The following is a 71,482-nucleotide window of genomic DNA, read 5'->3' on the forward strand; positions in this document are numbered from 1 at the left end:
AATTAAAAAAACACGAAACAACAACTCAAGTCAACCTCAATTGTAAACCTCAAGTTAAATAGCGTAATTCTCAACTGCAAAATAACAAATTAGAAAAATCTCTAGATTTAAATAGTGTAAAAACTATGATGAAATAAAAATAAATTAACACGTGAAAAATATCAATGGTTATATATTTGATAAAAATAACACGTGAGACTTTATTAAGTGGCATTTTTATAAATAAAAAGAACGACCTTTTCCTTTCCTTAAGAACAACCAATGACTTTTGGAGAGGGAGAGAAGTTGATTTTTTTTCTTCTTTACTTCATGTCTTTCCTTTTCTCTCATATTGGTTTATAGGGAGAATAAGAGTTAAGTAAATTCCAATCAAGAAACTAAATCAAAGTAAAAACTTTAGAGAGAGAGAGAGAGAGAGGTTAGGGGTTAGGGGTTAGGGGATTATTGAGAGGAAGCTTGCAATTTGAAAGGGGAAAAAGGGAATTCTTGGAAAGTATTGCAAAAGACTTATCATATCGGGTTAATCAGTAGTTGTGAGATGTTTTTTTTACAATTAAATCCATTTTTATTCTTGTTTTTTGTTGGGGGGATAAAAATTTCTTAAATATGAAATTTTAAGTTTTATGTAAGTTGTGAAGAGAAATGTTAATTTGTGTTAATTATTAGATAATTGTGATGTAGATGACATGATTAAGGATTGAATTAGAGAAATTAAAAACCAATTATGGATTTTGAAGTATTAAAGTGGTCGACCATGATTTGATATTATGTTGGTTTTGGTATTTTAACGATGTTAAGAATGCTTTAAATTTATTTTGAATGTTGCAATGTGAATTACTAAAAGTTTATTTGTTGTGGTTATATGTTGGAATGATGAAAATGTTGGAAATTTAACTAAATTATATGATTTTATATTTTTAAATTATGTGGGAGGATGTTTGAGATTGGCTTGAAATACAATTACGAGGATTAAAGTGGTTAATGCTGGTTAAATGTGGAAAAATAAAAAAACATATAAAAAGTGATAAAATTGTGTATGATTTGGCAATTTAACTGATGTTATAATATTTAAATTTGATTGGTATGATAATGGTAGGATGTTTAATTCTGATGGTGATTTATGTGGAATAAATTGGTTGTTATTATGTTTAAATTTGATTGGTATGATGATGATAGTGTGTTTAATTTTGAAGGTGATTTATGTGGAATAAATTGGTAGATATTGGTTATGTTGATTAAATGTGGAAAATTAAAAATATGGAAATTTATGGACTTGTGTAAGTCTTGGATGTTTAAATGATGTGGTATGCTTAAACTTGATATGGAGTTTGTAATTTGAATGGTTATGTGTTTGGGGTCATGATTGACATATTTGATAAAAGGATGATGATGTGTTTGAATAAGTATGAACAAAAATGAGTTAAATAATTTGGGTAATAATTGCGAATGTTTTCTTGAAAATTAGGAGAAACATCTAAGGTTGGACAATCAGTTGATGAAGCGTATACTATTTAAGTATCAAGTAGGCGCCTGCTACCTCACTTCTTTCTTTGAAAAAACATTCTTGTTAAAATTTCTATATATCATGCAATGAGTTTTAACATTCTTGTTAAATTTCATTTATATTATGCAATGAGTTTTGAAATGAACTATGATGAATTGTGTTAAAATCAAATTTGATCATATAAAAAGTCTAATTAAATAAATTAAAGTTGGTTATATGGATGAAGACTAATTAAATAAATTAAAGTTGCTTGTTTGAACAAAAACTAATTAAATAAATTAAAGCAAGCTAGAGGTGACCTTTTTAAACGGAGACTAATTGAATAAATTAAAATCGACTATATATACAACTTTAATTATAGAATTTAAAGTTGAGTAAAGCAAGAAAACCAAGTTGGCTATTATGGTTGGAGACTAATTATGTGATATTGAGCTAACTATAATGATAAAATTTTAGTCTGCCAAATTTTTGATTGATGGCAAATAAAAAAAATTACCATAATTTTAACTGAATTATTATGTTTTTGTTTTTGGTTATGATCATAAATCTAGGTTGCTATAATTTTCTAATCAAATATATATTAATAATAACTACCACTCCAAACTTCATACAAGGGTATGATGTACCCAATTTTATATAACACATAATACAAATATAACAATAAGATTAATTCATTCAATTCAAATGATGTATTTTGTTTGATTAAAAAATTTAAATGTTTTAATATCCAAACATGATTATATATTTTATTTTCAATTTACTTTTATAGCTAGACAAATTTTTCTTTTATCAAATCAAGAATTCAAAAATTAATCCTATTAATGTCACTAATACAATAAAGTAATTATCAATTAAATATCTCGGTTGTTAGACAATTAAATTCAACACTTTTTCTCACTAATTAAATCAATTTCACTTTTTCTTTCCTTTTTGGCCGAATGTCCTTAGCATGTTAAATCTATCATTTCTTCTTCAAAAGTCCACACCGATCCATCTTAAACAAAAACAACACCACATTTCCTACACGATGCAATTCAAGATTTAAATTGATCTTCCCCCTTTTTGCGTTCACTTTGGCAGAGCCTATTGGCTTAGAAAGGGAAGGAAAATTCTTCAACTCTTCTTTCAATTTCTTTGTCACCCACTTGCTCTTCGTTCCAACTAACACAAGTATATTCGTAATTAAATCACCATAATTCAATCAAACAACTCCACACCTTTATGTTTTTCACCTTGGCCGAATCACTCATCCATGGAGGTGGGGTAAGTTTTCTCTTTAATTCCTTGTCATAAATCCTTTTCCCACATCTTAAAATATGATTATAGCACGCCATCTAAAAACATGATTCATTCTGGTCATGGAAGACTTACTTAATCGTTAATTTTAGGGTCTTTAAAGATTAATCGAGGTGTGCGTAAGCTGACATGAATACCCATAATTATCAATATATAAATAAATAAAATAATTCATTTAAACTCAATTTTTCATAATGTTTTCCTCATACAAATTCATCAATCTACAACACAAATCCTAAACCAAGGATAAGACAAGGTTTCTTACCGCTAAGATACAAGAAAATTAAGAAAAAAAGCAAATGGAAATAAGTTTTCTCTTCTTCCTCTTTCTCTCCTTTCAACCCGCCACTTCCTATCTCCCAAAGCTCCAAGAAATCTTCAATTACTATCTCAAAATCCTTCTAAACTCCCTTTTGATCCTTTACCCTCACTTAACTAATGTTTAAATGGATGGATTTAAGGTGAAAATAAATAAAATTAATAAAAACTCTCCCCTTTTTCTCAAGCAAGGTGACCGGCCATGATTGGCTTCATGGAGAAGCCATGAACGTATTTATATGGTCAATCTTTCCTTCATTGCACCTTTGCCCCAAGTTTTTTTTAATTTCAACTTGATCTCAACTTAATCTTTTATGTTTTTCATTTGCTCAAATATCTATTTTTATTTACTTTCATGTCCCAACACTCCTTAAAAAAATCTATTTTAATTTGTTCTATTATTATTATTATTATTAACTATTTTAATAACTTGGAAAAATCCTAGGTTTATAATTTAATTGTTCATATAAATACCAAACCATATTAATATATTATTTTAATTGTTTATCAACACAATTATTCTATAGCACGCTTGGTTAATACGTGGTGATGCATAGCATGCCTCATCATTTGGTTTAATAGATCCATTGTTTTTTTTGTATTCATCATTTGGTTTTTTTCTTTGCTATTTCTTTGTGTTTTTTTTTATTTTTTAATATTAAATTTTTATTAAATCTTGTCATTTTATTTTATTATATAATAAAATAAAAAAATTTAACTCAGTAGAGTCTATAATCCCGATCATGAATTTAACGAGTTGAATAAGGTGAACCTGTTTTTTTTCCTTTACTAGTTTTCTTGAGATTTACCTAATTGATATGTTATGTAAAAACATGTTTCACATTATTTAATTTAAAACCTGAACTAATTAAAGAGTCAAATCAAGATATTTTAAGTTTGAATTGTTATACTAAATTTAATAATAATGCCAAAATATTTTTGATAATCTAGATATTATTCTTTTAATAAGCACTAAGAGCATCTTCAATAAACTAGCTACACATAAAATGCAACGAATCTAGATGAATATATTTGAGATTTTGGTTTGGATTGTTTTTAAATAATTTTTTATTTGAAAATATATTAAAATAATTTTTTATTTTTAATATTAACACATTAAAAATATTAAAAATACTATAAAAAATTCAATTTAATATTTTTTAAATTAAAAATATTTTTTTAAAATATAAGTATAAAGAAAAACAGCAGGAAACACCACTGACACCCTGCTGGTCACTCCCAAACAAAATGTACACCGGTTTTTTTACCGTTAGTCTGTCCTATTCCGTCAGCGAATAGGGTAGATTATAAAAATTCTGTGCCCATCCTTTCTCACTCAAAAGCAAAAATAAAACAAAAGGAGTGAAAAACAAAGTCTTAAAATTAGAAAAAGACGAAAATATTTCCAAAAACGAAAAAGCTTCTCCAGTGCTGCACAGTGAAAGAAACAAACAAGCCGATGTCTCTCCTCCATAACAATCATTAAAACGTCTCTCCCCTTTTCTCTTCTTTCTGGAGCCTCCACCTCAATAATCTCTGCTCTTCAAGTTAACTCAGTAATGGAGGGTTTTGCTCTGAGTTATCAACTCCGTGTTCCAATTCTTATGATAATATCTCTACCGTTGGATCCTCCTTCACTGTCTTTCCCAAACGAGTTTTGCTTATAGTGTTATGCTTTCAGTCCGTCTGTTTGGGTTCTTGTGCTCGCTAGAGTGTGGTATCGCCGTGGATTTGCTTGAAATCACACAGATCTGACGGGACGGGTGCTCTCAATCAACGGCGTTGGTGATGTCGGTGCTTGCAATTTCAAGCCGCGGCGGTAATTTTTATCTCCTTCTGTTTTTTACGCATTAATGCTGCTTTTTTGCTTTTGACGAATGAGGAAATTGAGGAAAGATATTGCACTTCATAAAAGAAAAAAACGAGGGAAGAAGTTGTACTGCATGAATATTAAAACCTTTTTAAGGCTACTAAACTTGATTTTTCTTTGAGATTTTTAGCTTAAACTGCAGAGTTTTTTGTTTTTGTTTTGTTCTGTTAGGGTTTAACCAAATTTCTGATATTATCGCCACAATACGTTATCATGTTCATTTTACAATTGAAATAAACAAAGAAAGCTTCCAACACTTGGTCTCATTATTAGAAGATGTAAAATTTTGTTTTCTTATGTTTCTAGATGTATTGTTATTAGACTTAACATTTTCGTCTCATGAAATTGCATTTACTTTGTTGCTGGTGTTTCTGTTATGGTTTCTTGATTGGAACTTTGTATGGGTGTTGCAGGATTATCGAGAAGAGTCTGGTATTTGTTTCTGCAGCTTTTGATCATTTTATGCTATTTAATTCCCATCACCAATGCCGATTTAGCTGATGATCAATTCAGAGGGCCGATCTTATCTCCATCTAGTGTGCCTCTGGCTGCACCTGCCATTCCTGATCTACCCCTCCCATACAATCTACCATCGTTACATAAACCACGGAAAAAGCATTTCTCACCTCATGGTGCACCGGCATTTGTGGTAGCACCAACCCAACCTCCTAATTATGGTCCACTGATAACTTCCGGCCATCCCCCGACTAGTTCACATTTGTCTAAACCATCAATGAAGAAGAATGCATTGGTGCCTCCCATTGTTGGATTGGTAGATGTTGCTCCAACTCAGTCTGGTGATGGCACAAATCCTACTGTTTTAGCTCAGTCCCCATTATCTCCTTCTTTTTCTGGTAAGATATAACTGTGTGAACACCTTTCTTTTCCTCCTTTCCTGTTTTCACGGTTCATATGTTGGTAAAGCAACTTAACCATTGAAGAGAAAGTGGCAATATTTGTTAATGTCTTACTTCTTTATAAACAGTCTTGATAATGTGCTGAACTTCTTGCTTAACTTATAGATAAACTCATTCCCACTAATGAAATCTATGATTGTGCTGTGATTATAGAATTTGACATTAGAATTGATCTTTCCTTCTGCAGATTGTTGTAAACCAGACATGGTGCTGAAACGAGGGAGTCATGGTTGCCACTGTGTGTATCCAATAAAGCTTGACCTTCTCCTTTTGAATGTCTCACAAAATCCTAATTGGAACCTGTTTCTAGAAGAATTATCTTCCCAGCTGGGCTTGCTAATTTCTCAAATTGAGCTGATAAACTTTTATTTACTAAGCTTATCAAGATTAAATATTTCAATGGATATCATTCCTCACACAGGAATCAGTTTCTCTGCCAGTGATGCATCTGCAGTAAACTCTTCGCTTGCCTTGCATAAGGTTCACTTTGACTCCTCTCATGTGGGTGATTATAAACTCCTGAATCTTACTTGGTTTGAACCTCCTGCACCTTCGCCAGGTAAACTTTGTCTTTTAAGGTGCCAATGTGGTTTTTATATGTAGTGGTCTTAGCCATTGCATATAGCTTTTTTCTTGACTGCCTTCAACTTTGCCTTGTGTGTATTTCCAAGCATCACTTGTATGCTTCCTGATAAAATCATTTTGTTACCAAAGAAAAATAAAAAAGAGGGTATTGTATGAGTTTGAGCAAGAGGAATTACCTATAGTTGTGGCCCATTAGGATCCTACCAAATTGCAGGAAGAGGCCACCTGATTCACTTTACAATACTAACATGTCTTGCATGTTATAGCCACTTTCCAGTTTCAATCCAAGTACAAGGGCACATGGTTCAAATTTATACTGATTTTATTGTCAAATCAAACACTCAGAAAAGTTGCTGTATGTGTGTTGTGATTTGATGTAAATGTTGCCTTTCTACCCAAAACGATAAACACACTAACAAGGGTGTTCATAACAATGATGATAAATAAATAGATAATTGAACAAACTAATGAAAAGAAATTAGAATTTAGCCTTAAGTTTTGACCATTTTAGACTTGCATATGAACGTAGAGAGAATCAGAGAGAAATTTTATTGGACAGTGCTTCTATTTTCTTATAACCTTCATGTAATATCTTCGTTTGGATATCAGAATGTGCAATTCTAGCATATGTTTCTGTGAATGTTCAAATTTATGCAAATTTTTCTTTCAAATCCAGCATTGGAAAAATCTGCTGCTTGTTGTAATATGACATTAACTGCTGCCTTTTCTAGCAAAAAGAAAGAAAAATGCTAACTGTCAAGTGGTATAATAGTGGTGATAAATAATAGATCATTGAATAAAGTAAAGATGCAAGAGTTAAAATTTAGCCTTCAGTTGACATTGTCTTAGATTTGGAGATGAGATTATGCTGTCAAGTGGTATAATAGTGGTGATAAATAATAGATCATTGAATAAAGTAAAGAAGCAAGAGTTAAAATTTAGCCTTCAGTTGACATTGTCTTAGATTTGAAGATGAGATTATGCTGGAATTCAGTTTGCTGTTTGATATTTTTAGCTTGTAAAATCTTTGTTTAGGTTCCAAAATGTATGGCAGTAGACACCATAGAGATCTTAGTTCTCCAGTATGTACATTGAAGTTGCTTTACCTCTTGTATACAGCTCCTATTGTTGCTTCATCGCCCATGAGGGCACCGGCACATCAATCTTCAACTTCAACATCAACATCAACATCGGTTGGTTCTTCAAGGAAGGACAAACATACAAATTTGATTCTTGTTCTGGGTATTGGTTCTGGCATTGTGATTATTGCCATTGTATCTATGGTAATTATCTGTTCGCGTGTATTCCGTGAAGGGAAGCCTAAAGCATCCCCTAAAGAAACTGGTAGGTATTTTAAATATCAGTGTCCACACTTTTAGCCTCTCAGATTTATATTAGGAATCTTCCAAATTATTTATGCATAGTATCCACACATTGGAATTTGTGTCATTATTCCTGATTATCATTGCCAGTAGCAGGTCACTCATGGGACCTACCAGGTTTTCTCTTGATTGTGAAAAGTTCCTCTCTCTACTTGATCTTTATACAAGGAATGCAGACATTCTGTCAAATCCTTCCTCACAAAGTGCTGTTGCTGTGTCATATTTAGCCTTTACGGTTGTAATTTGTGCATTCCACCCATATTACATTGATAGGTTTGGGAATATTAAAAAAATAACTAGACAAACTTTCATGCTCTTTTATAAAGTAATATAGAATGTGTTGGAGAGCTCTATCTCAGAAGGGGAAGCCAAGAAGAGAAGTTTCCTGCAAATGATAATTTTGTTTACTGAAGAAGGGAGCATGTTGAGTGTCACACCTAGACAAACCAATCTGCTATGCTTTTTATAGAGGCATTGAATAAAATGTTGGCCACACTGTTCTAATTCATTATAATAATGCTTGCATCTGATTTCTGTTGACATTAGAATGTTCTCAACTTTAAGTACTTGATTTTCCATAGTTTCCCAATGATAAAATGTTTCTGCTTGAACAAGATTAAGCTTGCAGCCACACCTCTTGAATATAAATGCTTCCTGATGTTGGATCTTTTTTGTTAAAAGTTTTCTTATGGTTCTTTGCTCATCAATGCTTTCACGTTGTCTTTCTTAACGATTTATCAGGTTTCCTTTTTTTTTTTCCTTCCAATTCAGTAAAGCCAAGGACCATAGATTCAGTTCCAGCAGCAGGGTCTCTTCCACATCCTTCAAGCACACGGTTTCTAGCCTATGAAGAACTTAAAGAAGCAACAAACAACTTTGAATCTGCAAGCATACTTGGAGAGGGTGGGTTTGGTAGAGTTTACAAAGGTGTCTTAAGTGATGGCACAGCTGTAGCAATTAAGAGGCTTACTAGTGGAGGGCAACAAGGGGGTAAAGAATTTTTGGTGGAGGTTGAGATGCTTAGCAGGCTGCATCACCGTAATCTTGTCAAACTTGTGGGCTACTATAGCAGTCGTGACTCTTCACAAAACCTACTTTGCTATGAGCTTGTTCCAAATGGAAGTCTAGAGGCCTGGCTCCATGGTAATTTGATATTTTTCTTTCCAATTCCAGATCTTCCTAGCATTTTGATGTTTGATATGGTATTTTCTTCTTACTTTCAGTTGCTTGCAATAAAATGGAATATATATTATAGAAAAGTTAGGCATTATTCATTACCTATTCTAAGCATGTTTGGCTCTTTAGTCGAATGTATTGGTATCAACCTGGCTTAACACTGGTGTGAAAACAACATCATGTCCACATCAGTAGAATTTTGCACCTGACCTAATTCTCTTTCTAATGTTTGATGTAAAATGACTTCGCAGCATGAGTGCACGCAAGATATGAAATTTAACACTCTGGATTGTTACCCCATCTGTTTCTTCTTTCTGTTGACTGTTAACCATCAATAGACCTTTCTTTCTTGGCCTTCAAATGGCCACATCAGCGATGGAATATCAAGTGGACTAATGATAACTGGTATTGCATTAACAGTCAACTAATGTTTTTCTGTAATTGCATCGGATTTCTGAGAATCTAATGAGTTGGACTGGTACACATTTGTATAGTATCTGAATCCTTGCTATGAATGTATTGCATTATATTATTCAAATATTAATGCTGCTCCAAATATGCATGCCTTAGGCCCTCTGGGTGCAAACTGTCGTCTGGATTGGGATACCAGAATGAAGATTGCACTTGATGCTGCAAGAGGACTTGCTTACCTACATGAGGACTCTCAACCCTGTGTCATCCACAGAGATTTCAAGGCATCCAATATATTGCTTGAGAAGAACTTTCATGCGAAAGTTTCTGATTTTGGACTTGCCAAACAGGCACCTGAAGGCAGAGCAAATTATCTTTCCACTCGTGTCATGGGAACATTTGGGTTTGTCAGAATTCCTCTCTCTTCTTAATTACATGTTTTCTCAATTTGGTATTGAGATGAAATGGTATATTGCTCTATAGGTATGTAGCCCCTGAGTATGCTATGACCGGACATCTACTAGTCAAAAGTGATGTTTATAGCTATGGAGTTGTCCTCCTCGAGTTGCTGACTGGAAGGATGCCTGTAGATATGTCACAACCATCCGGCCAAGAGAACCTTGTCACTTGGGTTAGTAGTATACAGACCATCTCAGCCCATCATTAGAATTCTGGCCAGCATGATTTTGATACTACACTTAAAACCTTGGTTCTGATAAAGCTGAAATTTAACGCTTTCTCAAAACAATGGTTTTAGATGCAAACCATGGTTTTGAAAACGTAATCACAAACAGAGCCGCTCCGTTTGGGATTGTGTTTTCAAAACCATGGTTTTGAAAAAGCATCAAATTTCAGCTTTATTAAAACCAAACACAATTTTTACTCCACCTGTTTTTTCCAACTCAATCACAGTAGCAAACGAGCACGAATTCATATCCTGTTACCTGGCAATACATAAGGATACCTAACAATTATTAAAATTCAGGATAGGCTAACAAATTCTGTTCTATCGCTTTCAGGCCAGGCCCATTCTGAGAGACAAGGACCAGTTAGAAGAGCTTGCTGATCCAACGCTTGGAGGGAAATATCCCAAGGAAGATTTTGTACGAGTCTGCACAATTGCAGCAGCGTGTGTTTCCTCTGAGGCAAGCCAGCGTCCGACCATGGGTGAAGTAGTACAGTCACTTAAAATGGTGCAGCGTGTAATGGAATATCAAGATTCAATGTCAACCTCCAATGCCCGGGCCAACCTGAGGCAGTCATCTAATACCTTCGAATCTGATGGGACATCTTCAATGTTCTCTTCTGGTCCATACTCTAGCCTAAGCGCCTTAGATAACGACAATATCTCTCGGACAGCAGTTTTCTCTGAAGATCTTCATGAAGGACGATGAATATCTCGAAGGTAGTTTGAAGTAAGCAATCTGATAGCCCCAAGTGGGGAAATATTTAGTAAGATTTCTTTTTGGAATAGATTTTGTAGTTGTGATTGGTGGAGTGGCCGCCTTTTGTTTTGCCTTGTGGAGAACCACCGCTGCCAAGTCCCCCCAAAAGCAGCGTGGCTCCTCTACATGGCTGTTGAAATTTTGTATATATAGCGAGGGCCAAGGTTCTTATTTATCAATCTTCGTCAACCCTTCTTCTATAGCTAACTTCCGTAGTTTGACAAAACTAACTGCTTAATTAGTCTTCATGGTTTCAAAAAACAAACTATGTATTTAATTCCTATTTTTAAAAAAAATTATTCATGAATCAGCGAGTAGATTAGCTATCTCATGTGTGCTGCAAGTCAACTGCTTGCTGGATATATCATACCCTCCCTCCCCTTGCTTCCCTCGCAACCTTGGTCCCCGAAATCCCTGCCCTTGAAAATATAGTCTATGAGAAAAGAAGGAGCTAATAACCAAAACACGCTTCTGATATATTTAGCATCGACAAATTATTGTCTTGTTATCTGAAATCCACCAAAAACCAAATGGGCGATGGCTGCAGATCTTTGCATTTGGTTTAGGAAAAGAAATAGGAACCCTAATTTCTGGGTTGCCAGGACGTGGCCACTAATATATGTATATAATATATAAATAGTTACACCAAACTTGGAGCTTTGGCAAAATTTGCATGGTGATCCTATTTTCTTGGATAACCCATTCACTCCCTCTAAAGATCCCATAAATATGTACTTTCTGTCCCGTTGCTCCCATCGTCCCTCACATTGTGTCTCCATTTCTGCTCTATTTCCAAGAGAAGAGAAGATATATAATGGAGCTTAACAAGTTCATCCTTCTCCTTATTTCCTCTTCTCTCCTCCCATTTTTGGCCGGGGCCATTTTTGGGGCTCCAGGGATTGCTGATGCCCTAGGGCCGGCCATGTCTTCCTTATCTGCGGCAACCACCCGATCCCCATTGCCACCTCCAGTTGTCTCCCCCACCATTCGATCCCCATTTCCGCCGCCAGTTTCCTCCCCATCACCGCCTGATTCTCCAGCACATTCATCCTCCACACTGCCATTACTATCCAACAATGCTGCACTGACGAAAATATGTGACGTAACCCGTTACCCAGCAGAATGTCTTGCCACCATTGCTCCTTTCCTAACTGGCGAAACCAATCCCATTTCAGTCCTTAAAATCGGGATACATGCTCTCCAAAAGAGTTTTGAAGAGGCCACGGCTGTTGCCACGAAAGTAATCAACGATCACTCTACAACAGCAGTGGTTAAGGCCCCCCTTGACACATGCGTTGAGTCTTTTGATAGCGGAATCGCTGTTCTCAATGATGCTTTGACTGCAATTTCCGCTCACGACATAGGCAGCCTGAGCACTAAGCTAAGTGCCGCTTTAACATATTCTAACACATGTGAGGAAGCATTTGCCGAGCAACCAGACCTCGAATCACCGTTGAAAGAGACGGGTCAGCATCTGGATAAGTTGGCTAGCATCAACTTGGCCATTTCTGCATCTCTCCAATGGAATTAAATTAATCATTAGCTGTTCTGTCATGTATATCATGCTTTGTGTAGAGGAATATTCGATCGGTAATGTGATGACGCCTTTTAACATGTCTTCATAGTTTCAAAATAATCCTCTTTGACTGAGAATAATATTGCGCTGCTCGACATTCTTTACTGGTCTTCTGCATAAATCTCGTACTGATCGTTTCCTCAACTTCATTGAATCTCCTCCCTCTCTCCCCCACCAAGAAAAAAAAAAGTTCTACTGTTTTATCTTTCTTTAATGAAGCTTCGAAATACCTGGACACTCGCAAGCAACAACTTAATTTGTTGCCTTCGACAATACTTCATGGCATTGCTGATTGTGTTTCTTGATCATTTCAAACCGACACTTGACATAATCAAGAGGAAAAACAAGAGGGTGCAGTATCCTTCTCAAACAATGAAGAATGAATTCAAAATTAAATGATTTCATAATATTTGTTAAAACAACTGCTTTTATTCTCTGTTCTGAGTTCATCCCATCCTTCCTTATAATCTCAAGCACATCAAGAACCGATGAAAACATTGCAAGTAGACGAATAATTGTAATATAGTGGGAGCCTCAACGGGTGTCATCATACCTTTTAAGAGAAGTTTTTTGATTCAAGCCTCATACACTAGAAATTTCTTCATTTTCAAGTCCTTTAATAATTCTAGCATATTGTTTTTCTCTAATCACTTCCATCCTTTTGCATGATGCTCCAACTATGTTTATAATACTAGAAATAAAATTGAAGATATCTCCAACTTCATTATGTTTTTTTGTAACAACCACAAGAGTTACTTGAAGTCTGTGAGCAAAACAATGTACATAATATGCATTTGGATTGCTATTTAGAATAAGTGCTTTCAAGCCATTGAATTCACCTCGCATGTTACTAGCTCCATCATATCCCTGACCACGCAATCTTGATATGGTTAGCCCATGTTTAGAAAATAAAGCTTCAATAGTTGCCTTGAGTGAACTAGCAGTTGTATCTCGCACATGTTGAATGCCAAGAAAACGTTCAATTATATGTCCATTGTTGTCTACATATTGTAGAACAATAGCCATTTGTTCCTTGATTGATATGTCACGTGACTCATCAATTAAAATTAAAAATAATGAGTCACCTAGATATTTGATAATCACATTTATAATCTCTTCTGCAGCAGCTTGAGTTATGTCTTTTTGAATATCTAGAGAAGTCAATTTGTTATGTCTAGGAGCTTCATTGAAAGTAACTCTTTTAATAGCTTCATTATTTCTGGAAAGAAAATGCAAGAGCTCTAGATAATTTCCTTGGTTGCTTGAACATTCACATTCATCATGGCCATCAAATGGAAGTCCTTGGTGCAACAAAAAACGAGCACACTCTATTGAAGCATTCAATCGAGTTCGATAATCACTTTGACTCTTTACTGTCTGCTTAGATAACAAAGTAATGATACTTTGTTTTTCATTCATCAAATTCTCACATTTTATCCGAACTGCATTGTGACTACTATTAGACTTTCCAATATGAAGATCAAATCTTTCCTTTTTTTTTTCAATTTGAAAACCCATCACCCACAAATGAATCAACACCCCCTTTTGACTTGAAGAGATAACAATACAAGCAAAAGGCAGTATCTTTGGCTATGCTGTACTCTAACCATGTTGGGTATGCACCAAACCAAGCCGGATTAAAGCGTTGTAGTGTTGATATATTCCTAAATTGTTTTTGAGAAAAATCACAGTGTGAAGGTTGACAAGAACCTTTTTGTACATAAGCTTTTCAGATTGCATCCCTATCATTTATATGGTATTCATAAATTGATCTTCTTAAGTCAAGGTCAGTAAGGAGAGTGTCGGGGTTGATTTCAATATGACTTTTTTTTGAACTTGATTGAGTTACATGACTTGAAGCTTTGATTGACTTTTTATCCTCAAGGGATTTACGCTTGAAATACTTTTCTAGTAACATGTTAATTTAATATGAACCTGCTGGATTTTTATTATCATCATTAGTGTCTGCATAATAATTAACACAACTACATAATAATTCACTGTTAAATAAAAATCAGTTGAGTTACACAATAATTCTAAATCTTTCATATGAAATTTATAGCAAAATACACATCAATTCATCAAAATCAAAACCTATTTCAATTCATAACTCTATACATATAATAAGTATGTTGATTAAATTATATTTAATTATTTCTAGATATTTAATTGAGGAGCAATGCCTAGTGTATGTGTAAGAGAGACAATTCTTAAAAAGCATGCTTTCTACTTGATATTTTACTTACAAACAAGTCATATGAAAATATTAAATTTCAATAAACTACTCTGCCAATGCAAGAGATGTCAAGAATAGTGATTTTGCATGAATATTAATTTATTCCTTTATAATAAGAAAAGAAACATTTAATTGATTAAATTAGTAGATTTAAACATTTATTTTGAACATATTTATATCAAAACCTATAAATTATCATAAACCCTAATATTTTTAATAACTAATTATAAAGGAATAAAATTAAAATTAAACAATGAAATAAATAGAAAAAATAAAGAAAATTTACCTAAAATATAAAGCAAAAAGCAAGAAAGATTAATTGCTTACCTATACTTGATGAGAAATTTGCATACGGGAGAGGCAGAGAACAACAACTCATGAAAAAAACAAAGCGGCATAGCAACTCATGAAAAGAACAACGCGGCAAAGACAGGGAACAAAAAATACTCTTTGTTAGTTAGGAAATTCCATATTTTAAAGCCGGTACCATCAATTTGATATAGAAACAAAAGGAAAAAAGGAAAGAAGTTGTGGAATTAGTTGTGTGTGTGTGTGTATATATATATATATTATATTATAAGTCAACAATTATAAACAATGACAGCTTTCCTTTTTCCTTCCCTACAGTAACAATTCCCTAAAGTAATATATTAATATTTTTTTTAAAAAAAAGTTAAGGGGGCAAATGCCCCCTTTTGTCCTCACGTGGCTCCGCCACTGGTTGTTGTGCGAAAATCTCAAGGGATTACAACCTACACCATTTTTGTTATGAATTATTTAACAATATCATTGACATGCAACTTACTGAGTTGGATGATCGTTTTACTGAGAGGAGTACAGAGTTACTTCTTTGTGTGGGATGTTTAAACCCAAGTGACTCTTTCTCTGATTTCAACAAAGAAAAGCTTCTTCTCGTTGCTCTTTTTTATCCCAGTGAATTCTCTATAGTGGACCTTATGGTACTTAGTGACCAACTTGATACATATATTATATTGATCTACGTGGTGATGATGAGTTCTCTGGTATTGAAGGTATTGCTAGTCTTGTAGAGAAAATGGTAAAAACAAAGAAAAATTTGACATTTCCATTAGTATATATGCTTATCAAATTACCATTACTTCTATCAGTTGCAACTGCTATAAGGAAGAGAGTTTTTTCTGCTATGCATATTGTCAAGAGTAGATTGCGGAATAGGATGGGAGATAAGTGGATGAATGATAGTTTGGTTGTATACATTGAGAAAGATATCTTCGATAAGATTGATAATGAAGCTATTATGAAGCGGTTTCAAAATATGAAAACTCGAAGAGAACAATTATGATGTAAGTTTTTTCATTTTGAAAGTATTTTTAAATTAATTTTACTTGATATGAATTAGTATATATGCTATGAATTGATTTCTAATGCATATCTATATAATATAGTATTTGTTAATAATTTGCCCCCTCATTTAAAGAACTCTGGCTCCGCCACTAGGTGCATTGGCAGTAGCCGAAGAAAACAAAAGTAGGGAGAGAAAATAAAAGATCAAGATACAAGCAAAACTTAACTTGCCATTAAGAGATTCCCATTACATTATTCTCCTTATGATCCAATTAGATGGCTAGAGAAGCATGGATTATCAAGAAGGTAACATAAAAATACTTCCAAGACCAAACAGAAAGAAAATGCTCTTTTCCCAAAGCAATAATCCAATCTCCAGCTAGCCGAGTATACTATTAGAAATCCATTTCCAGGAGCAAGCGCGCGATTGTATCAGTATCTTGTTACCTGAAACCTGACCACAAACCAAGTGGGGATAGCCAACGTTTGTGAATTTGGCCTTGGCAAAAAACTAGGAAGCCAATTTCTGGCTATCCTGTTCACAGCAAGGAAGAACGAGACATCATTTAGAGGCAAGGAAAAAATTATAAAAGCTTTGCTGTCATCCTTAGCTGCTCTGCACTTTATGAAACTATTATTGGAAAAACCAACCTGGAAATTCTTGATGCGATGACTGATGACCTCCGTAATACATAAATGCAAAAATAGTTAAGCAGGCAGCCGAGTCTGTAAGAAAAACTGTACAGAGACTTAAGTCACACTATCCCAAGACCACGACAAAAAGAAAACAGGCTGACAGAACATGAGATGAACCAACACACATTCTCACAATACATAAAAGAGGTTAGAAAATAAGTACTCCTGGCTCCAGGAAACTAGAACAAACCAAAAGGCTCTTGAACTACTAAACATAGGAAAGCTACTAGATGCCATGTCCGCGCGATGCCACGAACTTGTGGCATGCTTGTGTATTTTTGTAGGTCTGTCGCACCCGACATTACGGCGGCCCACAAATAATTCTCAATATATGGAAAAAAAACAGATTTCTGGCATCTTGTTCTTTTAGGAAAAAAAAGTCTTGTTTAAGGAGTCGCCACCTAGTATTATGGTCATTAGGAACCTTAACTGGTCAACAGAGATTCTATGACACGAGATTGGTTACGTAAAAGGGAAGATATTATCACCCCTTAAACGTTCTGACTGAGGCAGACTGCATTGCTGGTTTTGTCTTAAATTGCTAAACATTTATTTGCTTATGCTATGATGATTTGTTTATAATATTCCTGACTCTGGCGCCAGTGAATATTCGAGCTCGAATAATTCCAACTCTGGCGTTGGTAAAAATTCGTAACTATAAAAAAATTAGATCAATATATTTTTATTACCTACTCTAGCGCCGGTGAATAAATAAAATAAAATAAATTTATTTTTACGCATGCACATATTTTTTTTTATTTTTCTAGCTAAAAAATAAAATACAACGAATAAAAATAATATAAATTTAAACCGATATTTTTATTTCCGACTCTGGTGTCAGTGAATAAACCAATAAATTTATATTATTTTTATTTATGCATACATATTTTTTATTTTTTTCTACTTTTTTCTACTTTTCTACTTTTCTATTTTTTATTCTTTTTTATTTTTTGGCTGGGCCCAGCTCAGCCCATGTGGCTGGGCTGGACCCAGCAGGCCTAGCCGGGTCACAGGCTTGACCCGGCTGGCAATTGTTTTTTTTCACCAGCAGGCGTGCGTGAACAATTCACGCATGCCCGCTATAGGAGCATGTAATTAAAATGCCAGAAGAAGGGAAAACGCAACTTACCTGGTGCTGAAAGTGGCGATCCGGATTTTTCAGTCTTTCTTGGTTGTCTATCCTTGCCTCAAGATCCCTGCGTTCGTTCGTTCCCCTTCTGTCGGTGTTCCCTACTGTCAGCTACTCGTTCATCTCCTTTTTTTTTTAGCCTTTTCCTCTGGTTTTGAAAGCTGGTGTTGGAGAAGAGGCGGTCAGTGGGTTTCTTGTTTCACTGTCCTCCTTTCTACGTCCCTTTTCCTTGTTTTGCTGTGTTATTCCTTGTTTCTCTGTTTTCGTTTGTGCTCTCTGTTCACTTCTTTCGTGTTCTCCCCCTCAGTTTTTTCGTTCTCAGTCGCTCTCTATCTCTCCTGCCGGTTCCCCCTGGATTTTTCGTGCTCCTCGGTTCTACTCTTGTTTTTCTTTCCCTCGTTTCTGCCCTTTTTTCCCTAGTTTTTCTTCCCTGTTCGTGGCTTTTTCTTTAACCTCCTCTGTTTCTTTGAGAAGAAACAGAGGAATGCAAGTCTGCTCTTCTTCCTCCTTTTTCCCCCTCGGTTCTGCCCCTTTCTCCTCACTCAGTGGCCTCCTCTGTTTCTTTGAGAAGAAACAAAGGAACGAAAGTTTTTTCTATTCTTCCCCCGGTTCTGTGTTTCTCCAGGGGCTTTTCGGTTATGCCCGCCTCCTTCTCCCTTTTGCCGGTTCTCCTTCTCTGGTTTTTATAACCAGAGAATGCCATGCGGTTGCACGGATTTTAATGCAATAAAGGCATGCGTTTTCTTCTTGTTTTCGGGTGAAGAAGATGAATAGTGCTCTTTCAAACGATGCCGTTTTGGTACGTGAGGTGGCCATTTGCGTTTTGGCCCATGAAGTTCTGAAAATTTTATAATTAAGCCCCTGGTTTAAACTGTAATTGCCCCTGCATTTCGGTGCCTTTTACAAGTTAGTCCTTAGACTTTAATCTGCTGCAATTGTGCCCCAAATTTAACCCAAATTTTGCTATTTTTTCAATTAAGTCCCTGATTTCATTAATTTAATTAAATCCAAGTCCAATTAAGTCTAAAACTTGTCAATTCTCCAATTAAGCCCCTGATTTGATTAATTAAATTAATTCCAAGCTCAATTAAATCTCAAAACTTATCAATTCTCCAATTAAACCCTTGATTGGATGAATTAAATTAATTTCAAGCTTAATTAAGTCTCAAAACTTATCAATTATTCAATTAAACCCTTAACTTGATTAATTAAATTAATTCCAAGCTTAATTAAATTAATTCCAAAGTTTAATTAAACCCCAAAACTTCCAATCATGTTGCTTTTAACCCAAATTTTAATTCATTCTTCATTTATTTCATTTTACTTTTTTTTTTTATCATTATCATCATTTTTTTTAAAAAAAATCATTTTCAATAAATAAAATAATAATTAAAATAAAATGGTAAAAAATTGGGTTATGACAGGTTTGTGGAAAAAATAAATAAAAAATCATGTGGAAAAAAACTGAAGCAATCCACAATGTTTTCAAGAAAAAAACTACAAAACTAAATTTTCAACCAACTTAATATTAAAAAAATAAAATCGACAAAGATAATTTTGAAAAAAATCATAAAAAAAACGAAAGGAAAAAAAACCATGCAGGGAAACACTGTAGCAATCTATAGTGTTTCATGAGGAAATCTACAATTGTAATTTTCAACCAGCTCAATATTAAAAATAATAAAATCGATAGAGACAATTTAAAAAAAAAATCACAACAAAAAAAAAATTGTGGGGGAACACTGTAGCAATCCACAGTGTTTCAAAGAAAAAAAACTACGAAGCTAAATTCTTAATCAGCTCAGTATGAAAAAAAATATGATCGACAAAGACAATTTTGAAAAAAAAAATCATAAAAAAAACATATGGGGAAACACTGTAGCAATCTACAATGTTTTTTTTTTAAAACAACTAAAAATCTAAATTCTCATCCAGCTCAATATTAAAAAAATAAAATTGAAAAAAACAATTCTGAAAAAAAAAACACAAAAAATGAAAAAAAAAAGAAGAAGACAATTTTGGAAAAAAAAAGCAAAAACAAAAAAAATTGAAAAAAAAATATATGGGGAAAGTTAAAGCTAAATTCTCAACCAGCTCAATATTTTAAAAAACATTCAACAAAGATAATTTTGAAAAAACACATGTGGGGAAACACTATAGCAAAAAAAAAAAAACCATGTGGAGAAACATTGTAGCAATCCACAGTGTTTTAAAGAAAAAAAACTACAAAGCAAAATTTTCAACCAGCTCAATATGAAAATTTAAAACGATAAAGACCATTTTGAAATAAAAAAAGAGAAAAAATTCATTAAAAGAAAGAAAGAAAACCTTGTAGGGAAACATTGTAGCAATCCATAATATTCTAAAGAAAAAAACTACAAAACTAAATTCTCAACCAGTTCAATATTAAAAACAAAATCGACAAAGATAATTTAAAAAAAACACAAAAAAAAGAATAAAAAAAAGAAGACAATCTTGGGAAAAAAAAGAAAAGAAAAAGAAAAAAAACATGTAAAACCCAAAAAAAGGAAAGAAAACAAAAAAAAGTACGGGGCAAAAAAAGAAGAAGAAGAAGACAATCTTGAGGAAAAAAAGAGAGAAAAAAACATGTAAAGCATAAAAAAAAAACGAAATGAAAAAAGAAAGAATAACAAAAACAAAATGTAGGGATAGCTATAGTACTTTCCCCACACCTTTTAGAGTATTACTTAATAAAACATAAATAGCAGAAACTTCGAAAAAAAAAATCTTTAATTTAGATTTTTAAAAGATATTTTTTCAAAACAAGTCCAAGATTGGATCGAATCAGCTCAAAGGAACCTTTAGCGAGAGACTAATTTTGACAACCCTTGCAAATTTCACCCCGACAAAGCTGGATAGATTGGGCAGTCCTTCTATACTAACTTTTCTGCACCATAACTCTCAGTTTACTCGTATTAAGATTTCTAAGACGAGTATGCATAAAGAAGCATTTTGATGGCTACACATCTTCTCAGCATAAGAAGATGAAGAAGATGATAACATATATAAATCATCCATTCTCTTGTCAGGATGAACAATATCAACTTCTAACACTTGCAGCCTTTTTGTTGTATAACCTTTGCCAATTTCACTTGCGGATTTGCAGCGAAGAACATGCTCGAACAAAGCATGAGAAATTGACCTTTTCAAGACAAATTCTTCCTTAGCATTGTTTTGTGTCCACTGCTCAAGAGAATCAACATTTTGAGCATTATTTTGAGGAGCTGTAGTATCATCTCCGTTAACAACTTCCCATAAATCTTCGCCAATGAGATAGGACTCCAAACAAGTCCTCCAAACTTTATAAGTGGACTCTATCAAAAGCTCTATACCAAGTCCAATTATATCGACCATTCAATTCCATCTTGTACTACAACTGATTTCCTCTACCAAGGGTCTTGCAGCATCCACCTACCTCCCTTGTAGCTCCTCTACCATGTAAGAAAAACAATAGTGAGACTTAAGTCACACTAGCTCTAGATCACAAACAATCCTCTGTAAAGGAAAACAAGCTGAGGGAACAATCAGAATATTTTATAGTAGGAGAACTAATACACGTTCTCACAACACACAAAAGAGGCTAGAGAATAAGTACTCTTAGAGAGAAAGCTAGAACAAATCATTCAGAAAAGAATCATAAGACACTTTGACTAAACATGGAAAAATTAAGAAACATAAACTTAAAAAAATACATATTTAATTTAGTCAACGGGGTCCTTGAGCATTGGTAAAATTTACCCGGTCTTCCTGTTTCTTGGAATTAGTATTCATAGTAAGGTTATTTATATTAGGGATTTAATATGTTAATTGAGATGATTTTTTTTTAATTATACTTTTTAACATTGAGTTGACTGAGAAATAATTTACATAATTTATTTTGATTTATTTTTTATGAGATTATTCTAATTTTATGACTCATGTTTGGTAGGTTGAGTCGACTTATTTTTTAGTTAAATTTTATTTTTAATTTTATCATTCAATGTCAGATTAAAGAGAATTAGGTTAAATAAATTTTTTTATTTACTCTCAAATCAATCCCAATATAGTTTATTTTTTTTATTTAAAAAAATAAATATTTTTTACATTAAAAAAATTGATCTATCCCCTGTAATAATGCCAACAATAATATTGTAATATTACTAAAAAGTTAAAATGTTAAAATAAAAAAAAAACATTTTAGAAGTTTTGAGTCATTAGATCATTATCTTGATACGGTAACTAATGATGATTTTCACTAATGCAATAGCTGACTCATGTATATTTTTATTTTTCTTACCCTCAGTAGTTAACATAATTACCATAGCTATCAAGCTTGTAGAAACTATAAGTTATAAATATTTGGGTAAAAAATTAATATTTAAAAAAAAATTAACTAGATGAATAGCATAACAAATATTTTCAAAAACTAGTGAGATATATTTAAATTCAAAAACAAATCTGGTCACATCAAATTAGGCTAATACTTTAAAATTAAATTAGACTAATACTTTAAAATTGTGATAATAAAATACCTAACTGTCGGATCAAATTCGAACTTTTTTCAAATAATTCTTTAAGTAGTTTTTACATTTGAAACCTTTATCATATTATTGGATTTCCTGAAATTAGACTAAAAAATTATTGTTTGGGCTAATTTTATTACTTTTTCTAAATATTTTTGAATTTATTTTACTCCACCTGTTTTTTCCAACTCAATCACAGTAGCAAACGAGCACGAATTCATATCCCGATACCTGGCAATACAAAAGGATACCTAACAATTATTAAAATTCAGGATAGGGTAACAAATTCTGCTCTATCGCTTTCAGGCCAGGCCCATTCTGAGAGACAAGGACCAGTTAGAAGAGCTTGCTGATCCAAGGCTTGGAGGGAAATATCCCAAGGAAGATTTTGTACGAGTCTGCACAATTGCAGCAGCGTGTGTTTCCTCTGAGGCAAGCCAGCGACCGACCATGGCTGAAGTAGTACAGTCACTTAAAATGGTGCAGCGTGTAATGGAATATCAAGATTCCATGCCAAGCTCCAATGCCCGGGCCAACCTGAGGCAGTCATCTAATACCTTCGAATCTGATGGGACATCTTCAATGTTCTCTTCTGGTCCATACTCTAGCCTAAGCGCCTTAGATAACGACAATATCTCTCGGACAGCAGTTTTCTCTGAAGATCTTCATGAAGGACGATCAATATATATCTCGAAGGTAGTTTGAAGTAAGCAATCTGATAGCCCCGAGTGGGGAAATATTTAGTAGGATTTCTTTTTGGAAGAGATTTTGTTGTTGTGATTGGTGGAGTGGCTGCCTTTTGTTTTGCCTTGTGGAGAACCACCGCTGCCAAGTCCCCCCAAAAGCAGCGTGGGCCAAGGTTCTTATTTATCAATCTTCTTCAACCCTTCTTCTATATATAGCTAACTTCCGTAGTTTAACAAAACTAACTACTTAATTAGTCTTCATGGTTTCAAAAAAAATAAAAAAACTATGTATTTAATTCCTATTTTTTTTAAAAAAATTATTCATTAATCAGCGAATAGATTAGCTATCTCATGTGTGCTCCATATCAAAGAACTATCTCAACCCAATAACTTAAGCTGTTAGGTGAGGTCTTAGGATATAATTTATATTATTCTCTAACACACCCCCTCAAGTAAAGCTCTTTGGGCTTGAAACTTGCACAGGTCCACATTACTTTGTGCTTAATTTTTATCAAATAAATGGGAATGATGAGATTCGAACTCGAGACCACTTGGTTATCAAGGTTCTGATACCATGTCAAAGAATCATTTCAACTCAATAGCTTAAGCTGTTAGATGAGATCTCAGGATATGATTTATATTATTCTCCAACAGTGCACGACAACTGCTTGCTAGATATATCATACCCTCCCTCCCCTTGCTTCCCTCGCAACCTTGGTCACCGAAATCCCTTCCCTTGAAAATATAGTCTATGAGAAAAGGAGCTAATAACCAAAACACACTTCTGATATATTTAGCATCGACAAATTATTGTCTTGTTATCTGAAATCCACCAAAAACCAAATGGGCGATGGCTGCAGATCTTTGCATTTGGTTTAGGAAAAGAAATAGGAACCCTAATTTCTGGGTTGCCAGGACGTGGCCACTAATATATGTATATAATATATAAATAGTTACACCAAACTTGGAGCTTTGGCAAAATTTGCATGGTGATCCTATTTTCTTGGATAACCCATTCACTCCCTCTAAAGATCCCATAAATATGTACTTTCTGTCCCTTTGCTCCCATCGGCCCTCACATTGTGTCTCCATTTCTGCTCTATTTTGCAAGAGACGAGAAGATAATGGAGCTTAACAAGTTCATCCTTCTCCTTATTTCCTCTTCTCTCCTCCCATTTTTGGCCGGGACCATTTTTGGGGCTCCAGGGATTGCTGATGCCCTAGGGCCGGCCATGTCTTCCTTATCTGCGGCAACCACCCGATCCCCATTGCCACCTCCAGTTGTCTCCCCCACCATTCGATCCCCATTTCCGTCGCCAGTTTCCTCCCGATCACCGCCTGATTCTCCAGTACATTCATCCTCCACACTGCCATTACTATCCAACAATGCTGCACTGACGAAAATATGTGACGTAACCCGTTACCCAGCAGAATGTCTTGCCACCATTGCTCCTTTCCTAACTGGCGAAACCAATCCCATTTCAGTCCTTAAAATCGGGATACATGCTCTCCAAAAGAGTTTTGAAGAGGCCACGGCTGTTGCCACGAAAGTAATCAACGATCACTCTACAACAGCAGTGGTTAAGGCCCCCCTTGACACATGCGTTGAGTCTTTTGATAGCGGAATCGCTGTTCTCAATGATGCTTTGACTGCAATTTCCGCTCACGACATAGGCAGCCTGAGCACTAAGCTAAGTGCCGCTTTAACATATTCTAACACATGTGAGGAAGCATTTGCCGAGCAACCAGACCTCGAATCACCGTTGAAAGAGACGGGTCAGCATCTGGATAAGTTGGCTAGCATCAACTTGGCCATTTCTGCATCTCTCCAATGGAATTAAATTAATCATTAGCTGTTCTGTCATGTATATCATGCTTTGTGTAGAGGAATATTCGATCGGTAATGTGTGACGCCTTTTAACATGTCTTCATAGTTTCAAAATAATCCTCTTTGACTGAGAATAATATTGCGCTGCTCGACATTTTTTACTGGTCTTCTGCATAAATCTCGTCCTGATCGTTTCCTCACCTTCATTGAATCTCCTCCCTCTCTCCCCCACCAAGAAAAAAAAAAGTTCTACTGTTTTATCTTTCTTTAATGAAGCTTCGAAATACCTGGACACTCGCAAGCAACAACTTAATTTGTTGCCTTCGACAATACTTCATGGCAATGCTGACTGTGTTTCTTGATCATTTCAAACCAACTCTTGACATAATCAAGAGGAAAAACAAGAGGGTGCACAGGCAGTAGCCAAAGAAAACAAAAGTAGGGGGAGAAAATAAAAGATCAAGATACAAGCAAAACTTAACTTGCCATTAAGAGATTCCCAGAAATGATCTTACATTATTCTACTTATGATCCAATTAGATGGCTAGAGAAGGATGGATTATCAAGAATGTAACATAAAAATACTTCCAAGACCAAACAGAAAGAAAATGTTCTTTTCCTAAAGCAATAATCCAATTCCAGCTAGCCGAGTATACTATTAGAAATCCATTTCCAGGAGCAAGCGCGCGATTGTATCAGTATCTTGTTACCTGAAACCTGACCACAAACCAAGTGGGGTTAGCCGACGTTTGTGAATTTGGCCATGGCAAAAAACTCGGAAGCCAATTTCTGGCTATCTTGTTCACAGCAAGGAAGAACGAATCATCATTTAGAGGCAAGGAAAAAATAAGAAAAGCTTTGCTGTCATCCTTAGCTGCTCTGCATTTTATGAAACTATTATTGGAAAAACCAACCTGAAAATTCTTGATGCGATGACTGATGACCTCCGTAATACATAAATGCAAAAATAGTTAACCAGGCAGCCGAGTCTGTAAGAAAAACTGTAGAAAGACTTAAGTCACACTATCCCAAGACCACAAGAAAAGAAAACAAGCTGACAGAACATGAGAAGAACCAACACACATTCTCACAATACATAAAAGAGACTAGAAAATAAATACTCCTGACTCCAGGAAACTAGAACAAACTCTTACGAGAACCAAAAGGCTCTTTAACTACTAAACATAGGAAAACTATAAAACTTAAATAGCAGAAACTTCAAAAAAATATATCTTTAATTTAGGCTCCTAAAAGATATTTTTTCAAAACAAGTCCAAGCTTGGATCGAATCAGCTCATAGGGACCGTTAGGGAGAGATTAATTTTGACAACCCTAGCAAATTTCACCCCACCAAAGCTGGATAGATTGGGAAGTCCTTCTAGTAACTTTTCTGCACCATAACTCTCAGTTTACTCACATTAAGATTTCTAAGACGAGTATGCCATAAAGAAGCATTTTGATGGCTACACGTCTTCTCAGCATAAGAATTAAGATAAAGAAGATGATAACATATATAAATCATCCATTCTCTTGCAAGGATGAACAATATCAACTTCTAACACTTTGATGTTGCACAAGAATTTCACGTCATGAGGGCTAAAGCATCTACAACATTAGTCACTGAGAAAAGTTTTTTCTTTACACATTCTCAAGAGTAATATAATTACTTCGGATATCATCAATAACAACAATACCTTCCTTTTTCCATAGGATGAACTAAATTATTTTCCGTGACAATGCCATCACTTCCTTAGAAGGAATGAACACTTGAGAACTTGGAGGCATCCCCGGTGAGATGGTGACCACAACCAGTGTCCACGATCCATTATTTTTCAAAATCAATAGAAGCACCACTTTTTATTGTTTTGGCAATGAAACAACTCTCCCAATCTTCTTTATTCGAAGATTTCTCACCTTTCTCAGAATCAACAAATTTTTTAGCACAAGGTTTTCATTTTCAAGAAGTATTGGGTGATTGAAAGAATACCTTGAGTAGTGTTTTGCTGGCTCATTTTCAAGCATTTGCAGCCTTGCCTCATCCTTTTTGTTGTATAACCTTTGCCAAATTTCACTTGCGAATTTGCAACGAAGAACATGCTCGAACAAAGCATGAGAGATTGACCTTTTCAAGACAACTTCTTCCTTAGCATTGTCTTGTGTACACTACTTGAGAGAATCAACATTTTGAGCATTATTTTCATGAGCTGCAGTATCATCTCCATTAACAAAATCCCATAAATCTTCGCCAATGAGATAGGACTCCAAACAAATCCTCTAAACTTTATAATTGGACTCTATCAAAAGCTCTATACCAAGTCCAATTACACTACCATTCAATTCCATCTTGTACTGCAACTGATTTCCTCTCTCAAGGATCTCTCTTTATCAGCCATGACCAGGGACTCTCTTGACATATGCCTAGAGTCTTTTGACTCTGGAATCGCTGACCTCAGTGATGCTTTGACTGCAATTTCATGTCACGACATGGACAGATTGACTCAAATGCTTGGTGCCGTAGCATCATATCCCGAAACATGTCGGGACGCCTTTCTCGAGCAAGGTGAAGAATCGCCATTGCAGGAGATTGATCAGAAATGGATAAGCTAGCTAGCATCACCGTGGACATCACTATATATTGCTCCTAGGAGTTCAAAAATAATCGAGAAATCCCATGTCATGCAAGAACTAAGAAGCATACATGTTTCAGTAACATACTATATGAATGTGGGACTCCATCACTGGTCACAAATAGGAATTTTAAACATTTCATTCTTTATTCCTCTGCCTCAAGAGTCTCTTTCCCACAAATACCAGCAGCATTAAGTTTTCTTATTGAAGGAGACACTTGTATTATTAAGGCCAAATGTTTCTCTTTGATCTTTATATTAATAACAAGTGCGCAATCGATTTATTGATTTACCTGATGATTTAAGGTATTCTTACCTTCAATTTGTATAACTCCTTTCTACAGAACCCATTTGTGAATGATTTTGACACCCGGATCTTCTTTAACTTCTTCCTACCAAATGGTTTCGTCTTTTATTTTATGGTCGCAATCTTCTATTGTTTTGTACAATTCTACTATAAACTTCAACACAAAACTTGATTACTAGTTATTTTACATGTAAAACCATGCAATGATGCAAATTAAATACAAAATAAAACATGTGTAAAATTTAATGGGATTAAGCCAACTACTTACCTTCACAAACTATAATTATTATTAAATAATAGTATTGTTTGTTTAAGTCCCGGTAAGTATTAAGTTTCTCCATAATCACCTTCCCCAAATCTCTAAAGTCACTAGAAAATCTAAACATATACTAAAAGCCTTGGCTTTTTACTATAGTAAAGAACATTAAAATTACTTTTTTACTTCGGTTATCAAAATTTCTAAGGATTTTTTTTAATTTTAATTTTTTTTTAATTTCAACCTCTAACATTGGGTTTACCGAGTATAAAGTTTCATAATTTATTTTAATTTGCTTTCTAAGGAGTTATATCGATCTCATGATCCAAGTCGCGAGTTTTACGAGTTAGCTGTGTTGACTCGAGTCATTTTTTTTTTCATTCCTTATTTAATGTTTTATTCAATTTTATCTTTCGACATTAAGTTTATTGGAAATCAGACTTTATAATTTTTTTATTTTTTTCTAAGTTATTTTGATTTCATAACCCGGATCATGAGTTTTACGGGATAGCTATGTTGAATCGATTCATTTTTTATCCATTTTTAATTATTTTTTATTTACTTTCTATAGTGTTATTTCAGTCTTCTGACCTAGGTTTTGCAAGTAAACCTAGGTTGACTTAGATTATTTTTTTTCTTATTTTTTTATCAATTTAATCATTCAAAATTTGATTAATTGGGAATTGAGGTTTATATTTTTTTCTTTCTTTCTATGGGGTTATTATATGACCTAGGTCGTAAGTTAGGCCAGTTGTATCAACTTCTTTTTGTCATTTTTTGTTGATTTTTTTTAATTTTATTATTCAATATTAGATTGGTTGAGAATTAGACTTCATAATTTCTTTCAGTTTGCATTCTATAAGGTTATCCTTGTTAACCCGGATCACAGGTTTGGTTGGTTGAATCAAGTGATTTTTTTTTAATTTCACCCTTAAATATTGGATTGATTGAGAATTGAGTTTCATAATTTTTTTTTATTTACTTTTTATGAGATTATCTTGTTCTTATGACATATGTTTGGTATTTTGACTTGACTTATTTTTTAGTTGAATTTTCTTTCTAGTTTTATCATTCAACATTAGGTTGATTGATAATTAAGTTTAATAATTTTTTTATATTTGCTTTTTATAAAGTTATTAAGATCTCATGACCCGAGTAGTAAATTTGACAAGTTGATCTGAGTTGATCTAATATGTTGTCGTTTTATTTAAAAAAAAACATATCTTGATTTTTTAAGAAACTATATTTTTATCAGTTGTTTGGATTATCTTTAAATCTGTTAAGTCATCTAGGTTATATCAGATCAATTCTTATATAATTTAATTTTCTTTTACTAAAAAACATGAATATTTTTTTACATTAAAAAAATTGATCCAACCCATAATATAACATAAGCAATAATCTAATAATATTACTATATAAATAAATAAATAAATAAATAAAAATATTTTAGAAGTTTTGAGTCATTAGATAATTACCGTGATATGGTAACTAATGATTAGTTTCACTAGTGTAATAGCTGACTCATGTATATTTTTATTTTTCTTCCCCTTAATATTTAACATAATTGCCCTAACATGTGTTTATAGTTTATATTCAAGATGATGCAATTTAGCCTGTAAAAACTAAAGATTTTAAGTATTCAGATAAAAATTTGATATTTTTAAATGAAAATCTAACTCAGTTAGATTACATGAATAGCTTAATAAATATTTTTATAAATTAACGGGATATATTTAGATCCAAAAAGAAAACTAGTCATACCAGACTAGGCTAACACCTTAAAATTATGATAACAAGAGATCGACCCGATTATTATATTAAGCTTAAACTTTTTCAAGTGATTCCACAAATAATTTTCACATTTAAAGCCACTATGTTGTTTATCGGACTGATAAATCTCTCAGAATTAGATAAAAAAAATTGTTGTATGTACTAATTTTGTTATTTTTTCTAAATATTTTGAATTTTTTATTTTCAGATTATATTTTAATTTTTATAATATCTTCGGATTTTAAATTATTTTCTTGTAGATATAGGTTTTTTAGCCTATTTAAAAGTCTTATAAATTTCTTGAAAAGATATACATAATATACTAAATTTTCAAAAAAATAAAATTTAGGATTCAAATCTACAATATTTTTCTTCATCGAAATTTATATGTGTTAGCTTCCGTTTGCATCACAATCAAAATCGGCTAGCAAGCTACTATTCCCGGCCACAGAGAAATAAAATTAATTCTTTCATATACCAAGAACCAAACCAAAAATGAGTATAGGATTTCATATGGGGTAGTTCATTGTATCAATTTTCTCTGCATCATACCAATCAAATCAAGCCACTTGGAGAACGAAATTCGCTTAATAACCTAAGAATATGATGGACAATATTGCTTATGGAGTCATTGCTCTTAATCCAATGAGATAAGAATCATATGATCTTGCACCAAGAAGGGGGGGGGGAAAAGAGCCATACCATAAATTGCACTAGTCTGAGACAGGTCGTAGATTATTCCACCCCCTTTTCATTTTAGCCTACGCCGCGCACGTACTTGTATTTATCATCTCCTCAATAGGTATGAGGCCTGCTTCCCTGCACCTTCAAGTCGTAGAATCCCCTCAACTTAAGGGCATGTTTGTTTTTTAAAAAGTTGTTTTTAGAATATTATTTTTTAAATTTTTTTATATTTATTTGTTATTATTAAAAATAGTTAATAAAAAATACTTTTCAGTTAAAGAAAAATATTTTCCGATCAACGGAAAACAATTTTCAGTCAAAGAAAAATTTGACTTGGTTTTTAGAAAAATATTTTTCTTTTTGGCTGTGTTTCTTTTCCGAAAAGTAATTTTCGGGTAAACACTTTTCAAACTTTCATATGTTTATTTGCCATTAGGAAAGTTGGTCAACGAAAAATACTTTCTAGTTGTGAAAAAATTATAAATATTATTATTTGCTTATTATATCAAATTTGATCCTCAAACTTTTGATTGCTATATATATTTTGTTTTGAATATTTATTTTTTAATTTCATCTCTTAAAATTTAATTTTTATATTAACTTTGGTTCTTATTTTTATAATTGCTATTTGCTTTTTTCCTTATCATTTTTTTATTGAAATTTTTTATCTATCAAATTTGGTTCTCATTCTTTTGATTGTTATTTATTTTATTTGAAATAATTTATAAAATGTTAATTATTATTATTTCAAATATTTCTTCATCTTTTAATTTTTTTTATTTTTTATTTGATCTCTATTATTTTGATTATTATTTATTTTATCAGAGATAATTTATGAAATTATATTTTTTTTCAATTTCATTCTCATTCAACTTTTTAATTTGTAAGATTTGTTCCTCATTATTTTAATAAGCTTGAAAAAAATAAAACATTAATAAGTTATTTTCCAGCTCATTTTCCATAACATAACCAAACACTGGAAAGTGTTTTCCAACTTATTTTCTATTACACTACCAAATATCGGAAAATACTTTTCCGGAATTCACTTTCCCCGAAATTCACTTTTCAAAATAAAACTACTTTTCAGCAAACAAACGGGGCCTAAGAATATCAACTGAAAAAAGCAAAGAGAAAGAAAATTGGTCTCGGTGAAATGAGCATTTTATATGAAAATGTGAATAAGTTACTCTTGATGTGTAATTCATGACATGGTTAATGGTAACTGATCGTTTCTTCAAAAATTAAGCCACCAGATATCAGTATCCTGTTGTCTGAAGTCCAACCACAGACCAAGTGGATGATAGCTGCAACGTTTATGAATTTGGTCTAATGGAAAAGGAATTGGAACACCAATTTCTGGCTACTGCCTGGATACAACAAGGAAGAGCTAGACATCGTGTTAGAACGCGAATTTCTGGCCTGGCTGGAAAACCGAAAGGAAGAGTCAATATTTTTTCGTCAGGTTAAAATAAGGAAAAAGAAGGATGAAGCTCTCTGTTGTTATCCTTGACGCTATGCCCTTTATGAAACTATTCCTGGAAAACCAAGCTGGCCATCGTTGATGTGTTGATTTCCAGAACATAAATGCAAAACCGACAGTCCGGAGTATTTTAGAGTATTTGCAAAATCTGCCCGCAATCCTATTTTTTGGGATCAACCTTTTCACCCCCCTAGAGATCCCATAAATACTTGATATGTCCCATTGTCCAATCACTTATTTAATCTTGTCTCTTCATTTCTTCTCTCTGTCAAGAGATTCAAGGTTATGGAGTTCAACAAGTCTATCCTCCTCCTCCTTATCTTCTCTCCTCTTCTCTTGTTCTTTGCTGAGGCCATTTGCATCCCTCGCAATGCCAGCAATGACGATAGCCACGGTCCCCTAGGAATGGCCTTGCATGTCGCATCTTCAGCGTTCATGCAATCCCTACCGCCAGTTTCCTCCCCATCACAATCACCGGTTTCTTACCCATCATTACCTGATTACGCACCGCATTCTCCTTCCGTATTGCCATCACCATTCAACAATGCCGCGCTGAAGAAAATATGTGGCGTGACCGATCACCAAGCAGAATGTCTTGCCATCTTTGGCCCTTCTCTAACCGGTGCAGTCGAACCACTTTCAGTCCTTAAAATGGGAATACAAACTCTCCACAAAGGCTATGAGCAAGCAACAGCCATGGCCACGAAACTAAGTAATGATCCTTCTACAGACGGTGTGGTTAAGGACTGCCTTAGCGTATGCCTAGAAGTATTTGACCTTGGAATTACCGACCTCGATCAAGCTTTGACTGCAATTTCCTCTAACGACATGGACAGTCTGGTTCAATTGCTTAATGGCGTCATAGGATATGCTGAAACATGCAAGGATGCCTTTACTGAGCAAGGTGAAATTGCTTCTCCTTTGGCGGAGATTAATGATCGTTTGGATAAGCTGGGTAGCATTAGCATATCGATTTCTATATTGGTCCCAGGAGTTACAATAATTTAGAAAGCCCATGATATCATATGGGAGGGAGACTCTTTTGTTTTTGTTGTCTTGCCATATATATATATATATATATATGTGTGTGTGTGCATGTTTTGTGCCGAGAATATTGGATAGTATCGTGAGGAAGCATGCATTAATTTCATCGAGGTCTTATGCATCGATTACTCCGATCCTTCTTACTGATACCTGCAACTTTTCTGTCTTTTAACTTTTGACAATCCAAGAAAATTCTTTTTCTTATTGATTATTTGATTTCTCGTTGGTTGCTCTTCTTTTTGTTTCACGGGGGATTAATTTTCCAAAACTGAGGGTGTTCCTTGATTATTAAAAGCGTTACTAGGCACAAGACTTTTTCTGTTGATATATGAGAATAATGAAGAGGAAAACTAGTGCAAGATACTCGGAAGAAAAAGATCAAAGATAGCTAACGCATTAATTAAACGACTAGTTGTTTAGGCCAAGTAGTCAGAAAAAGAGAATAAACTCTTTATAAAATTATAAAAATATTAATTTCTTCCCAATTAAAATAAACCATTTCCCTAAAAAATAACTAAATCTTAACCATACAAACTACCACCATAAATACTATATAAATAAGTATTAAAAGGAAAACCATATATATAAAAATTTATTACCAGTCAATTGTACATTTCTGAAAATTTTGAAAAACATTAATAGAATGTTCCATCGGTGTTTAGACAATAATTTCATCAACAATTTAAATGTCAAAAGAGTTTTCAATGAGAACATGTTGTCAATAAGTTGCTCACAGGCTTTTATAATAAGTAAAAAAATTAAAGAAAAGCATTATATAATATCATAAAATAATATAAATTATATCTTGAGATTTTATCTAACAGTTTAAGTTATTGGGTTAAAATAGTTTTTTTAATATGATACCAAAACTTTAATGACTTAGTAATCACAAGTTTAAATCACATCATCTTTATTAATTTGATAAAAATTAAGTACAAGGTGATATGAATTTGTATAAATTTTAAGTTCTAAAGGATTTTACTTAAAAAAAATGTATTACAAAATAATATATATTATATTTTAAAATTTTGAATTAAAATAATTTTTTTGACGTAAAACACATAAAATCTTTTACGCATATAACATAATATTGTTCCAAGAGAACAAGAATGATGATAATAACAACAGCCAAACACATTCTCAAATATTTTACATCACGGGCACTCTCATTATTCTTCATAGCAGAAGAAAATTGAAATCAAACCTTTTATCAGGAGTCGAGTCACATCTTTCATTATTGTAAATACATGCTCTGAGATTTTCAACATAAACACCAGTTTGCATGCATGTCTTTTCTTGTCTGGAAAAGAAACCAAACCGACAATCTAGCTAGGAATACAGAACTAAAAGTATTAGTTAGATTTATCAACAATGTCCCCACACTTTATTAAATTTTGTAGAAATGGACCGGTGATTGAGAACTATATATCATGAAAAATCCCATTTCTATAAATGAAGAATCCTATCCATTACTCGAACCTTTGTAATGTAATTCATTTAGCGGTCCCTGAGCAAACTTAGTACTACGACAAGAACAGTATCGAGCAAATTTCTTAAAAATCACAGTTTTTCTCGATTGAATTGCTAATGCAAATGTTCTTACTCTTCCTTTGGCTAATAACAAACAAATCGAAGCTCCAATCCAATATGTTCCTTCATGATCTTATCAGAAACCAACACGATTTGAAAGTGAATTGAAGCCGTTTCCCATCAACCTAAAATCTGAAAAAAGCGAAACCAAACAGTAGAACACTCAGATATATCATCACAAATGCCTCAAGATCACAATCCAGAAATAGAAAGCTAAAACTCAGCTTGATGGAATCAAGAATACTAAGGTTTATTTTAAAAAAACTACAAGGTTAATTTTTAACGCATGCAGCCCTGGTATCCATAGGAAGTTTTGGGGTGTGAAATATTTGACAATCTCAACACTGGAATGCTAAGATAAGTTAAGAAGGCTGTAGCATTCAAGTTTAGCTCCCAGGAAGAAAATCAATCTTGGTGGTGCGCTGGTATGTGTTTAACCAAAGTTTATTATAAAGTTTTTTTTTAATAATAAATCTAATTCTTTCTCTGGATTCTGGTTACTTTTTGTTTATATCAAGTCATGTAAGGTAATAATAAATTAAGTTAATGATATTTAATTTCAAGATATATTTTGTAAACAGTGAGGGTATATTCTTACTAATATCAAATATTTACATAGTAAGATTCCTCGGATTAAACTAAGGAATCATTTTTCCTTCGGGAGAAATGAGAAGGTTCGGAAAAGTCAGATTTTTTTAAAAAAATTGGATTTATGAGGTAGGCCAAACACAACTATGTTTGGACTTGTAATTTCTTGGCTTGCTTTCTCATTGCTTTCATGCATGTCTAAGGTATATTTTGAAACCAATAAATTTTAATTGTTGAAAACTTTTCAATTTTTTTTTAATTCTAAGAACTAGAAAATTAAAGAAAACGTGTTTATTAACTAAACGTGAAAATTGTTTTCTTCAAAACACGTATTTTTAACTCTTTAATCTTCTCGAAACATCAATATAATTGTTTTTCATATTCACCTAATATTTTATGGTTATTTATTTAATAATTTTCTATTTAATATTTTAACCCAAACATTTGAAATTCTTGAATTTAATAAATATTTTCCTTACTTTTCATGGAAAATTATTTTAGAATAAATATTAAAAAATATATTTTTAAAAAAAGTAAACAAAAACCTAAATATCACATTTAATGGTAATGATAATGAGCTCATTGTATTTCTTAAAAAAAAAATCCCTTCCATTAACGAGCTTAATATATAGTTAACCTTTTTTCGATGATTACAGGTTAATCTTGTTGAAATTTGTCTCTATTTATTCTGGATTGATCCAAATAAATGAATAGATTGATCCAAATAAATGAATAAAAAAAACATTTAAAATAGGCTTAAAAAAATCATCTTAAAAAAAAAACTAAAAAATATCTAAGAAATATTGACTCGGGTATAATAGCTCAAGCCCACACACCAGGAACAGGGGCTTGGATAAGTAGTCTGAGCCCATGCTCCATATATGGATGTTATGCGGTGCAATGGGCATTCATCGAGTGCATGTATGCCTATTCAATTTACTGGGCATGCATCCTAAGGTCCTCGTGGACTCAAGCTGTCACGCCCGAGCCCAGCATGTTTGGGTTCAAGAAGCTCGCCCAGATCCGGTTTCACCTCTAATGGGCTCAGGCACCTTACCCAAGCCCAACACTCACCATAAAAAAATTTTCTGAACCACGTGCAGGTCCCTCGGTATTTTATATCAATTTAATATATATTATTTTGTGTATAATACAACTCAAAATATCACAAAGATAAAATTACACTTCAGTCTCTCCTCTCCACAAAATGACAAGATTCATGAGCTATAAATACACCATGAGATCTAAAAAAAAGGTGCACAATCTCTTAATTCTTAACATTTTTAGCATACATATTTTCAGAGTCTATCTCTCTAAAATATCATTGCATCATTTCTCTCTACAAAATTAATAATTTTGCCATCAAAGAGTCTTTATACCCATCAAATAGAATCTTTTACAACTACCAGCTACCGGTTACCAGTTACCTGGCTTACCAAGCACCACCTGCAACTACCATAGTTAATTATCACCTGGCTTAACAAGCATCAACCACTACCACTTACTAACCCTCCGAGTTTTCCATATCAAGTCACTAGATACCTTGACCATGGAGAATGAATCAGATTACTTGGACTAAAAGATCAGCCAATTATCTTTATAATCTACAATAATTTTGTGCCTATGTGAACAATTAACAAAACTATAAATGTTGTGGGTAAAACAATCTGCATAAAATCACTATTCACGTTTTCATATTTCTTTTATGGACTCATTGTTCAAAATTTTATATTTTTTTATTTTGGTCCTCAAATGTTTTTTTGTGTGTGATTGCATCTTTTTAGGGCCAAATTAATGAACAATTGAATCAAAATTATTGACTAAGAATAAAATTGAAAGACAAAGGACTAAAGTAGAAAAAACGCTATAAATGGGTGATGATTTTAAAGTTCTCACAAAAAATTTAAATTAGTCTTTAAACTTTATTAGATTATACCTCTTGGGTCCCTCAATGATTTTGCAATTCAATTTTGATACAAAAGTTTATTTTTGTTATTTTTTAGTTTTTGGTTTGAGAGATAAGAGAGAAAGATCATCAAATTTCAGTGGTAAAGAAAAAATATTAGTGTTGACATCTATTTCGACTACCAAAATGATCGATATTGGTGTCAATATGTTCCATTTGGTTAGGAAAGTCCCGCATAGGTGTTTTTCACCTTGAAATTTTATATAAAAAAATCATATCTAAACTCGAGAAAAATTTTTATTTTGGGTTTTTATGTGGTTTTTTAGTTTTTTAAGGTTGTCTATAGGTCTGTTGAGATTTATAGGTTCTGTTATAGGTGTTTTGAATAAAATAAAGGTTGAAAAATGAGTTTCTGAGCAAAAAAATATGAACCTAGATTTTTTAGGCTCTATAATGGTCAAAATATAGGGAAATCGAACGATGTGTTGTCTGAATTATTATTTTTTAAAAAACAATTTAGGGCCCATCAATTTTAAAAAAATTAAGGGCCAATGTGCAGGTTTTACTAAATGGGTCTAACGTGCTTACCTAGCTTACTAGGCCTAGCAACGTGGGGCCTCTTTCTTTTCTTTTCTTTTCTTTTTAAGGTGATAGTTTTTTATTTTTTTAAAAAATTATATTTCAATTAATATACCTCTATCATTTTTTTATTTTGCTTGTTTAGCCTTTTATAAATAGAGTTTTTTTTTTTATTTTATATATATTTAATTTTTGAAAAGATTATTCTGATTCATTTATAAATTGTTTTTTTTTATATAGATGAATTTTATTTTTATTTTTAAAAATATCTAATATGTGCAGTTTTGAATAAAAAAAAATTTCTTCTATTTTTTTTTCAATTTGTTTTACGTGTTTGTGTATTTCTATTATCATTTGATTTAATAAAAAAATTATTTATTAAAAATTTTTATTAAATACAATCAGGTAAATAACCTGTGTTGCAAAATCAAGTATTTTGATTTACATTCATTTCTTTATTTTTTTCAATTTTATTTTTAGTTTTTGTTTATAATTTTTCTTTACTATTTAAATTAAATAAATTTTAATTTATTTAGTTAGATGTATGCATACAATTTTTAATCTACATTTATAATTTTTTTATATAAAAAAATGTTTTCAAAAAGTCCATGTATTCATTTTTTTTATTAAAAAAATATTCATCGCACAGCATACCACAAGTAAATTAGCTAGTGATTTCCCAAATGTTTTTGTTTTTTTTTTATTGTAAGAATAATATAGGATCTAGTAAAAAATTCAAATGTCCTTGGCATTCGTGTTTTAAGAAAATGCATTATTATCAGATACTCGAGTTATTTGAACTTGGGTAGTTATGAACCTAATCCTTATTCAGTCCGCCTCGATCCCAGTGCGGCTGACCACAAGTCTTGACTTTGATCATGAAGTTGTTGTCTTCGACTTGGTTTCAAGTCGGACCCACAGCATCTGAGACACGTACGACGGTACGAGGCTCGAGCCACCCCGAAGGATATTGGATCCAATCTTAACCAGCTGTCGGACGCGATTGTAGCTCAACTCTCGTGAGAGAGCGGTGTAAGAAAAAGTTATATTGTTAGTAAAAAAAATCTTCAGATTTATAATAAGAATTAAATTTATGATACTAAATAAATATGAAAATATATATAAAAAATAATCTTGATTTCTTTCATTGTTAAAAAATGCTTGTATATAAAAGAGAAAAATTATATTGCTCGTATTTTTTTATTTTTTAAAAAGAATCTTGTATTAGAAAACTGTAAAGAAGCTCTAAAATGTTTTTTTTTCAAACTCAATGCAAATTTTAAAAAATGAAAAATTAATTGTTTAAATAAAAAGGTATTGTATTTGAACAAAATAAAAAATATAGTTCTTTTTTTTTTCTGATTTCAGTTTTCCAAATAATTATAACATTACTCAGTGTTTGAACGGCCCCAGTTTTGACATTCAGTTTTTTGAGAAATATACCAAAAGGCCCCTGTCAATTTCCTTGTCAAACAGAAACAAAATAAGTATCATTCTAAAAGAACAATAGAAAACAAAAAAACAAAAAAAAAAGGGGGTGCCATTAATACCAGCCACGTGACAAAAACGTGTAAGCATGCGGGTGCGGTGCGCAGGGCCTTAACCTGCGCATAAACTTGCAGTGGAATAACCGCGGTAGGAGAGGAGGGAAATAAAAAGAAAGACACGAGAGAGACAGAAAGGGAGAGAAGGGAGAGAGAAATTGCGTATATCCCTCGTCCATTTGGATCAACCGAGTCAAGCGACCGATTCAAAAACACCAACAACAACAACAGCAGCAAAAGAGGGCTTGGGCTAAAGAGAACAGAGTGCGGGCGGGTGGTGTGGCAATAGCCAAAAAATGGAGAACAAGAAGGAGATTATTACAAGTCCTAGTCCTTCTCTAATACGTTACCTCTCTCATTCTTCTTTCTCTAGCCCTAGTTTTCCTTTTCTCTCTATACTTATTATAACCTTTACCAAAGACCACCAAGTCTTTCTACCTCTTTTATTTCTCTCTTCTCTCTCTTTTTTTATTCTGGTCTTCTCTTCTCTTCTCTTCGCTTTTTTCTCCCTGCGCCTCCTTTCTTCTCCGGTAAGGGTCTTTGTTCTCTTCTCTTTTATGGGTTTTATTTGTTTGTGATGACCGATCAATGCATGGTTGTATTGTTTGTTTTTCTGCTTGTATTGATTGATTTGTAATATTTTTTAGTGTGTTTAGCCTCTGGTTAGGATTCATGAGAATTGAGTTTAGTGTTGTCATTTGGGGTTCTTTTTGGTTTACAACTGGGCGTTTTCTTTGATTGATACGGGTTCAGCTGCTTCTATGGTGTCGACTGTTTTTATTGATGGGTCCTTTCGCTTGATTTGATGTCACACCAATTCGTTCAGGTTTTCAATTGGCTGGGTTTTGATTTCCTATATGGTTAAATTTTTTACATTTTTTCTAATGGAGTTTCCACTATTGAGTTATTTGGTGCTTTATCTGATATCTGCTTATCTTCTGAGGTTTTATGTTACTGGGTTTTGGGTTCTTTGATGTTTACATTGTTGAGCTTGATGTAACCAGACTGTGTCGTTGCCAGTAATGGGTGTGGTTTTTCCATTCTATCTTTGAATTCTGCTTACTTTAGTTGGCTTTAGTTCCATGATGTATTATTGTATCTTTCGTTTTGTAATGAATTCCCTGGATGCTGTGCGTTGAATGCTTTACACGTCTATTCCCTCTTGTATCAGTTCTTCATTCTCATGGTTATTCTAATGCAATGTGAAATTAATATACGTGTTAGTTCTTTTTCAGGGTTTATCCAATATAATTTCTTTGGCTTTTGTATGTCTTTGATGTAGGGTTAACAAACCATCTTTGGAATTTTTGGTTACTTTGACTTTGCTCTATCTCGTTATCTGTGTGAAGCAGCAAAGGACTGAATAATTTTTCACCATATGGAAGTTTTGGGTCTTGCGCAGTTTGATACCATGGGAAGTGCTATAAGAAAGAAGAGGAGTCATATTTCTCGCAGGCCCAAGGATTCCCAGACATTTACAGACAATCATGATTATTCATCATTATCGCTGTCACCACCATCAGATGACGGGAACAAGGGTTCAGGCTATAAGAATGCTGACAATTCTAGGAGGAAAGAATTCAATCTTAATCAATCTGTCTGCAGGGTTTTTCCAGCTACTAGGACTGAAAGCAAAAATGCGATTTATAACAGTAACTCGGGGAAAAGTGTGATTAACAATAAACGTTTTAGTGAAGGTGTTCTTGCCCCTGCAAATTGGAGAAGCGCAAGCAACCTGAAGGAATGCATGGATGTGGAGCCTAGAACTGCAAATATGTACAGTGGAAGGAATGGTGGAAGTTGGAGTTCAGAGCAGTCTGGAGTGAGTTTAGATGCTTTAGGAAACGAAAGCAAGGTTAAAAAGGTTAAGCGTAAGGTTGGTGGTGTGGCACGCACAATTAATCCGAACTCAACAACTAACGGTGTGTCTTCTACAGAAAATCCTCGATTCTCAGACACTTCCAGGTCAAGGCAGAAACTTAGTCTTCAGGTACTGTTGTCATTTTGACTTGAGTGAAATATTGTAGTCTCTTAATTGTTGCATGCATATTCATGCATTGCATTTTTTTGGTATATACACTTTGACTGAATAACAATTTAAATTTCAATTATCTTACTTATTATATAACCTTAGGAAAAGTGCATACCTCCTAACTGTGCACCTGAAGGTTCTTATCTGTGTCTGCGGTTCAAGTTTATATGTTTATTGAACTTACAAATTACTGAATTACTGAACTTGTAATAGTACACCGGAAGGTTTCTATTGTTTTTTAAAGGTATATAAGATGAAGAACTTCCACGTAGAGTTTGCATATCTTTATAGAACTACTCGCATGGTAACTTGACCAAATCTTGATTGATACTTGCATTCTTTGGATCAGTTGTTGATGCTAATTTTCTGCTTGTGCACATAGATTTGTATGTGGGGTTCTTTTGGCACCCTTTTTGTCCTTACTTCTATGAAACAATAACAACCTCATTAGTGTGTATTATCTCAGTATCTCACCTACTAAGTATCCTCATTATTGATTAATGTCAGAATCCCTTGTAATCTCACCATTTTAAATTGTTCAATTGCAGGGGAATTTAGAGGAGGGTCATTTTGTTTCAGGAAAGAGGCCTGGTTTGCAAGGAGTCCCTTGGAAGGAATTCTCTGGAGGAGGTTTTAGTCTCGGGAAAGAGGATTGTTCAGTGGGGACTAGCAAAAATACTGCTGGGAAACAAGGTGATAAGCCTGAACCAGTTCGCAAGAGCAAGCGGGCCCCCAAGAGGCGTGTGCTGGATGGTGATGATGATGATGAGGATGATGAGATTCGGTACCTAGAGAAACTCAAGTCAAAAGTCCCAACAAGACATAAGGAAGATGATGGCGATGATGATGATGAATCAAGTAAGAAGCAACAGAAACTTTCTACCTTGGAAAACAATGGTGCTTCAAGGCTGGTTAAAGATGGGAAGAAAATATCCAGATCAGACCGAGCATCAGAGGACGAAGATAATGAGGAAGAAGAATCATTATCTAATTGTGATTTCGAAGGTAGTAAGAAGAAGCAGAAAAAGGAATCTATTGAGTTATTGACAGATGGTAAGAGGGAGATGACTTTAACCAAGCGTCAACAGGCTCTTCAGTCAAGCAAAGATGGCTCTTCTGTTCCGGATACTAACTTAATTGAGTTTCCAAATGGATTACCACCTGCACCATCAAAAAGTGAGAATTAATCACTTCCACGCGTTTTTTCTCTGTTAGAACTCTAGTTTCATAATTAATTGCAGTCTTTTCCCTTGTATTTCTCATTTTTGTTCATTCCAGAGCAAAAGGAGAAACTTACAGAAGTCGAGCAGCAATTAAAGAAAGCTGAGGCAGCTCAGAGGCGGAGATTGCAAGTTGAGAAGGCTGCGAGGGAATCTGAGGTTTGTTTGTGTTTATGCAGTTGTATTCCATATGCATATGAGAGATCCACAGAGGTAAACAAGCATTTGTCTTTTCTTATTTTTTGGGGGGGTTGATTTTGTAGGCTGAGGCTATAAGAAAAATTCTTGGTCAAGATTCCAGCCGGAAAAAGCGAGAAGAGAAAATGAAGAAGCGTCTGGAAGAATTGGCACAGGTATTATCAGTTGTCTGATGAACTTCCTGCTTTGTCTTGATATAAAGCTGCAATAAAATTTCTCACATTTTCATGTTCAGGAGAAGGCTGTCAACGCCCAGATGTCGAGCACCATCAGATGGGTCATGGGTCCTACAGGGACTGTTGTGACATTTCCCAAGGATATGGGTCTCCCTAGTATTTTCGACTCTAAACCCTACAGGTTTTATTTTCTTCTGCAAATTAAAAATTCATGCTAAAACACCAAATTACCAGGTCAAACTTATGTCAACGATAGTTTACTGATAGTTTTCTCTCTGCATATGCAGCTATCCTCCCCCAAGAGAGAAGTGCGCAGGCCCTTCTTGTACTAACCCGTACAAGTATCGAGATTCCAAGTCAAAGCTCCCGCTTTGCAGTCTACAGTGCTACAAGGCAATGGAGCAAGAGGCATCCTGAAACCAACTGCTGATGCTAAAAGAAGTTTCTGCACAGCTCATTTCAATACATAACAAGGGGGCATTTTTTTTTCCAGTGTAGAGGGATGATTATACAGATATGTGTGGTTCATCTGCTGTCATCTATAGCTTAAGGATTGATTAATAGAAATTTGTCTTCAATTGAAAGCAAACGATGCTACTCGGAGCAATATAATGAAATTGATGTTACTGATTAATTCCTCTACCTTTTTAAGTCCCACTACTTGAGGGCGAAATATTCTTTTGTTAAACCAAGCGGATTTTCCATGGCCCATTTGATGGTGAAGTCCTTCCAACGCAACTGGAGTAGAGAGAAATTTCTTTCTCCCAAAGAAGAGGAGAATTTTAATGGTGATCGCTAACTAATGCGATTCTATTTTTAGGAGAGAAATTATTTTATTATATTATAGGAAAAAAAATTAAATGAAGATGTTTTTATTATTTTTTTATGGGTTATGATTTTTTTTTTGTATGTTGTTTTTTTAAGTGGGTCTTAACTAATAGGAAGTTAAAATTTTCTAAAAAAATATTCTATTTTATATTTTTAGTAAGTTTTAAGTGAATATTTTATCTTTTTTTTTTATTATTACTCTTAGGTAAATATTTCTGAAAAAAGAGAGAAGATTTTGATAGTTCTCTCCCAAGATAAATTCTTATGGAGGAACACTAAAAAAAAACTCTTCTTTTTGCTGCATGGCATAACATTTAAAGCAATTTTTTTTCTTTTTTATCTAACTCCAATTTTTTTTTTGATCATTTTCATATTGAATTGATTTGAGTTCGAACCCAAAAGTTTGCTTAACATGAAATTATCATGGTGTTGAGAAAAAATTTTGACATTTAGTTTGTCAAAACAAGATTTAATTTTATTGAATTAAAATAATTAAAACTTTAGAGATTAAATTAAAAACTTGCCAAATCGGGTGCTGATTTGAACGAAAATAGAAAAAGTTGTTGGCACGTGTATCATATGCACCAGCATGCAAAGGAGGTTGTTGCACTTTGACGGCAAATGTCATGCCCACCAACCCTTTTTAGATGTGTCCTTTGTTGATGTTGTTGGAATCATCTTGATGAGTTTTCTTCACCAATGGGCCATGTTGACAGAGGATCTCTAGCAAACCATTCTTTTTTCTTTTTCTTTTACCCTCTCTTTTTGTTTTCCCTCCTTGATTTTGTGTCTGACTCTCTCTAAAAAAGCAAAGTGAACAGACAATATTTTTTCTCGATCCTTTAATTGGTATTTTTAGCAATATTTATTTTTAATTTCATCATTCAATATTAATTTGGTTAAGAATTCAGTTTTGTAATTTTTTTAGTTTTCTTTCTATAGGGCTATCCTGGTTTCATACTATGGGTCACATGTGAGTTCACTTGTGTTTACTTGATTTATTGTTTTAGCTCCATTTTGTTAATTAATTTTTTTTCAATTTCATCCTTCTATATTTTGTTGGTTGGGGATGGGAATTTCTACTACGTTATTCTGTTCTCACGACTCAAGTTGTGGATTTAGCAGGTTAACCTGGTAGATTCGGGTTTTTTCTTCTTTTTTTTAATTGAATTCTTTTTTTTTCAATTTTTTTATTCAACATTAAATTGATTGGGAATTGATCTTCATGATTTTTTCTATTTACTCTTTATTGGGATATTTCATCATTCATTGTTTTGATGACTTGAGTTACATGCAAGGTTAGTTAACCCGAGTTGACTAAAATCATTTTTTTTATCTTTTAAAAAAAATTAATATTTTTTTCCAGTTTTGTTCTCCAATGTTTTGTTGATTGGTATATTTTTTTTTTTATATCCTTAGATTAATTAAAAATGTATCTTAGATATTATTTTATTAAAGTACATTTAATTTTTACTTTACTATCAAGTAAAGTTATTGGAAATCTCTTTAGAATATTGACAAGTGTTATCATGAATGATTTTTTTTTGTTTAATTTAGATGATTTATCACGATTGCTTTTTTATTATCATATGATTTAATAAAGTGAACTTATTGAATCTAGTAGGATTTGTAACATCTTCAATTTTTAGATGCAATTTCTAATTAATTTTTTTTCAATAATGTTAAAAACAAGATAATATTTTCAAATGTATTTTCTACCAAAATTTTAGCAGAGTTTCCTCATAAATTCAAGATACCAAGTTATCGACATTATAACATGTAATATAATACTTTCTCAAGCACATTCCAACCATTTTGGACCTTATCTTTTGAATTCAACCAAGTCAACCACATATTTTTTTCATTTACATCACCATAATAATAATAATAAAAAGACAATATAGTAGAATTTTAAAATTGAGTTATATTAGATTATCACACACCTTCATTTAATTTAAAGAAACGAAATAATTAAAGGAAATACATATAATAATTAAAGACTTACTAATATATTTAAACTTCTATCTTAATGAAACAAAGATGAGATTAAATTACATCTTAAATTCTTTCATTTATACAACTAAAATACATTAATAAGATATATTTCAAAAAGTTCCATTGGTAAAGACAAAAAGGACATTAAATATATATATTGCTCCCCTAGGGTATGTGAAGGATCTTACAATTTAAATCATTCATTATATTAGAAAATTTAAACAACAACTTGAATAAATTTAAATACAAATTCATTATTTAATATCTCTCAAAGTCAACTTTGAGAATTTTACAAATCACATATTTATTCTTAAAAACATATAAAGATTAAATGTCTCATTCATTTGTGAAACAGATGCCACTAGCTTCACTTAGTCTAATCTATTATATCAGTCGCATAAACACAGACACCACTAACTTCAGCTAATCTAATATACTATCTCAGTTGCTTGATCATTTGAACACAGACTCCACTAGCTTCAGCTAGTTTAAACAAATATAATGATCGTCTAGTCACAAATGTCACTAGCTTCAACTAATCTAAACAAATATCATAGTTGTTTAGATACAGACACCATTAGCCTTAATTAGTATAAAACATTTTATTTTTTTTGCATAATTTACATTTACAAGAAATGATACACATTTAATGAAATTGCAGTCAATAAATCTATAAATTCCTAAAAGTGTTCAAGTGTAGAACGCCTACCTGATACATGTGCTTTAGTTGCACTCCTCTAATGTTAAACACATCTTGTGGCCTCTCCTGTACCACAATTTTAAAACATCTTAAACCAATATAAGAATTTCTCTTAAATTTTGAATCATCATCAACAATTCCTTACACAACAATTTCATGCAATGATTAAAAAATTTATAAAATCTCATATTTTTCATTTTCTTTCCTTAATGGTGGAACCAACAACCTCTTTTAATACCATGATCTATTTTCAATTCTTAATAAAAAAATCTTCCCTTCCAATAGAAATCAAACACAACACAACAATTACTTTTACATTAAATAATCTTCCTCAGGAATTATAACTCGTAACAACATAAAATTCAATCATTTAATACAACATAATTAAATTTATTTATAATCATCTTTCACATAAATTTATGCATTAATCTAACACAATTCTATCATATATTAATTTGTTCCCCCTTGGTTAACCCTATAGGTTCTATTGAACCATATGATTTTTCTTTCATGATTTCTTTCTAATTTCCCTTCCATTATAATCCACTCTATCATAATTTCTATCATCGTAACAAATTTTACATTTCCCTCAAATTCCTATCATGAGCCCAAGCCAAAATTCACAAATTTAGCATCAATTTTTTTTTTTCAATTGAACTTATAAAGTTAGGTTTAAAACCCCTTACCCAGTAATAAAATAAATTTTGAATGCTAAATGGTTGAAATTTTTTTTGCTCTTCCTCTTATTTTTCCTTTTTTGTTGCTGCTTCTCTCTCTTATTTTCTCTTTCTCTTTCTTGATTCTCTCTTATTTTTTTAGTTAATGCACTTAAATCCTCACCCACTCTTTAATTGAAGCCTTAACTCTTGAATCATTCTAAGATTTTTGACATGTAACTCTCATATTTCTCTTTTCTCGTCCCCCCTCTCTTTAAAAATTCTGGCCAACAGTATATAGAGGAAGAAGAATTGAATTTCTCGATCTTTCATTTTATTTATAAAAATGTCATTAATGAGTTTCTATTTTACGTTTTTGCCCAATTGCTAACAGTTTTTTATGGCTTTTCCGAATACTAATTGTCATAAAATTTACCCAAAATAAAATAATATGTTAGAAAATTCTTTATAAAATTTCAACCTAATTTGATGATCAAATTGAGATTTATGCAAGTTAACGTAAAACTGATTAATAAGTAATTTTACACTAAAAATTCAAATTTTCTAGTGTCATTCCTCCATGAACCTAATTAATTCCTCAAGTAAGTTCTATATACCATTTTGTCATTTTATATATATTTATTTTATATTTTCATTCTTTATTTCATTTATAAGTTTATTATCATCTTATGATAATAACGTCATTAATTTCATCCAAGTTTATACTAAAACTTTTTCATATATTTTTTTCTTTTATACATTGAAGCTTATTTAAGAATTTCTCTTTCATTTACAGGATTATGACTTTCTTTACTTAAAAAATATTTTGATTTATACATAATCTAGTTTTATATTAGAATATGGTTTGAGTCTCAATTATTATTATTATAATTGTTGTTATTATGATCTATGGAGAGTCTGCTGGGGTTGGAATTCCAGCAAAACAAAAGAAAACTTGAGAAAGTAAAAAAAGTAAAAACTTCTCTCTCCCCTCGAACACACTCTACCAATTCAATTCCATCTACCGTAGCATCGTCCTCCTCGAGCCCTAAACTTTTATAGGATAAAGGCGCTAATAATACTTAGATAACTCAAAGGGGCTTCCATCTAGCACTCGCTTTACACAAAGCTAAAAAAAATGGCACACTCAGGCCTCTCCACATCCACCTCTCTTCTCTTCTCTCCTAACCCTTCACTCGGCTCCGCTCCCAATGCCAACAAATTTTCTTTCCCTTTCCACCCTCTCCGTTACAGGTCAGCCATTCTCTTTTTTTACTAATTTTGTTTTTTCCAGAATTGAGACACGGATATTTGCCAATTACCCGATGGTTTTACCATTATTATTATTATTATTATCAGTGTTTCTGGATTAACTGAAGAGTAATAAAGGAAAAAAAATTGAATCTTTGAACTATTTTTTGTTTTATTGGATGCTAAACCCGTACTATAACTATCTTTTTTTTTTTTTTTGCTTTTTATAAAAGTAAGTTTTTAATTGCAGGTTGGATTTAAGCTCGATTGAAAATACTCTGAATAATCTTTTTTTTTTAGAATGGATAATTGCTATTAGTAAGCTAGAATTTACCTCTTGCATTTGAAAAATGTTCCATGTGTGCCGTGATTAATTACTCAAGAAATTCAGATGTCCTCGTTTTCTACATGTACTGCAGCAAATTGAGAAAGTTAGGTAGTGATAGAAAGGCAATCCAGACGTCTTCAGTGAAGGCTGTTTACTCTGGTGAATTTTGGGCACCTGAGAGAAGTTTGCGGCAGGGGATTTGGTCTATGAGGTGGGTAGGATTTACCCCTTTTAACTTGCTGTGTTTATTTGCTTGATGTGCTAATAAATGGAGAAGAAAATGTGGAATTGGTTTTGTAGGGAAGATTTGCAAATCCCTTCTTCGCCCTTCTTCCCTGCCTATGCAAATGGAGCTCAAGGGCAAGGACCACCTCCAATGGTGCATGAACGGTTCCAGAGTGTTATCAGTCAACTTTTTCAACATGTAAGTGAATACATCAATCATCTTTCTTTCTCTTCTTGCTTATCATCTATCATTGAATGCTTGGCTGTTTTTATATGAGATTTGATCTTAGTGTTGTTAAAATTCCTAGAGAATTATACGCTGTGGTGGAGCTGTTGATGATGACATGGCAAACATTATTGTTGCTCAACTTCTCTATCTCGATGCTGTTGATCCTAACAAAGTGAGTTTGGTGACTTTTCGTTGTGGCTGGCTGATATCTTATCGGTCATTGTCAACTTCATTTCAATTTGCGTTTGCTTCTGAGCCCCCAAACAGCATTAAAGTTAATGATTTCATCCTTCCATTATTAACAGATTTTAGTCAAGTCAATGACTATAACACATGCACAAACACGAGACAAAATGAACCTGTTTTATCACTGTCCTTGATTATACGAAGAATTGAGGCAAACAGTTTACTAACCAGGGATTGCTTTTTCTTCCAAGCAGGATATTGTTATGTATGTGAATTCTCCCGGAGGATCAGTTACAGCTGGTAATTCCTTTTCAGATTGAAGTCTCCTTTTATTTGTTACCTTTTTTCAGTTTCCTGAGCATGTGAAGTAATGTTGTTTTTACTCGTTTGAGGCTTACTCTCTCTCTCTCTCTCTCTCTCTCTCTCTGTGCCTTTTTTCTGTTCTTCTTTTTTCTTAGGCATGGCAATATTTGACACAATGAGGCACATCCGACCTGATGTCTCCACTGTCTGTGTTGGACTGGCAGCTAGGTACAAGATTTACTAGTTCCCTGTTTTCTTTCTTGTCATTTATTCCCTAACTGCTACAGGAATCACTGATTTATACTATGTGCTATATTTTTACTGTTACCTATACCTTAGTTGCACAGTGAATCATTATAGACCAATGTATTGCCTCATTTATTCATCAACTATTAGAAGAACTATGTTTTATTGACAGGAGCTTAATTGAATTATGAAAAAGTAGCTTTTCTGTCATGGGTTGGATTTAACATTTCCAACCTTGCTCCTTTATGAGTCAAACAGCATTAGTTTTGAAACTTCAAAGGAATCTATATGATGTAGATTTGTCAGGCTTGCCCAAGTGTTAGGACGGGAGAAATATGTTTAAGTGAATTATATGGAATGTTAGTTGATGATCAGAGAATTATATCTGTACCGTCTCAGTAGATGCATGTGGTGAGCTGTTTTTTTCTGTGATTTTACCATGGGAATAACTTAAATGATTTGGTATCTAGATCTTGAGCTAATGGCTATTGATCAGGCAACCTCAAGGTTCTTATGATAGATCCTCAGCAAGGAAATTACTAGGTGAGGTAAGCTCACCATTGGACCACACTTAAAGTGATTCTGTGACTCCCCCCTTTGTTTGTGTGGGCTAATGGTTAGCCATGCTCACCTAATGATTTCTTCTCGATAACAGAGTTGAGCTGGATGCATCACTGTAATAAAACTGTAGAAACTGAATTTATCTAGGATCTCAGAACCCACCTTTTTCCATGACACAAATTAAAGCCAATATTCCTTAAGGCGTGATAAATATTTCTGCTATTGCTTGTCCTGTGCATGGAGTGTTGTATGTGGCTGCTTGTGGTTGTCTTTTGGATGATTATCCTCTATATCCTTAGAGTTATAGTGCATCCTCGTAGGGATTCCATGAAGGATATTTGACTTCCCAGCATATATGAAGTCTTTTCCTCTGAATTCTATGCTGCATTTTTTCCCAATTAAGGTCTACCAATAATTGTCAAAACTTCTGCCATACTTCCTCTTACAGGCCAAGGACTCAGTATACTAAACTATCTACCTGATCTTTCTCCAGACACGTTATGAACAGAGTGCTTATGGAACCACTAACATTCTGTGTTGCGTGTAAAAAATATATTTTTAAATTTAAATTCTATGAAATGGTGGGAAAGGGGAAAAATATGCCCTTGACAATACCATTTAATTCACTCAGGATTCTTGAATAGTTTCCATTATTAACATTCTGTCTTATGTCGTTTGATCTCCTTTTTTTTGGTTAAACAGTATGGGGGCTTTTCTGCTTAGTGCCGGGACCAAAGGTAAAATGCTCCATTGACTTCTTGACTTAAAGTTCCAATCTGTGGTTGCTGCTTCGAAATTTACTGAATATGTTTCTCTTTTACTATGTGACTGAAGGAAAAAGATACAGCTTGCCGAATTCAAGGATAATGATCCATCAGCCTCTTGGTGGAGCTCAAGGTGGGCAATCTGACATAGATATCCAGGTATGCCATCCTTTTTCTCCCAAACTTGTATTTGTTTGTGAAGCCTTTATATTATTTATCCTTAACTGATATATCCATAGTGCTTCTGATTTATTAGTCGTACATGTGTCCCAGAGATGAACTAGATTTGATCTGAAATGAGTTTATGTCGCGGTATGGGACCTATTGGTTCCTGGCACAGTTTCTCATATCATTGAAACCATTTGTCTTTGGCCTAAACATCTCTTATAACATTGGCATAATTTTCAGGCAAATGAAATGTTGCATCACAAGGCAAACCTAAATGGGTATCTCGCCTACCACACTGGTCAAAGTCTTGAGAAGATCAACCAGGATACAGATCGTGATTACTTCATGAGTGCGAAAGAAGCCAAGGACTACGGGCTTATTGATGGTGTTATCTTGAATCCTCTCAAGGCTCTCCAGCCACTGGCAGCTGCAGCAGATCAACAATGACCCATCTAGCATTTAATGATCAAGCATATTGATATCCATGCGCTAGGGAATCATAGAACATGTTTTGCTGTTAGTTCAGGCAGAGCCTTTTCTCCCCACACACTCTCTCTCATAATCTTTTATATCGTGGGCGCGTTTTAGTTGAACCAAAGCCTGAGAAAGTGATTGAACGGATATGTGCATCTATTCCCTAGGATCTTCATCACCATTTTTATTCAGCATCATTGTTATTGTAAATGAATGGTGCTGCTTTCGCTAGAGAGCTTACAGTTGAGTTCAGACCAACTTTACCTCTAGATTCTCGCTCACGGTGCTGAGTTTGCAAGGACCAATTTGATGAGCAGTGTCTTGGATGTGGAGTAGTGCTTATTCAGCAGCGAGGCACAGCTAGTAATCCAACAAATTCTTTCAGTTGGTTATTTAGTAAACTACTCCTTCCCCGAATTATATAGCAATTTTCAAGATAGTCCTCAAAAGTTAAATAATTTTCAGTCTCTCTGTTACTATGTTTACAGTTTCAATGTTCATCGCCTTCAATCATATTACAACAAGAACACAAGGGAGAGGCAATGTAATTTGGGGGCAGTTTTAAAACTCTAATTTTTTTTCCTTGCCTCTTTACTCGCTGCCTAGGGCACCATGTCAAAGCTCTTGAATCGTGCTGCACATTTCTGCAACATTGAAGTGGGTTGTATTTTTATTTTATGGTGGTACTAGAAACCATGGAAGATGGAGGCTAAAAGAAGGTGGGCAGAGGAGAAAATGCGAGAAAGTAAAACTACGAGCCTGAATATGGATTTTGATGTCTTGTTTTGTAGGTCAGCTGGAGTAGAGGCATTCCATTACAAATTATTTTGTACTTCAACTAGGCTCCTCGAGTTCGGATTAATCTTAAATGGTATAAGCTTCATTTATAAATTGCGGCTTGCGTTTCAACTGAAAGCTGTTTACAGACAAAAGGACAACCAAAATGGTCGCTTTTTGCCTCCAAATTTAATAAAATAATGGTATAATTACCTTAACCTCCTTTAAGAAAATCTTTTATGAGAAGAATCCATCTAATATTTTGTATCTTCATGGAAAAAAAAAAAATTTAGATAGATTAAGCTCCATGGTTTCAAAGTACTTTTTGATCGAAAATATATTAAAATAATATATTTTTAAAAATTCATCTTTCACATCAGCATATCAAAATAATTCAAAAATACTAAAAAATTAATTTTAAGCTTACAATACTAACTCCAAATGTGTTTTATATTATATAAACATCCATATTATTATATGATTTATATCTATAGTATTATACATCTTTATGTCTTCAAATATTTGTATCATGTGTACAATTACATGTTTCACCATAAACTACACATAATATATATGATACAACAATTTTCCTTTTCCTTTAAAGCAAATCATATCATATAGATGTTAATAAAATAAGTACAGATTTTAATTTTTAATTTGAAAATCTTGTTTTGAGGTTTTATAGATATAAATTAATATTTTGATGAGTTCTTTAGAATACAAATTTTTTTGTAGGAGTATTTTGGTAAGTATCTCAAAAATCATCACCATCTACAATGAAATAAAAACTGTAGAATAATCTAATATTATCAATTGTGCTGTGCTCTATGCGTTCCAGGTTTTCCTTTTTCATTGGATAAACAATTTTTTTTTTCTTAGTTCTTTACACGGGCTTGCATTAAAATAATAATAATAATAATTGGTGCGGCATATCGCCTGGCCTTGCACATAAAAGTTTTCCAAGTTAATTATTGGGATTTAAAAAAAAATAGCATAGTTTATTTTATTATTTTTTAGAAAATAACACGTGTTAAAAAAGTATTTGAAAAATAATTAAAACACTTAAAAAAATATTTGAAAAATAATTCAAACACAACTACATTTTAAAATATTATTTTTATACACAACTGCTATTTAGAATAGTAAGCATATCTTAAAATATATTTTTCTACATAATTGCTATTTAAAATATCAGTTGTTTGAGTAAATAACTCAAAATATCTATTTTTTTTTAAATTAATTAACCTTAACAAAAATCAATCAAATATTTTACCAAGATTCAATGGTTAAAATATAAGATTAAAGGTCTAATAGCCAAGAAAAAAAAAGCATATAAGGTGAAGCGGCAAAAGAGAAAAATGAAGGAAGAAAAAAAAAATTAAAAAAAAAATAGGTTACCAAGGACACACCAAGACTATCAACATATCCAGTACTGTTAGAAAGATCTCGATTAAACAATTCAATTACACATTAAAAGAATACCAAAGGCGGTTGTAATTAACCTTAAATTAACTCCGAACAAAACCATAACAAATTACAACTACGTTTAGTGGTCTTTCAAGGTGTGATTAAAATCATCTTATCGAGATTTTTTTAATAGCCTAGAAAAAAAGAGCAGGTAAGGTGAAGTGGTAAGAGAGAAAAATGAGGGAAGAAAAAAAATAAAAAAGGAATAGGTCGTCGAGGACATATCGAGACTATTTTCGACATATCCGATATCGTTAGAAAGATCTCAATGAAACAATTCAACTACACATTAAAAGAATACCAAAGGAGGTCGTAATTAACCCTAATTTATCTCCGAACAAAACCCTAACAAATTACAATTACGTTCAGTAGTCTTTCAATGTATGGTTAAAATTATTGTTTGAAGATCTTTTTAATAATACTGGGCATGTCAAAAATAAAAGTTCGGTAACTCATTCTTTTTTAGTTATTGAATTTCAAATCTTATTTTTAGCTATTAAATCTTCATAAAAATTTTAGTTAAATTTTTATATAAGTTAATTAAATTGTGAGGTATGTAGTTTCTAAAACAGTTATTATTCCCGACAATAATTACATTAAACTTTTATTCTCAACAGCAATCATGATATAAAATACCCCAATTATTGATGCACATTACGTCCCTCTGGCTTTTTCCTGATGTAAATGACTTGCCTCCACGAGTACTAAATGAGGTATATGATAATATTTGACAAGTTTAGGCGTTTTTGGAGGCTTATGCCACTCCTTTCCCCGGCAAAAGACATGTATCTGAAGGCTTGGCCTTGTCTACCAGCAGAATCTACAACAGCTGACACGCCCGAAAACACAAAGCACCATTAATTTTTTTTAAAAAGAGCGATGCTTCCTCAATCAAGCTGAACAGTAAGTTTCTTCCAAAAAACGCCAAACATCTCTTTCACCAAAGCAACCACTCACCCCAAAAAGCAAATTGAGAGAGAGAGAGAGAGAGACCCTTATCTCATAAAAGATCTCTGAGCACTCACTTGTGAACCTCGTGCCTTCTTTAATTTAAAACACAGAAATATGCTCACAACTCTCTCCTCTTCCACTCTGAAAAATGTGGGTTTCTCGTCTATCAAAGAGCATATAGTCTCAATCTCAAGAAACCTGATAAAAGATGATGTATCTCTCCACTACCTTCTGTTAGTGTGCGCAACTTTAGTACCACTTTACTCGTTTGGTGAAAGTAAAGAAGAGAAACTACAAGTAACAACTACTCCTAGCAGTAGCCTATACATGGACATTTTAAGAACATTTTTCAAGGCAGGATGCCCCAAGAGGCCAAGAAAAAAAAACTAGAATCAAGAAGGGACAACAGGAATCCTTTCATCGAAAAAACTGCCCCTCGTGAAGCTAGTGAAAGACGAAGATGTGGGGTAGCTCTTCTAGTTCATCAAAGAAGTCGTTGTTCTCTTCTGATTTGGGTGCTGAAAATGTCATCAGTCTGGAGCAACTGATGGGCTCCTCATCCAAGACAATACCCAATGTATCATGACTTTTCTCTGGGTTCTCAGCGAAAGGATCTTCTTGGCTGATCATGATATCCTGAGAAATTCTTATTGGGGATTGTAAGTAGTGAAAACTGTTACCTTCACTGGCATTTTCATCAGCGCTTGGCACAATGGGGTGGCCATGCTCTTCTTCTGTTTCTTCTTCTGGCTTTTCTTGTTTGGGAGTTACGGGATGATCTACATGATCAGTCGGAGGGGTTTCGGGATCTTTTGACTGTTGGTTCAGGCTGGATTCGTGGAGATCCGGACCTGGATGGTTGTGATTTGAGGTGTAAGTAATGATGAGTACTGAAGCATCTGTCCTGCATCTCTCCACTTGTTTCTTGGCTGAACAGCCCTTTGATGTACTGCACCTGTAATAGCCCCTGCATGGCATGAAAACCAGTGACTGCTGATAAGTACTCTTGTTTTGTACAGGGAAAATAATCATGGAGAAATTACAGTGATAGAAAAGGCAGTCTTTTGGAACTTTTAGACAAAATCCAGTGGATCCAGGGGGGGGGGGGGGGGGGGAATTCACTTTCTAACTCCCAAAGTGTCAGCTGATAAAGTAACATTAGAAAAAAAGTATGATCTACTGCAATTTTAAGGGGAAAAAAAGAGTTAGACCATGAATTAAGATACATAGAGAAGAGAAAAGAGACTTGATCCAAAATGAAAGAAGATGATAAACCTTGGATGAGGAGATCCTTTAATAGGCTTTTGCCCATATTTCCTCCAAGACCAGAAATCAGAAGGTGGCCCTTCATTCTTTGATTTCCCAGCATTTTTTCCAATCCTCACTCTAACAACAGTCTTCTCAACCACCTTCCTACAAAATGAACTCGATGTTTTAAGAATGATTTTGGGCACATAAAGGAGAAGACTTGGCAGAAACATGCCTCTCAATCAACTAGCTAGCTTTTCAAAATGAAACTATACTTAACAAGAATGTAAAAGAAAACAAAAGCAAGAAAAATGAGCACCAACCTACCTTCTTTTGGATGTCTGGATTTCTTGGGTGTGCTCTGAAACATTAGAGTCCAATTTTCTAGATGGAGAACCATCCATGACTCAGTTTTTCTGCTATGCTGCTTCTAACTAGGTTATGCCAAGAAAAAAATGCCTTGATGAAAGACAGAATTGCTCTGAATATTAACCTCGAGAAGTTAGTGAAAAAGAAAATAAGAAGATCAAGATCATACTCTAACCCAATTGATTGAGAGAGAGAGAGAGAGAGAGAGAGAGAGAGAGAGGGAGGGAGGGAGCTGGCAATAGATGACAAGAACCTCAAGTTGCTTTTTCTCAGTTTTCTTTTCACACATTCAATACAAACAACCATGCATTTATCAGCACTACCCGCAGCTTGCAATAAAATAAATCCACCCACACAGCTGCACACATAAATGTGAAGATAGGTGCCTCATATGGGAAAAAATATTCTGGCCCCCTCCCTCCCTCCCTCCCCTCGATTGGCTGGAAGAAGAGTGGGGCCCTCCTCTATGTCCATACACATTCTGGAGCTGCCATGTGGAAATTATTATGGTCCGCATGCCATGTAAGAAACTCGCGACTTCTTCTTCTTCTTCTTCTGTTTTTTTTTTTATTGTGGGTGCAGAGTCAGACACATTTTGGAAAACTTCAAAACATAAAAAGATGCAATGCATTTGGTTATTAATGGATATGGTAAGGTGACAAGTCATTGCACCATGTTTCCAACAAGCAACCTTCCTTGGTTAACCACATTAATATATACATATACGGATTTTATTTTTTTTGAAAAATTGCATAGCTCGCTAAAAGTTACAAGAACATATTGAATGCACAGTTCGAATACAACCATATTTTAGAATATTATTTTTATACACATTTATTATTTGGAATAATAGTCTTGTTTCAAAACATTTTTTTACACAACTGTTATTTAAATAATAGTTATTTAATGAATGTTTCAAAATATCTTCTTTTGCAAATTAATTAACCTCAACAAAAATTAATTAAATATTTTATGAAAATCCAATAATTAAAAGATAGGATTGAAGATCCAATAGCTAAGAAAAAATAAAAAGAGAAAATGTGATGTGGTAGGAGAGAGAAATAAAAGGGAAAAAAAAACGAATGAGTCACCATGAATATACTATGACTTTGTTTTTAACACATCTGGTACCGTTAGAAAGATATTAACAAAATGATTCTAACTATAACTTGAAAGGACACTAAAAAGGGTCATAATTAACCCTAAATTAACTCTAAAAAAACTCATAATAAATTACAAATATGTTTGGTAGTATTTCAAGGTGTGGTTAGAATCATCACAATAAGGTTTTTCTAACAATACTAAGTGTGTTGAAAATAGAGTTTTATTGTGTTATTGATGACTCTTTCTTCTTAACTATTGGATTTTAAGTTTTATTTCTGAATTATTTAATCTTCATAAATTTAAGATGGTTTTCAAAACAACAATTATTTTCAATAACAACTGTGTTTCACGCTATTTCTAATGGTGATTATGTTCAAACGGTGTTATTTCCTCTATATTTTTTCTCTTTTATGACATATATACATGGTGAGATCATATAACCACGATAAGTCTAATTTAAGAAAGGTTTTTCTAATTATGCCCAAGCAGGGTGCCCTACGCCCAGTTTGTGATAAGTATTGAGATGAGGTGACGGGCAATCTTTATTTAGAAAGATGGAAGTTAATGTCCACCTAAGATGGCTGCCGGACATGACACCCGCCACCCCATGTGGGCTGGGGGCCTGAGAAACAAGCTTTAGATGAAAGCAAGCACAAACAGTCAGCCATTAACATCTGTTCTGATTTCACTGTAGGAACTTGAACCACTGAGATAAGAATGACGACATAGTTGATGTTTTTTTTTTATTATTATTTCTCACTGATTAAAAATTATAAAATGGGGGCACATATGGAGCACAGCTGCCGGCTGCCGGCCGCCAGCTAACCAACCAATCCATAGTCCAAAAGATCTAAACAAGGAAAAGGGTGGAGCCCTTTTGAGTAACCGCAGGTGGACAAATAAGCCAATGAAATACAGCTAACAAACAAAGACGTCATCTCTATCTTGTGGTAGCCACTGGTAGTAAAACATCAATGGTACATTTAGACAATAAAATTGTCTTAATACTAAAATAACTGGGACGGTTTCACAGTAAAGCTGTTCCCCAACTTCTTTTTTTATTTTCTTTTAATTTTATCCCAATTTTTTTTGTTGAATCTTTTTATAAACTAATTTATTGAGATAAAGTTTTAAATTGTAGTGAAAAATATAATTTTAAAAAAACTATAATATAAAACACAAAGAAAATATATGATAAATCTTAAACTTTTTAGAATCTTGATTATGAACAAAGAGTTTATTTTATTTATTTTTTAATTTTTGAGATTGAGAAATAGAAGAGAAAGTTGTTAGAAAAAAAAAAGAAAATTATTATTTAATCATATTTCTATCGTAAAAAAAAATTATTCATTATATTAACTAGTTATATTCAATAATGAGAGTTTTATTGAGATGTTTATTTTTTCTTTATCTTACTGAAAAAAATAAATCATAGTTGATAAATGATTTTTTTATTTGATTTGACTTTGTATTTTTATTTGAATTGATATATTAGTTTATTAACATTATAAAGATATTTATTAAGTAATTTTAGTGTCCGTTTGTTTATGCGGTAGTTTTTTTTTTTAAATAAACCGCACAAGTTAGACGACAATGAATAAAAAAACAAATTATTGAATCACTAAAATTCAGACTTAATTTTTTAACCACCTCTTGGATGTTCAAGAACAAGGCAAATAGTCGTGGGTCTAGCGCACTTGAGGGCCTAGCTGCTGTGGTCAACCGTGTGACTTGTTCCACCCCCGTCCCGGGTTCGACCCTCTATGTGCACGCCTGTCACCCCCGCGGTGCCTAACCTGTCCCTGGGCTTGCAGGATGTCCAGTGGGCCGTGGGGAATAGTCGTGGTGCGCGCAAGCTGGCCCGGACACCCTACGTGAATAAAAAAAAAAGAAAAAAAAACAAGGCAAATAGATCATGCGTTGTTTGGCTTTTCTTTTTCTCCCTTTAAAAGTCCGCTCTTTTTACCAACAAAAAATAAATAAAAGAGAAGCTCATATGCCCACTCAAGGGACGTTCTCATTCTTTTTATTTGGCCAAGCATTTTGGGTCGCCCGAGCTAAGTGTTTGATCTCTATTTATTGAATTCATTATGTTTTTTTTTCTTTTTTTTAATAAAACCTCATTAAAATAAATAACTTAAAAATATATTAAAAGTATCATTTTATTAAATATTATTCAATTTATATTTAGTTTCTTAAGACATCATATCATTTTTTTATAAAATTATAAAATACTCTTTTTTTTTTGTCAAACCCTTCATAATTTGTCATTTTTTCCTTAAATTTTATTTATTTGCTTTTCTACGTAGGTTTTTTTTATTATCACATAATTAAATAAAAAAACAAATACTATAAAGTTATACTGCATTATTCTTATATTTTTAAAAGCATCCACAACATAATCATCAAAATATTATTTTTTCTTTATTAAAACTTGCTTTTACTATTCTACAATTTTTTTACTTTAAAAAATAAATATTTTGAATTAAAGATCTCCAAAAAGCATGTTAATAGGATAAATATGTATTAATTAAAGATATATCTTTTTATTTTTATTTTAATCTCGTCCAGAGTGTTCTTGCTATTTATTATAATTGCCTTCAAATTTCATTAAATGAACTACATTGCTAAAAAAAAATTTAGAAAATTAGATTAATAAAAAAAAGGAAGGATTAACAAGAAAATTATTTTGTTTCTATAGAATTTTAATTATTACTTTTCATATAAAAAATATTGACATGTAATTAAATAAAAAATTGAATTTATCTTTATGACTTAAAGTCAGATATCTTAATCTCCATAGATCTCATGACTTTCTGATTTAATATTTAATTCATGCCAGCATCTTTTTTTAATATTATATATATATATATAATTCTTAATTTATTTAATTAAATACACCGTTTAACTTTTTAATTAAAAAATAATAATATGAAAGTTAAAAAACAGAGAGACAGTGCTCCCCTTCTTCTTCTTTTTTTTTTTTTGCATTGAAAAATAATTGTTTATTCAACCATCAAAACAGCGGGGGTAAATTGACTAATACAAATTATATGGGTGAGCTTTGTCATTATGGAGCCTCATGACCTAAGCTTATAGCTATTAGCCTATTACTAGGTAGTTGCTATGCGCTATGTTTTTGGCCAAATCATTTTTTTACACAAACAAAAAACAAATATGCAGGCATTGATAGTACTTGTTATAACGTTAAAAAAAAAAACCTAAGACTCTGTACGAAACAATAAATTTGTGCGTTCACAAAACTGAACCGAAAATCATATAGGTAGAAACATAAAGTTTTTTAAGTAACGTTCCTTATCTAATTATTAAATCCGATCTAATTTAAAATGATATTTTTTATATATATAATATTGAATCAATGATATATTAGACCAACCTTAATCAACCCAGATTAATTACTAAATTTACAATTTAAATTATGGACATGACCACAATACACTAACCCTTGAAATGAATGTTTCTTTCTTTTCTCTTTTTCTTATTCTCTCCCATAGCCCTTCATTGGCCTGAAATTGGACAAAATTCTAGACTAAATTGAAGATTTACTAAAAAAATGAAAGAAAAGGGCTTGCCTCGGGTAAACTAAAAAGTGAGATTCAATTAAAAAGTTATTATAGATTTAGAGACTAAATTGAAAAGAAAAGAAAAGAAAAGAAGGGTATTACACATACAAAACATACACCAATATATGGGAGGTGCCGCCACATTGAGGTAACATATGTGGAATCCTCTGATTTTAGAAAGATACATTCTTTAATGTGGTTGGAATCATGACAAAATAACTTTTCTCTGATGGCATCGCTTGTAACTTATTCACGCGGGTTTACTAAGTTTTATCTGAATTTACTTGTTTTTTTTTCTCTTTTTTTAAGTTATTTTTTTTTCAGTTTCATTCACTAATATTTTGTTAATTTCTTTTATTTTTTTCTATGAGATTTTTTAGTTGTTTTAAAAGTAACAAGGGTTAACTCGGTTTTTTATTTTTCACCTTTGTTGAATGTAGTGTTTTTTAAATGAAATTTTATTTTTAATTAAATTAAATTAAATTAAATTAAATTAATTACATGAGTGTAAGCATCAAATGCTCGCTTCATGGCATTTTTGTTTGTTTACTTTGTGGTTCACTGTTCTTGCAATATATATAATCTCTTTTATTTACTAATTATTTTATATTTTTTTATTTCTTTTCAAGTATTGCCATCGCATGATAATTTTTTTTTTTGCCGGTGAAAAATTAATCCGGTCTACCGACCATAAGCCCATCGGAGTGGCCTGAGCTAACAGTAATAACAAAAAAAAATAAAAATCAGGCCCATATAAAAAATAAATCTAACATTCATTAATGATAAAAATGCTGGCATTCTTGAGAACGATTGTACGGCCTGAACTAACACAAGCAACAAGAAAATAGGGCCATTTCTAATTAATGTTTATTATATACATATACACTCAAATTAATCTAAGGACACTGTTAATCAACCAAGAAGAGTTCTGACTTTGAAACACCCACACATAGATAAATTGACTGGTTATTTATTCACAATATATATCTCTCATTTAATGGGTTTCAAATGATATTTTTAAAATTTTTAATTTTTTAAAAATTATTGTTTTTTAAGAATATTTTTAGATCAATTTTGATGTGTTGATGTTAAAAATAATTTTTTTAAAATAAAAATATTATTTTGATATATTTCCAAGTGAAAGACTTTGAAAAGTAACCGTTACCATAATCTTAAACACCCTCTTAGAAACATGGACCATGACGAGGATTAGTCTTGTAAGATGTCGTTTGGGAACGCGGTTCAAATAACGTTTCAATAAAATTTGAATTTGTTTAAAACATATTTTTATATATATTTAGATTATTTTGATGTGCTAATATCAAAAATTAATTTTTTAAAATAATAATAAAAAATTATTTTAATGTATTTATGAGAAAAAAATATTTTAAAAAACAATCACCACCACAATACCAAATGCTACCTAAGCCTTTGAATGCGTGTTTGGTAATGTAATACATTAAAATTATTAAAAATCATATAAAAACATTAATTTAATGTTTTTCAAATAAAAAATAATTTTAAATACATTTTAAAAAACAAAAGGTACTATAATCTCAATAAACACAAAGACATTTGAGGAATTAATTTTATTGAATGTTGATATTAAGAAAGAAACAAGATGCGATTTTTCTGGTTCGAATTTTAGAGTTTTTTTTGTTTAATTTTCATGTAAATTTGAGAATCAAATTAGAAATTAAAAAAAAAAACACATCTTCAATCCATTATAATTTGTAAGAGAATGAACATGAACTTTAGTTACAGTAAAAAATTTCAAGGAAATGTTTGATATTAAGGTTGAAACTATTTTTCATCAATTTTTTTATTTTAAATTAATTTTTTAGTATTTTTAAATTATTTTGATCATAAAAATAAATTTTAAAAAATAAAAATATTATTTTAATATTTTTTTTTTAAAAAAAACACTTAAATATACTCGTATCATCCAAGTTTGGGATCCACCCCTTTTTGAGTAGTAGTAGCACACAATCTTTTTGAGCGGGTCTGGCAGAAGGTAATGCGGGTCCCGAGAAAACTGGGCCTCAACAAACCGAGATGGAAATGATTGGCAGATCATTGGTAGATGTCATGGAGACAAGTACGTCGAGGGAACTGGTCAAAATCTGCCGATTTCATCACACGATTTTCTGTTGCCAGAAATTACAGGGCATCGATAAACAATTACCGACTCCAATTAAAAATACATATCAGGAAATCTAAACATATATTACAATCAACAACATCGAACATACTTCTCCCATCAAAATATAACATATTAGAATAATGGTCGGAAAAGGTCATCTCTACCATCTATATAGATAAAGAAAACTAATCCGTTGACTTCTGTAACAGATAAGGCAATTTATATAATAATAGGATGGAATAAGTTAGTTTTATTTTAATTAGATGATAAAAAATATGTAATAACAAAACATATATTATTTATTTTAAAAAAGTAATCATGGTAACTTGGGGATTTCTGACAATGTAACTCCATTCATAACCTCTAAATATGACAGGATGAAACGGGGTAAAGAAAAGATTTAAAAAAATCGGTCATGGTTAGCCCGAGTTGGCATGACAAACTTGTAACCCTGATAATATGATTGAACCAACCCGAGATGTTATGCCCAACCTGCGATCTTAGATTTTGAGATCGAAATAACCTGATAAAAAAAATATAAAGCCCATTTTAAAATAAAAGGTTGTCAACTCATGTTAACATTTTAAACTTGTGACTCGGGTCATTAGACCTGAAACACTTTATCTAGAAAAAAATTATAAAGCTCAATTCTCAACCAATCAAATATTGAAGGATGAAATTGAAAAAAATAATTTCAATTGTACAAAATGATTAAAAAAAATAGCAATTAAAAGAATGAGGATCAAAATTGAAATACAAAATAAATTTTATATTTGATTGAATGGTGAAATTAAAAAAAAATAACTTAAACAAAAGGAAAAAATAAAAATAATGAGGAATAAATTTGTAAAAATAATATACCATAAATTTAAATTGAAATATAAAATTAAAAACAAGTAAAACTTTTACAAAGAGGCTAAGAAAAAAAAATAGAAATCAAAATAATAAGAACTAAATTGAAAGAAATAATACTATAAATTTAGATTGAATGATGAAATTGAAAACTAATAAAACTTTTCCAAAACAGCTAAGAAAAAAAAAAGATATCAAAAGAATAAGGATCGAAGTTTAAATACCAACAATAGAAAGAGCCAAATTGTGATTTTTAGAAAAGAAAAAAAAGAAAAAAGAAAGGCTTCGTAGCAACAAACCGCCTTACCACCACACCAACAAGAAAAGGATGCAGTGACGCTTCTAATAGCATGATGAGAGGGTAATTTTGGCCAACGGGAGGCGTTATATGAACCACTCAAAGTGTTAGAGGGCTCTTACATGCCTATACCTTATATATATTGCCCTGAGTTGACATAGTAATAACAAAAAACTATTATGACAAAATAAAAAAGCTCTTTGACACTAGTTTTAATATTTTTGCGTTTAAGAGAATTTTGGCCATTTAACTGTGATATTATTTTTTAAATTTATTTTATTTAATAAAATATTAAATTGCCACTCGACTAGGATGATAATAATGAAAAAATCATTGTGAAAATACAAAATTGCTTCTTGGTGCCATTTTTAAGAATTTTATATTAAGAACATTTTGGTTGTTTCACTATTTTTAAAATGTAAAAAAAAATATTTTCTTCTAATCAATTTAGTAATCACTAATACGTCTCGTAAAAAAATATATTAATGCCACTAATAATTAGTTTTAAAATCTTTAGTTTAAAGGGTAAAATTACTATTATGCTGTTACAGTGAACAATGCAATTAATAGGGTGAACAATGTTTTTCAAAGGGAGTTTAGTTTTTTTTTTTTTAAATCTTGATTAGCATAATTCTTTATTGAATCCAATATATAGTATCGATCACTTGTAATTAAACAAGAACATCAAAGTAGCTGGCTATGATGTGGTACTCTCGTTAAGTAGTTGTAGACACTTCGGTTCCTCCACAATTGCATGGAATCACTAACTTACCATTTTAGTATGTCCGTCCTTAAGTTAATGTCTCTCCATCGATCATATTTCCACTATTTCTACTCTAGTTAGAAGAAATTCTCAGCAGAAAACAGTAATTCGAACAACAAACGAAAAATCAAACCTATCCATCCAATTGTTCAAAAACAATCAGCATCAAAATAATTTAAAATTGCAACCACAAAACTAATAAAGAAAAAATAAAAAAAACAGCCTCAACCGCTGAATGGGACATACTATCAGCGCTTTCCATGAAGGATACAAGATATAATATTGGCTTCAAACAAAAACGTAAGAAGGCATGGACTAGGACTCTGTCCAGTCTCAACTAATTTAAACCATGGACGTGATAACCACTTCGATCATATTCCTTTTCCGGTACTACGTACTAATTCTTCACATAAATATAGACCTCGTTTGATGTTTCTTGTCACGTAACCAAGTTTGTCACCAGGTCATATTTGCTTCAGCTTCAGGGAAAAACCATGGGGTGGCAAAAGAAGCAAAAAAAGCTCTCAGGTTGTGCCATTTTCAGAGAACCCTTCCATGTCGTGACCATTACCCTCCTCAGTCTCTTGCTGCCTCTCTCATTTCTCCTCCTTGCCAGGCTCTCTTGTTATAACTATATGTTGACCATCACATCTGATCCTACACAGCAATCAACCTCTTCTTTCATCTTATCCTTATTGTTGTCCATCAATCCATCAATTCTGTGTTTTCTTGTTTCAATTGTTAGCATAGCTACTCTTATTCACGGCTTGGCAGGAAGAACGACCCTTCTAAGCGAGTCACCAGGCGTAATTTACCGGCCCGGATTGTACACCGCATGGATTGTGTTATGCACTTTACAGATTTGTGTTGGCTTGGGCATTGAAGGGAGCATAGCTGCTGGAATATTTGATGGTTCTGGTTTTGATACTCGAAGAGGTTTATTGTGTAGATACATATTTTTCTTGGGGTTGCATGAGACCATGATCCACTGGTCAAGAACTGTTGTTAAGCCAGTGGTTGATGACACGATTTTTGGTGCGGCTGGAGATGAGAAGTGGGCACAGAGGGTGACCATAGCTTTGAGTTATGGTACTTTGTGGTGGTTGAGTATAAGGGATGAAGTTGAGTCTCTGGTTTTCGTAGCAGAGGCAAAGATAGAGCTGTCGATGGATTTAGGAGTGGCTGACTTGGTTGGTTGGTGGCTGTATTACCTGACAGTAACGATCGGAATGGTAAGAGTTGTCAAGAGTCTTATCTGGATTGGGGCGATTCTGCTTTGTAAGAGGGTACGACGGAATTCTACGGAGACCTGTGAGGATGAATTTGACAAGGTCTGAACTTGACCTTTTCTCTTCCACGCTGATGCTCATCCTCTTTTTTGTTTTTGTTTTTTGCTTCTTAATATATAGTATACTCTCGTTCTTCATTCTGAGCAATTGCTCTTTAATATGTCGCATTCCTTTAATATTGTACCGAGAATTGTACGTAGGAGTCTTCATTTTCGTAACTGTAAATTTGTGGGAAAAGAAAGCTGCAAAATTAGTCAACCCATTTGGAGTTATCCAATTGATTACGTAAAAAAATGCTTGGTTTATGACTTTTTGATATGGGTTTTTACCTCTTTGCTGGGGGCGAAGGTAGCTTGCTGGAAAGTCAGGGTGGCGAAACCCGAATAATAGAGCCACCTAATTGGCCACTTGTTTTAAGAACCTTTTCCTTCCTTTCTCCGTTCTGAATCTTTTACCTTGGCTAGCGACTCGTCCATTGGATGCATAGAAAATAGAAAATTGAAAATCAATCAGCAAATATAAAAAGCACTGATTTGTTTGTTTTTATATTTTAAAAGTATTTTTTAAAAAAATTAAAATTTTTATTTTTTTTCTTTACTTTAAATTAATATTTTTTTTGTATTTTCATATTATTTTGATGTATTGATATAAAAATAATTTTTTAAAATAAAATAATTATTTTAATATATTTCAGAGCGAAAAATACTTTTAAAAATAATTATTACTACATTTCTAAAAAAAGCTCTAAAATCCACATCCACACGGGCATGGACTTGCTGATAATCAAAATTGTTGTTAAGAATTAAATAAGAAACATTTTCCTAATCCAAAGAGCTAAAGTAGATGTCATCCTGGATTTACTTCTGGTCTCTATTATTGTGTGTAGTTGTCGCAGAATAAAACATTATGTTTGGATAGAAAGATAATGTTTGAATAAAACATTCTGATGCTGTGTTTGCTAAGGTTTCATTTTCAAGTATTCTGTTCAGTTCCTTGTTGTATAACGCTTTAGATGTATACTAGTTTTGCTTGCAATTTCACACGAGGTTGAACCTAAATTTTTTTAAATGAAAAAAAATAATATTTAAATTGTTAGAAATTTTTCGGTTTTATTATTAAACTGATCAATATAATAATTTAAATTTGAAAAATTTTGACCTAATTTTTTGATAAGTATTTAATCAATTTGACAAACCCGCAACCTGGATTTTAAACTTTACTGGATTAAATTAATTTAGTCAACTTGACAAATTTGCAACCCTCAACATTGAATGATTAAATTCAATAAAAACCTTATATTAAATAATTAAATTGAAAAAAAATAAAATTAAAAAAATCAAAATTAACTATTTAAAAATAGCCTAGTTGTTTGCCTAACCCAATAATTTTTCTCCTTTTTATTTTGAAAATAATTAACTTGATTTACTGAAACTGGCTACACATGTTTTAGTTGTATTTATAATTATAATGCGAGTCATTCAGCTATTCTGAAATTAAGAAATTTAGTACCAATTCCAAATCCTTTTAAGTTGTATTTATAACTTGATTTTCTCCTTTTTCTCCTTTTCCTTTGAACTCCATTAAATTCTTCAACGTTACTATACTTAGCATAATCATTTTAAGTTTCAACTCTCTTTTTCTAGAGATTGTTTATCATTCTTTATTTTTTTTAAGCTTTTATAATCACTCCTTAATTGTCAAAGAACTAATTCAACCTAATAACTTAAGATATTTGGTGAGACTCTAAGATATAATTTATATAATTCTCTAACATACCCCTTCAAATAAAAGTCATTTACGCTTGAAACATGTACATATTCATACTAACTTGTACTTATTTTTTATCAAATAAAAAAGAGTGGTGAGATTTGAACTCATGACTGTTTGCTTGACATGACTCTGATATCATGTCAAAGAACCATCTCAACCTAAAAATTTAAGTTGTTAAGTGAGATTCTAAGATATGATTTATATTACTTTTTAATATACCCTCTCAAATGAAAGCCATTTGAGCTTGAAACATGTATAATACCATATTATCTTTTGCTTAATTTTTAAATAAAATGGGGTATAATGTGATTTGAACTCTCGTGACCACTTGGTCAACAAAACTTTGATACTATGTTAAAGAACCATCTCAACTCAATAGCTTAAGTTATTAGGTGAGACCCCAAGATATAATTTATACAATTATTTAATAATAACTCCTTACAAAATGGTACTCTTATATTCTAGATGATTAATGAAAATTCATCATAAAACAAACATCTCCAATCACATTAATTATTTGGGTTATGAAATCAATTTAGTTATACCACTAATTTTTATGTTAGGATGACAAAGATATGGTCTCCATATTGAGAAATTGAGTGATGGATTCAAAACACAACGATATTGCATGATTAATGGGGAAAAAAAATGGTGCAAGAGAGAAAAAAAAAGAAATTTGGATTTGCTTTTTTTCTTTTTTTAGAGAAAGCAACCATTACAAACTTGACAATTAACAAAGAAACCACTATGTTCTTTATCCAATAGTTGTCCATATTATTATCTTAATCGAATGGATTATAGAAAATTCACTATTAGAAATTGTCAAATACAAATTGAAATACTAATAGAAAAAATACTGTTGGTAAATTATAGTGACATTTATGAACAGAATATTACCTCATTATTTCCTTCGGTATTCACCAATAGAATTTTTTCATCCGTGACTACTAAAGGAATTACAGTTGTAAATGAAAGAATGAGAAAAAAAAGGAAAAATTATGTGTTAATATTTCAAATGGAATTATTGAGGAAATATATCCCTTGCTAATACCTGTCAATAATATCTAAGTCATAACCTGATAGATGACCCCCTTTCCCCATTTTCCATTTCTTTTTTTTTCTTCCTTTTTAACACTATAGAAAATAACACATAACACCCCTTTATTTTGTTACAAATCAATGTCTCACATCACAAATCCAGCCACACCAACACTCAATGTGTCAATATCTTTATTCTGGTTCAATATTTTTTAAAGATTCACCATATCAAGTAAGCAAAACTATCTTTTTTTTTTTTGTTGTAATCCATTTTTAAAATGTTATTTTTTTGGCATTTTGATATAGTATATGTAGTTTATTTGTGTGTTTACTTATTTTATAGTTTTTTCCATAGAAATTTATTGTATGAATGTATGATTTGTACATATTAAGGTTTGTTTGAGATTTTGAAAAATTATATTTGTTTGTCATTTGATAAAATTGAGTTTGATTTTGTAACTTAGGTGTTTTATAATGAAATAAATAATAGCTTATTTAATGGGTATGTCTCACATTTTGTCAATTTTATTGTTAAATTGAAAATTTCAGTAAATTTAGAGGAATTTGATTTTTTTGTAGAAAATTAATAATGATTTAAGGATACTATTAAAATAGATTGAATAAGTTTAAGTTAAACTAGTGATAGCTAATGAGTTGGTACCAATAATTTGTTTAGTTCACATTATTAATTAAAACATGTTGTCATCAATATTTTATATATGATTCATATAAGTAATGGATGATCATTCTTGGATGTATCGAGTTTCACCTAAAAAGTTGTGTATGATGAATTATTGTAATGAGATTGAAGATTTTACTAAATACACACTATTTCATCTAAAAAAATTAGTAGAGGCAGTATTAGATGTCAATGTAAGATGTATAAAAATAAAAATTTCTTGATCCAGATATTGTTAAGATGCATATTCTACAAAAAGGATTCATGGAGAAATCCTTGTGTTGGTTTGCACACAGAAAACCATATGTTCCTTAGAAGACCATAATAAAAAGGATGGTTGGGTCACCTTTTAGTTCTAGCAACGTGTATGAAGTGTAGATGATAATAGTAATTATTATAAGAGTATGCTTATAGGTACAATGGAAATGAATTAAGGTGATGCAGGTGAATGTTCAATCATAAAAGAAGAACCAAATGCATACACATTATAGGATGAATGCATAAATCACAGTAAATTATCGGTCGTTGCATAGGTGTTCACCATCAAGTCAGATCATGGGCTGAGCGATGCAGATTACAACATAATCATCAAATAGACAAGAAGCATTTTACATTAAAGGAATAGGTTGAAAGAGAATTTCTATACTATTAAATCCATGATGAATCCCTTTGGGCTAGGATACTAGAAAATTAACATGTGTCCAAACTTCTACATGTTGTACTACATAGAAAATATATATTTGACCGAGTGCAAAACCTGTGGGCATGCTTGATATAACCCAAAACTGGTAGGGGAATGATATTTGTTGCAAATAGAAAACTGAAATACTTTACAATCACTCTTAGACTACAAAAGTTATTCATGTCTCCAAAGACTTCTAAGCACATGACCTGGAATCATTTACATGATGTGGTTGATGAGTCATGATGCACCTTTCTAATTATGAAGCCTGAAATTGTTTAATAGGGTGTGTCCGTAATTTTGAATGGAACCATGAAACATACATGTTGGGTTATATATAAATGGATTCAATCCATTCTGGTTATTTGCTGCACCATATTCTTATTGGCTGGTGATACTGATGATTTAAAATTTGCCATCGGGAATGTGTATGAGGCTGAAGTTCATGTTCTTATCTATGGTCATACACGATCCTAATAGTCTAGGTAGGAATATAGGTATTTGTCTTTGATTGTTGATTTATGAGTTGAAGTATTTGTGGTCCTCCGAAACTTTAATGTATGATGTCTCAAGAAAACAAAATTTTTAGATAAAAGTAGTTTTGATGTGGACTATCAATAATTTTCCTGTATATATGATATTTTTTATT

The 71,482-nt window shown here is 32.5% G+C and overlaps 8 protein-coding genes across 10 annotated transcripts; 7 read left to right on the forward strand and 1 right to left on the reverse strand.

The window, feature by feature from the left end:
• Positions 1-4,486: 4,486 nt before the first annotated feature.
• LOC133692551 (receptor-like serine/threonine-protein kinase ALE2) lies at positions 4,487-11,093 on the forward strand. The gene is made up of 8 exons (XM_062113590.1): positions 4,487-4,937; positions 5,402-5,842; positions 6,093-6,464; positions 7,610-7,834; positions 8,644-9,015; positions 9,619-9,862; positions 9,943-10,090; positions 10,479-11,093. The coding sequence occupies exons 1-8, from the start codon at positions 4,907-4,909 to the stop codon at positions 10,851-10,853; spliced, it is 2,208 nt and encodes a 735-aa protein (XP_061969574.1). The 5' UTR covers positions 4,487-4,906; the 3' UTR covers positions 10,854-11,093.
• Positions 11,094-11,717: 624 nt separating this feature from the next.
• On the forward strand, positions 11,718-12,440 carry LOC133691315 (putative pectinesterase/pectinesterase inhibitor 26). Its single transcript, XM_062111769.1, has one exon. The coding sequence runs from the start codon at positions 11,719-11,721 to the stop codon at positions 12,433-12,435; it is 717 nt and encodes a 238-aa protein (XP_061967753.1). The 5' UTR covers position 11,718; the 3' UTR covers positions 12,436-12,440.
• Positions 12,441-24,197: 11,757 nt separating this feature from the next.
• Positions 24,198-24,914, forward strand: LOC133692106 (putative pectinesterase/pectinesterase inhibitor 26). Its single transcript, XM_062112808.1, has one exon. The coding sequence runs from the start codon at positions 24,198-24,200 to the stop codon at positions 24,912-24,914; it is 717 nt and encodes a 238-aa protein (XP_061968792.1).
• A 7,399-nt stretch (positions 24,915-32,313) lies between these two features.
• Positions 32,314-33,036, forward strand: LOC133691722 (putative pectinesterase/pectinesterase inhibitor 26). Its single transcript, XM_062112329.1, has one exon. It carries the CDS (start codon positions 32,314-32,316, stop codon positions 33,034-33,036), a length of 723 nt encoding a protein of 240 aa, XP_061968313.1.
• A 6,327-nt stretch (positions 33,037-39,363) lies between these two features.
• On the forward strand, positions 39,364-43,539 carry LOC133692712 (uncharacterized). Of its 2 annotated transcripts, none has more exons than XM_062113834.1 (7): positions 39,364-39,809; positions 40,562-41,269; positions 41,860-42,487; positions 42,590-42,690; positions 42,795-42,884; positions 42,965-43,086; positions 43,193-43,539. In XM_062113834.1, the coding sequence occupies exons 2-7, from the start codon at positions 40,658-40,660 to the stop codon at positions 43,320-43,322; spliced, it is 1,683 nt and encodes a 560-aa protein (XP_061969818.1). In that variant the 5' UTR covers positions 39,364-39,809; positions 40,562-40,657; the 3' UTR covers positions 43,323-43,539. The 2 variants fall into 2 exon arrangements, with proteins under 2 accessions (XP_061969818.1, XP_061969816.1); XM_062113832.1 differs by having other exon boundaries at positions 40,682-41,269.
• Positions 43,540-48,021: 4,482 nt separating this feature from the next.
• LOC133690593 (ATP-dependent Clp protease proteolytic subunit 5, chloroplastic-like) lies at positions 48,022-52,829 on the forward strand. 2 transcript variants are annotated; one of them, XM_062110818.1, is made up of 9 exons: positions 48,022-48,338; positions 48,755-48,874; positions 48,964-49,087; positions 49,197-49,289; positions 49,558-49,603; positions 49,762-49,834; positions 51,116-51,150; positions 51,248-51,336; positions 52,611-52,829. In XM_062110818.1, exons 1-9 carry the CDS (start codon positions 48,223-48,225, stop codon positions 52,659-52,661), a joined length of 747 nt encoding a protein of 248 aa, XP_061966802.1. In that variant the 5' UTR covers positions 48,022-48,222; the 3' UTR covers positions 52,662-52,829. The 2 variants fall into 2 exon arrangements, with proteins under 2 accessions (XP_061966802.1, XP_061966801.1); XM_062110817.1 differs by lacking the exon at positions 52,611-52,829 and adding an exon at positions 51,586-52,277 and having other exon boundaries at positions 48,025-48,338.
• A 2,425-nt stretch (positions 52,830-55,254) lies between these two features.
• On the reverse strand, positions 55,255-57,000 carry LOC133690564 (probable WRKY transcription factor 69). The gene is made up of 3 exons (XM_062110788.1): positions 56,590-57,000; positions 56,290-56,427; positions 55,255-55,981 (listed from the first exon to the last, which is right to left on the reverse strand). Exons 1-3 carry the CDS (start codon positions 56,664-56,666, stop codon positions 55,459-55,461), a joined length of 738 nt encoding a protein of 245 aa, XP_061966772.1. The 5' UTR covers positions 56,667-57,000; the 3' UTR covers positions 55,255-55,458.
• Positions 57,001-65,745: 8,745 nt separating this feature from the next.
• LOC133691473 (uncharacterized) lies at positions 65,746-66,969 on the forward strand. The gene has a single exon (XM_062111989.1). The coding sequence runs from the start codon at positions 65,870-65,872 to the stop codon at positions 66,710-66,712; it is 843 nt and encodes a 280-aa protein (XP_061967973.1). The 5' UTR covers positions 65,746-65,869; the 3' UTR covers positions 66,713-66,969.
• Positions 66,970-71,482: the final 4,513 nt, after the last annotated feature.

This window comes from Populus nigra, chromosome 4, assembly GCF_951802175.1.
Source record: "Populus nigra chromosome 4, ddPopNigr1.1, whole genome shotgun sequence".
Classification (NCBI taxonomy): domain Eukaryota; kingdom Viridiplantae; phylum Streptophyta; class Magnoliopsida; order Malpighiales; family Salicaceae; genus Populus; species Populus nigra.

Excerpts from the sequence above, each read along its gene's own strand:
- LOC133692551 (XM_062113590.1), top strand. The coding sequence starts at position 4,907 with ATGTCGGTGCTTGCAATTTCAAGCCGCGGCG. Across the intron at positions 9,016-9,618 it reads TCTAGAGGCCTGGCTCCATG|GCCCTCTGGGTGCAAACTGT; the intron begins GTAATTTGATAT and ends TGCATGCCTTAG. Across the intron at positions 9,863-9,942 it reads CGTGTCATGGGAACATTTGG|GTATGTAGCCCCTGAGTATG; the intron begins GTTTGTCAGAAT and ends ATTGCTCTATAG.
- LOC133691315 (XM_062111769.1), top strand. The coding sequence starts at position 11,719 with ATGGAGCTTAACAAGTTCATCCTTCTCCTTATTTCCTCTTCTCTCCTC.
- LOC133692106 (XM_062112808.1), top strand. The coding sequence starts at position 24,198 with ATGGAGCTTAACAAGTTCATCCTTCTCCTTATTTCCTCTTCTCTCCTC.
- LOC133691722 (XM_062112329.1), top strand. The coding sequence starts at position 32,314 with ATGGAGTTCAACAAGTCTATCCTCCTCCTCCTTATCTTCTCTCCTCTT.
- LOC133692712 (XM_062113832.1), top strand. The coding sequence starts at position 39,576 with ATGGAGAACAAGAAGGAGATTATTACAAGTCCTAGTCCTTCTCTAATA. Across the intron at positions 39,810-40,681 it reads TGCGCCTCCTTTCTTCTCCG|TTTGATACCATGGGAAGTGC; the intron begins GTAAGGGTCTTT and ends GGTCTTGCGCAG. Across the intron at positions 41,270-41,859 it reads GGCAGAAACTTAGTCTTCAG|GGGAATTTAGAGGAGGGTCA; the intron begins GTACTGTTGTCA and ends GTTCAATTGCAG.
- LOC133690593 (XM_062110817.1), top strand. The coding sequence starts at position 48,223 with ATGGCACACTCAGGCCTCTCCACATCCACCTCTCTTCTCTTCTCTCCT. Across the intron at positions 48,339-48,754 it reads TTCCACCCTCTCCGTTACAG|CAAATTGAGAAAGTTAGGTA; the intron begins GTCAGCCATTCT and ends CATGTACTGCAG. Across the intron at positions 51,337-51,585 it reads AATCTGACATAGATATCCAG|GCAAATGAAATGTTGCATCA; the intron begins GTATGCCATCCT and ends CATAATTTTCAG.
- LOC133690564 (XM_062110788.1), bottom strand. The coding sequence starts at position 56,666 with ATGGATGGTTCTCCATCTAGAAAATTGGACTCTAATGTTTCAGAGCAC. Across the intron at positions 56,428-56,589 it reads ATCCAGACATCCAAAAGAAG|GAAGGTGGTTGAGAAGACTG; the intron begins GTAGGTTGGTGC and ends TTCATTTTGTAG. Across the intron at positions 55,982-56,289 it reads AAAGGATCTCCTCATCCAAG|GGGCTATTACAGGTGCAGTA; the intron begins GTTTATCATCTT and ends CATGCCATGCAG.
- LOC133691473 (XM_062111989.1), top strand. The coding sequence starts at position 65,870 with ATGGGGTGGCAAAAGAAGCAAAAAAAGCTCTCAGGTTGTGCCATTTTC.